Source organism: Monodelphis domestica, chromosome 1 (genome assembly GCF_027887165.1).
Source record: "Monodelphis domestica isolate mMonDom1 chromosome 1, mMonDom1.pri, whole genome shotgun sequence".
NCBI lineage: Eukaryota > Metazoa > Chordata > Mammalia > Didelphimorphia > Didelphidae > Monodelphis > Monodelphis domestica.
Genome location: NC_077227.1, coordinates 523838633 through 523910721, shown reverse-complemented (window position 1 = coordinate 523910721; position 72089 = coordinate 523838633). Strand labels below are relative to the sequence as shown.

The 72089-nt window shown below is 36.4% G+C and overlaps 1 protein-coding gene across 1 annotated transcript; it reads right to left on the bottom strand.

The window, feature by feature from the left end:
• Window positions 1-33016: 33016 nt before the first annotated feature.
• On the bottom strand, window positions 33017-63610 carry YIPF4 (Yip1 domain family member 4). Its single transcript, XM_001371539.5, has 6 exons — window positions 63228-63610; window positions 42175-42328; window positions 39705-39876; window positions 38080-38157; window positions 35874-35987; window positions 33017-34141 (listed from the first exon to the last, which is right to left on the bottom strand). Exons 1-6 carry the CDS (start codon window positions 63307-63309, stop codon window positions 34004-34006), a joined length of 738 nt encoding a protein of 245 aa, XP_001371576.1. The 5' UTR covers window positions 63310-63610; the 3' UTR covers window positions 33017-34003.
• Between the last annotated feature and the right edge of the window lie 8479 nt (window positions 63611-72089).

Here is a 72089-nt window from a genome sequence, read left to right as displayed (position 1 = left end):
TTTGTGAGAAATAAGATTAAATCAGCCAATTGAAATTTTTTATAAAGACATTTTATTAATTTTACCAATTACATGTACTAACACATTTCCACATAAGTTTTCTAAAGTTATATAATCCAAATTGTCTCCCTACTTCCTTTCCCTCCTGCTCCCCTAGAGTTGGCAAGCAACTTGATATGGGTTATACATATATCATCATGCAAAATATATTTCCATTTTTATAAGATAATAATCATATGAAACAAAACCCCAAATCAAGAAGTGAAAAATCATATGCTTTCATTTGCACCTTGACAGCAAGAGTTCTTTCTTTGGAAGTGGCTAGTGTTCTTTGTTATGTCCCTCAGAATTGTCCTGGATCCTTGTATTGCTGAGAGTAGCTAAGTCTATTGTAGTTGATCATTCCACAATATTTCAGTTAGTGTGTATAATGTTCTCTTGGTTTTGCTTATTTCACTCTGCATCAGTTCACATAGGTCTTTCCAGCTCTTTCTGAAATCATCCTGTTCATCATTCCTTACAGCACAGTAGTGTTCCATCACCAGCATGTTTCACAATTTGTTCAGCCATTCCCTAATAGATGGACATCCTTCATTTTCTAATTATTTGCCACCACATAAAGAGCTGCTAGAAATATTTTTTCTAAAAATAGGTCCTTTTCCCCCTTTAATTTTTAATCTCTTTGGGATCAAGTGCAGTTTTAACAGGTCAAAAAGAACCTGAAATGGGTGCTAGTTGTGTCTGACTTAAGTGAGATAGGAAGAGGACATAGAGACTGCCAGTTCCGGTTTGTCTCTCTTTTTACTCTGACTTCCTTCAAGACACAGATCAAATACCCCAAAGAGATAATAAGGAAAAAGACTTGTACAAGAATATTCATAGCTGTACTCTTTGTGGTGACCAAAAATTGGAAAATGAGGGGATGCCCTTCAATTGGGGAATGGCTGAATAAATTGTGGTATATGTTGGTGATGGAATATTATTGTGCTCAAAGGAATAATAAAGTGGAGGAATTCCATGGAGACTGGAACGACCTCCAGGAAATGATACAGAGCGAAAGGAGCAGAACCAGGAAAACATTGTACACAGAGACTGATACACTGTGGTACAGCTGAATGTAATGGACTTCTCCATTAGTGTCAATGCAATGTCCCTGAACAATCTGCAGGGATCTAGGAGAAAAAAACACTATCCACAAGCAGAGGACAAACTGTGGGAGTAAAAACACTGAGGAAAAGCAACTGCTTGACTACAGGGGTTGAGGGGATATGATTGAGGAGAGATTCTAAATGAACACCTTAGTGCAAATGCCAACAACATGGAAATGGGTTCGAATCAAGGACACATGTGATACCCAGTGGAATCGCGCGTCAGATATTGGAGGGGTGGTAGGAGGCGGGGAAAAAAAGAAAATGATCTTTGTTTCCAGTGAATAATGTTTGAAAATGACCAAATTAAATAATGTTTAAGGGGGGAGGGGTGGGAGAAGACACAGATCAAAGCCTACCTAATGCAAGAGGCCATTCCTGGCCGTGAATCTTAAAAATTACTCAGACTGTACCTTAGAAGATTTATTTAGCTATTCCCTTATTGTAACAATGGAGATACTTGGTCTAACAAGAATCAGGAATGTATTAGGAACTTTTAAAATTATTCCACCCTACTCAGACAGTGCCTTAGGGGAAGATAAAGTTGTAAACTCCTGATTGAACAAGGAAAGTCCCTAACTCATACCTTATAGTAAAGCTAGAACATTAAGATAGGTCTATTTTTAAATCTAATACAAAAAGGTGTTAAGTACCTGTAAAGGTTAAATTAGTACCTAAAAAGGTCAAGTAACTTACAAAAGGCAAGCTTAACAAAGAGGTGTGAAGTACTCAGAAGATATAATCTAACCAGAGAAGGTGAGAACTAAGAATGGGAAGTCCTGGAAAAAAGCATCTACTGTGATTGGTAGACATGAAAATTTAGGGGAGATGACACAAGAGAAAATTTCCTTAAAAGGAAGAGGTAAAAAGTCAGGAGGCAATTGAGTTCAGAGTTGAATTGAGTTAGATTCTGAACTCAGTTCAGGAGATTCAGTGGAGGACTGAAGCTTGCTTGGAGACAGTCTTGTAGTGAGTTATAAGACTGACTCCTTTTCCCCTTAGGCTCAGGGAGGCCACTTTGGCCTAAGCCTTTAACTACTGCTTGGCTCAGCCTGAGCCAGAGCAGTTTAAATTAATTCTCTCTCTCTCTCTCTTTCTCTCTCTCCTTCCCTTAATTCCTTCTCTTTATTAATTAAAATCTCCATAAATACCAAGCTGACTTGGGTATTTTCATATTTGGGAATTTCCCATGGCGACCACTTATTTAGATTTTAAGTTAAAATGCTAAAATTATCCTTACAGTTTTGGCTTTTACATGGCCCCATGGCTAGTGCCTGCCTATAAGATTGCCTTCCATCTATTACACACACACACACACACACACACACACACACACACACACACACACATACACATACACACTCACACACATATTACATATACATATATTTGCATATATATATATATATATATATTAGGTAGATAGATATACACATGTGTATGTGCACCTCATCTCCTCATTTGAATATGAGTTTGCTGAGGACAGGGACAATGTTTTAACTTTTGCATCTCTAGCACTTGCAGTGAATGACAAATAGTCAATACTTAATAAATGTTTGTTGATTGATTGACTGACGTCTTTTTTTGTCCTTCTTCCTTGTGTTGTGCTGTCTTCGTCTAAAACTTAAGAGAATAGAGAGGAACTACCTATTCCTGAGTGACTGATACTATATATAGCCTTCTGTTTTAAACCCTTATTTTAGAATCAATGCTAAGTATTGGGTCTAAGACAGGAAGGCAGTAAGGACTAGGCAGCTGAGGTTAAGTGATTTGTCCAGGGTCAAACCACTAGGAAGAGGCTGGATTTGAACCTTGGACTTCTGTCTTTAGAGGCTTGGCCCACTATAGACTAAGCCAATTAGCTGCCTCCCATAGATAGACCCTTAAGTTCAAGAGTAAGATGTCTGCTCACTGGAGGGAGCCTTTAAATTTCCAAGAGGATCTGGGGAGTTACTAACTAGGAATTATAAGCCAAGAGAATAAGAAAATTTCCCTGCTCAAATGTACCTGGGGTTTCTGTGTCATGAGGGAGTCTCTGAACTAACTGCCTCTAATGGTTTTATACACAGAAGAAAGTCAAATTGCACCATTTTCTAAGAGAAGTGGTTGCCGAGTGTCAGACTGAGCTCACATCCTAAAGTGGAAATGGGGAACAAAGAGAATGACAGCTCTTTCCCCTAGCTGACATCTCAGGGTGTGTGAGTCTTAGAGAGAAAAGAAGGAGAGGCAGAGAATTTGAGCAAACTTTTTAAAGTATCAAAATAGATAAGGAAAGGAAAAGAGGAAAGCTAGGATGAAAGGGAATTTGTCAAAGTGGTACTCCAAAGATACCATGCAAAGGAAGGGCAGGAGACAACAGCCACCAGGAAGTGCTGCACTATTTACCAAGGGTGGGAGAGGGCATCTGGTATTCCCTGATCCCCCTAATGTCCCCATGAAGATGCTACCACATCCCATCCCATAAACATATCTCAAATCCCATACTGGCCTCTAGTGTATCAAAGAATATGGTTTCTGAGGTCAGGTGGCCTATTGATCAATCAATCAGCATGCAGTTATTGTGTCTACTGTTCCCCAGGTACACTGCCAGAGGCACATCACTAGCAGTGGCAAGAATCAGGAAAGGTTTCATGGAGAAAATAATATTTGAGCTGCAACTTTGAGGTATGTGAGGTGATGGTAAGGAGAGAGTGGATTTCAGAAATGGGGGATGGCCAGTACAAAGCAAGAAGGCAGGAGAGGGAAACAGAAAGAAAACCAGTTTGTCTGAACTGCACTGTACATGAGGAGGAAAAAAGTCCAATGAATCTGAAAAGATAGGTTTGGAGAAGGTTATAAAGGGCTTTAAAAGCTAAATAGAAGAGTTTAATGTGTGTTTTGGGGCTTTGGCCTTAAAAGCTTGCAGTATTACAAAAATGAATAATATGGTGACAGGCATAAATGATAACATTTGTATAACCTAGTGGAAGTGCTTATTGGATCCAGGAGGGGGGGAGGGAAAGAAGATGAAATGTGTAAACATGCAAAAATATTTTTAAAATAAAAATTAAGAAAAAAGAAAAGTTAAAAAAAATTTTAGAAGCAATAGGAAGCCAGGAAGTCAGTTTTTCCTGGTGGAAGGGTAAGCCCTCTAGAAAGGAATAAGAGTCATAGGAATAGCACCCTAGGGCTAAACGGGTTGTTCAGTCAATAGCTAGCTCTCTTCTGAGGAGGAAATATACCTCCTTGGATGTTGACACCTGAGATGAAAGCTCTAGCATCCAAACTCTAGTTCTGGATTTGTTAAAGGCTCTAAATAATTTCCTTAGTGCAATTCTGACCCCCATCTCTCTCCAATTCTGGGCTCAGTTCACAATTTTTTGGTTTTTTGTTTTTTGCAATCTATCTATAATGCCTCTTCCAGGTTTATGCACTGACAGACTAAATCAATAAAATGGTCATCCAACTGTTTGCCATAACCTGAACAATAGTTACATAATATCCATTTCCTTTTTCTGTATAGATTGTTAAACTGATCCCTTTGAATCATCATGGACTTCTTTGAGAAGGCCCTACAAAGTTGGAGAACTTGATGAAATCAATGCAACATTGGTGACTTGTCCAAGATCACAAAGGTGTCATATAAAGGCAGAATATGACTTCAGGTCTTCTAAGTCCAAGTCAACTGTTCTTTCCATTGTATTGTACAGAATGTAATAAGATCAATGATGATCTCTCATTTCTCCTTTTGGGGCTTTAATATAATTTGGAATATTTTTCCTCATTCATAGAATAATAGGTTGGCAGCAATAAGGAACCTTGGGTACCAGTGTATGAAACCTTCACATTTAATAAATGAAGAAAATGAAATACAGTGAAATTAAGAGATTTTCCCAGGTTCTTGGGACTAGTAAATATCTGAGGTGAGATCTGGACCCTCATCTTTTTGATTCCAGGTCCCTTGCTTTATCTTCTTCTCAAGATGTTTTATAAAATGCTCCTTTAAAGGTTTCAAGAATACCTTGCTTCCAGCATGGATTTCCTCAAGGTACACTTAATATAGTTCTGCTGTTCTTTTGGACTTAATCTTGACTTTTTAAAAAACCCTTACCATCTGTCTTGGAATCAGTACTGTGTATTGGTTACAAGGCAGAAGACTGGTAAGGGTTAAGCAATGGGGGTTAAGTGACTTGCCTAGGGTCACACAGCTGAGAAGTATCTGAGGCCAGATTTGAACCTAGGACCTCCCATCTCTAACCCTGGCTCTCAATCCATGGAGCTACCCCACTACCCCCTTAATCTTGATTCTTAAATACCATTTTGATTTCCTTGTAGTCATATAAATAATTGAGAACTTAGGGACCAAATGTGGTTATTTTGTCCCTGATAATGAAAGAGTTATTTATAGAAATGTTGATGAATTGATTCCATTTTTTATTTGTACTCCTGCCAGTTTAATTTATGAATGTTAATGAGATGACATGGCTCAGTTGAGTCTCATGCCAAGATTTCTGGAAGCTTATGTTTGTCTCTATTGCTGTCCCCCTTTTTAAATTTTATTTTCATTGTCATGAAAAACATACTTCCATATTGGTCATTGGAGAAAGAGCACACTTATACATAACCAAAACCCCCAAAAAAACCACAAATGCACTGATATGAAAGATGGATTCAATAGTTTTTTCTCTGGAGGTGGATAGCATTTCCCATCATAAGCATTTCAGGATCGTCCCAGAAGTTTTCACAACTGATCATCTTATAGTATCATCATTATTGCGTACAATGTTCTCCTAGTTCTGCTTATTTTGCTCTTCATCCATTCCTGCAGATCTTTACAGCTTTTTTTCCTGAAATCATCCTGCTTATCATTTCTTATAGCACAATAGTGTTCTATTACCAACATGTACCATAATTTGTTCAGTCATTTCCTAATTGATGGACAACTCCTCAATTTCCAACTCTTTGCCACTGCAAAAAAAAAAATGGCACTACAAATATTTTTGTACAAGTAGTTCTTTTCTCCTTTTTTATTTTTTCTTTGGGATACAGACTCAGTAGTGGTATTCCCAGATTAAAGGGTATGCACAGTTTTATAGTCTTTTTGGCATAGTTCCAAATTGTCCTCCAGAATGGTGGGATCAGTTTACAAATCCACCAACAATTCATTAGTGTCCCAATTTTTGCCACACCTCCTCCAACATTTACCACATCCTTTACTGTCATACTGGCCAATCTGATAGTTGTGAGGTGGTACCTCAGCATTTTTTAGTGTGCATTTCCCCAATCAAGATTTATTTAGGGGGGCAGCTGGGTAGCTCTGTGGATTGAGAGCCAGGCCTAAAGACAGAAGGTCCTAGGTTCAAATATGACCTCAGACATTTCCTAGCTATGTGACCCTGGGCAAGTCACTTAACCCCCATTACCTAGACTTTACCACTCTTCTGCCTTGGAACCAATACACAGTATTGATTCCAAGATGGAAGGTAAGGGTTTAAAAAAATTTTTTTTAAGAGTTATTTAGAACATTTTTCATATGATTATTGATGACTGATTTCTTCATCTGAAAATTGCTTGTTCATATCCTTTCCTTTTAAATACATATTTTTATATGCATTTATGGACTCTCCCTCCACCTTCTACCATCATTGAACAAAAACAAACAAACTCAAATAAACCCCAAACTCTGAAAAATAAAAATCTCATCACAATCATTTGTACTCAAGCAAATAAAAATCTGACATTCACCATACTGAGAAATGAATGTATTTTTCTGCATTTTAGGTGTAAAAATAGACTCAAATCCAGGACTTCAATCCCCACAAGCCTTTGCTCCACTTCCCCAGAATGCTTTGTAATCTCACCTGAGCCGAGAGTGAGATGGGGTATTTAAACCTGGTTGTGAATAGGCTCAGCCTCTTTTGGACTTCCGTTTTGGAGCAGACGCATCTCTTTCATGATGTGAGGTTATCTTGTCTAGGCCTCTGGCCTACGCACGTGTTTTTCTTATTCTGTATTTTCTTTAATATTTAACCTTTAATAAACCTCTAAAAAATATAATACTCCTTGCAGAGAGAAACTAATTTCTACTTGCCTTCAGTCTCCCCTAAATTTTAACTGTAACATAGGCACAATACCTCTCTAACAGGAGTTGAATGGTGTGTTTCATCATCAGTCTTTTGAATTCATGGTTTATTATTTCATTGATCAGAGTTGAAATAATTTTTCAAAAGATAACTTTGGATATATGCAGGGCCAAAATGGTAGAGTAGAGGCAATAACGCAGCCAAACTCTCAATATTCTTTTCCAAACAATTTTAAAATAATGCTTCAAATCAAATATGGAGTCAAAGATCCAGCCAAAGGTCAGGGTGAGACATTTTTCTGTTGTAGGAAAACTTAAGATGTCTACAAGAGAGATATATACTACCCAGGTAAAGGATTGTCTGGAATAAACCAGGCCAAGGCTGCAGCAGCAGCAACAGCTTTGTAAGTTCTCAGCCAAGAGATGGTGAAGGGGTTGGACAATATGAAAGACATTACTGGAAACACTTTGCTGACACTCTTTTATCCTTTCTTTTGGCCCAGACACATTGCCTGTGACCTATGTTTGGAGCACATGATATAAGGATGCTGGTCAGATGACTCTGGGGGGAGGAGGTTCCCTTTACACAATTCCCCCCCTGTGATTCTGTTGGGAGACAAGCATGTTAAAATCTCCCCACTCGGGGTCTTGGGAGATTAACATGCCTAGTCTCCCCAATGAATCATTTCACATAAAAAGCTTATACCTCTAAAACTTCTTTTACTAGAGGTGTATAAAACATTGCATTTTTTTTAACCCTTACCTTCTGTCTTAGAATCAGTACTGTGTATTAGTTCCAAGCCAGAATAATGGTAAGGGCTGGGCAATGTGGATTAAGTGACTTGCCAAGGGTCACACAGCTAGGAAGTGTCTGAGGCCAGATTTGAACCTAGGACCTCCCATCTCTAGGCCTAGCTCTCAATCCACTGAGCTACCCAGTTGCCCCCAACATTGCACTTGAATTAGAGAGAATTACAATAATTTGGGGATAAGTGGGAAAGAAAAAGGACAAAAATGATTGATAGACTCATTGACAAAAAGTCAATTAGGGGATACTCCCATTTGGCATAAGAGTTTAGATTCAGAATAAATGATATGTTCAGCCCTCTTCAGTTCAGTTCATTATATCCCAAAGTTCACTCTGGATCTTTTGATGTGGTATGTGGTTTTTGTAGGCATCCTTTTGGCACCTCCTCCAAAAGATTCACTTTCTTGATTTGGGGTCTTGGTGATTTTCTTTTCCTTAAAGTGTCTTTAAAAGATTTTAAACCTTGGATTTTAGGATAATTTTACAGTCCTCCATGAAGAGGGTATTGACTAACACTGGAATCACCCCAGGACACATGGCTGAGTATTGAGGTATATAAATCAATTGTCAAAAGAACCCCCCCAAAAAAAAAAGCTCAATAAAAGAGAAAAAATAAAATTCTGCATATATGTATATATACATGTATATACATATATACACACATACATATATCTTATATGTATAAAATTAAAAAAAACTATAACAGGTTCTTGAATCACCAGCAAGGTCCAATTAAAGGGACTTATGCCCTATAAGCCTGCAGGAAAATTGCAGCAATATTGCACTTACCCATCGGCAGCCAAGATTACAGAAAATTGCTATACTATAAAAGAGAAGGGACTAGATTTTGAGGTAAAAGGGAAATGTGATTCCCTGGTCTGATTTTACCTTAAGTCTCAGGGATAGGGGAGTCAAAATGAAAGCCAAACTAAGGTACTTGTAGGAATCTGGCACAGGGAAATCCATTATCTGGATATGTCAAATAGCTGCCGCTCCCTTGAACCTCAAAACAAGTCCTCTGTCTTGGCACAGGGTTCTTCATCATTCCCATAGGGATTGTTGGTCTCCTTGACCTTGTGCAATGGCTCATTTGTGATCTCTTCTTCTGAAATCAGACACAATTATTAGTTAGAGTACCATAATACTTGATAATCAATAGCAGGTTTCCATAGTCTAAAGCTTTTGGGTATGCATTGGTATTAGGCTAATAGATATTGCAAACTTATCCTTCAAAATAAAAAACATTAATACTGATTCCATGTACTTCAAGTACAAAAAATAAGAAAGCAAAAATCAAATATCCTATTGCAAATATAAAGAAAAATAATAATTTTAAAAATCAGGAATTCATAATTCACATTCCATGTGACAATGTGTCATCCAAGCACAACATAAAGGTTTTTTGCTCAAAAACAAGTTCCTTTCCTTTCAAACTTGGCCATGATCCACAGTGTTAGTGTACATAATTTTTTCATCAGGTAAAAGCTTGTTATAAACAGTAGTACAATAACTAATGCAGATTCTAAGTATACCAATCCCCCAAACTATGAGCCCATTTGATGACAACTGCAAGCAAACCTGTTTCATGCAGCCATGAGAGGTTCCACCAGTTATCATTAGGATTCACATGAATCTCGATAGCCACTTGCTGTTTGTCATTTAAAATGCTTTGAAGCTCATGGATATTTGTCACAATTTAACCATTTAATTGGTTCATTTCCCAGATGAAGGGGTTCCCTTTACCCAAAACTCTTACTGATGAGATAATTTCTTAACAATTAGAATTGGGCAAGTGTAAGCTAATGATTCCCTGAGACATCAAGGGACAATAAAATAAAATCAAAAGAATAAAAAAAACAGAAAATGTGAAATATTTTATAGGAAAAATAACTGATTTAAAAAATAGATCAAGAAGAGATCATTTAAGGATTATAGGATTGGGGGGGCGGAGTCAAAATGGCAGCTTAGCAAGCAGCAAAAGTTCAGGTCTCGTGGAAGACCCTTCCTTACCGATACAGACTGAATGCTCCTAGAGCACCGAAATTCAAGCTGAACAACAGGACAGAAGTGGGGAACCCTCCTTCTGGACTCAAATCAAAAGGTACACCCCCCCAAAAGCCAGAATCCAAGAATACTCAGGGCTAAGGGGAAGGCAGAGCGAAGGTCCCAGGACCCCTCCCCCACAACCCAGAGGGCTGAGCCCCCAGCAGCAGCGGGACCCTCTGAGCAGGCAAAAGTGCTGGTTTGCAGGGTCTACCTTGTGAGCAGTGGGGCGCCGGGCTCAGAGCATCCAGCTTGGACAGTGGGGAGGAAGCCAGGGAGAGACGGGCCGTGGCTGGGTCCCTCCATCGGGCTCCAGTCTCACCTTTGCCTCGGGGCACATCCAGACCAATCCAGTTGAACCTAATCCCATCAGAACTCCTCAGAGTTTAGGGAGGCAGGCAAAGGCACTTGTGAACAGTGGAGAAGCAGCTGGAGAGAACTGGAGAGAGCCTGGGTGGCCCAGCCTTCCAGGAGTCTTCAGAGCCTCAGAGCTTCATACCACATACAGCCCAGCCCAGTTGAACTCAATCCAATCAAAAGCCTCCAGAGGACAGGGAAGCTAACATTCCTCCCCTAGAGACTGTACCAAGAGATCTGACAAAGCTCCAAGAGGGGAGACTGACAGCCCCAAAACCAAAACAAAATGAGAGGAGCAAGAGCACAGCCAAATACGGGAAGCAAAGAAGGGGTAAACTCGAGCAAACAACAGAAAAAGAAGAAAGAAATTACAATAGACAGCTTCTGCACAGGTAATGAGCAAAGAGCGAATGAAACGGAGGGGGAGGACCCAGAGCAAAGGAAAAATCAGAAATCCCAACGAATTGGATACAGGCTTTGGAAGAACTCAAAACATAACTAAGAGAGGCTGAAGACAATTGGGAAAAGAACTTAAAAACTAAGATAAGTCATCTAGAAACAGAAAAGTGTCTTGAAAGCCAAAATCAACCAGCTGGAAAATGAGGCAAAGGAGATGAAAGATGAGGCAAAGCAGATGAAAGATGAGGTGAAGAAGATGAAAGATGACCTCCAAAGAAGATCTGACCAAAGGGAAAAGGATGACCAAAAAACTAAGGATGAAATCCAGTCTTTAAGAACCAGAATACAACAACTAGAATCATGTGACCTCACAAGGCAGCAGGACACCATAAAACAAAACCAAAAGAATGAAAAAAATGAGGAAAATATGAAGCATCTCATTCACAAAACAGAGAATTTAGAAAATTGTTCAAGGAGGGACAATTTAAGAATTATTGGCCTACCAGAAGACCATGACAAAAGAAAAAGCCTGGACATTATATTACAGGAAATTATTAAAGAAAACTGCCCCAAAATCCTTGAACAAGAGGGAAAAGTGGAGATTGATAGAATCCACAGATCACCTCCTGTACTTAATCCCCAACTGACAACACCCAGGAATGTTATAGCCAAATTCAAGAACTATCAGACCAAAGAAAATATATTACAAGCTGCCAAGAAGAAGTCATTCAGATACCAAGGAACCACAATGAGGATGACTCAGGATCTGGCTGTAACCACACAGAAAAAAATAAAGGCATGGAATACGATATTCCAGAAAGCAAGGGAACTAGGTCTACAACCAAGAATCAACTACCCAGCAAAATTGACTATATTCTTTCAGAGGAAAGTATGGTCATTGAACAAAATAGAAGAATTTCAAGAATTCGTAAAGAAAAGACCAGACCTGAACAGAAAATTTGATGTCCAAGCACAGAACTCAAGAGAATCATCAAAAGGTAATTTAAAAAGAGGAGAAAAAAGAAAAACAAAAAAAAATTTTAAGAGACTCAATAAGTTAAAATGATATGTATCCCTATAAGAAAAGAGGTCATTGGTAACTCTTAAAAACTATTGTTATTACCTGGGCAGCAAAAAGAAGTATACTTAGAAGGAACAGCAACAAACTGTATAGGATGAAAGGACAAGACATAAATAGGTATATAGATATACGCATGCAAAAGTACATATGCATGAGTGTATATATATATATATATATAACTAGAGCTTAAAAATAGGTTGATATTAAAAGAAATGGGAAAAGAAACAAATGGGGGTAAATTTATATATCATAAAGAAGCTCATGGTAGAAGGGGGGAGAACATCAATATACTGGAAGGGTAAAGAGGTCGGAGACAGGAAATACTCAACTTTTATGTGCTTTGAAAGTGACTCAAAGAGGGGAAAACAATCCAATCCATTGCGGGCAGAGAATAGATTTGCACCCTATAGGGGAGTAGAAGGGTAACAAACGGTCTGGTGGGGAGGGAAGCAGTACAAGAGAGGGAGGGAGAGGGAGGGTTAACTTTAGAAAGACTACAGGGAAAATAAGGGGGGGACAAGTAGAGGGGGGTAGAAAGGGAAGTAAAATAAGGGTGGGAACAAGGGGGACTATTCAAAAGCAAACATTGGTGTAGAAGGAAATAGTGAAAGAAGAAAAGGCAGGAAAAGGAGCAGAAATCAAAATGCTGGGAAATACACAGCTAGTAATAATAATAACTCTGAATGTGAATGGAATGAACTCACCCATAAAACACAAGTGAATAGTAGAGTGGATTAGAGTCCAAAACCCTACCATATGCTGTCTACAAGAAACACATATAAGAAAGGTGGATACACATAGGGTGAAAGTAAGATGGTGGAGCCAAATCTATTGGGCATCAACTGACAAAAAGAAGGCAGGAGTCACAATCATGATATCCGACAAAGCCAAAGTAAAAATAAATCTAGTTAAAAGAGATAGGGAAGGTAATTACATCCTGATAAAAGGCAGTATAGACAGTGAGGAAATATCTGTACTCAACATGTATGCACCAAATGGCATAGCATCCAAATTTCTAAAGGAGAAACTAGAGGAACTCAAGGACGAAATAGATAGAAAAACTATACTAGTGGGAGACCTGAACCTTCCTCTATCTGAACTAGATAAATCAAACCAAAAAAATAAATAAGAAAGAGGTAAGAGAAGTGAATGAAATCTTAGAACAATTAGAGTTAGTAGACATGTGGAGAAAAATAAATAGGGACAAAACGGAATATACCTTCTTTTCAGCAGCACATGGTACATTCACAAAAATTGACCATGTATTAGGGCATAAAAACATTGCAAACAAGTGCAAAAGAGCAGAAATAAAAAATGCAACTGTCTCAGATCACAATGCAATGAAAGTAATAATTAGTAAGGGAACATGGAGAGGTAAATCAAAAATTAATTGGAAATTAAACAATACGATTCTCCAAAACCAGTTAGTTAAAGAACAAATCATAGAAACAATTAATAACTTCATTGAAGAAAATGACAATGATGAGACATCCTTCTAAAACCTATGGGATGCAGCCAAAGCAGCACTCAGGGGGAAATTTATATCCTTGAGTTCATATATTAACAAATTAAGAAGGGCAGAGGTCAATGAATTGGGCATGCAAATTAAAAAATCAGAAAGCAAACAAATTAAAAATCCTCAGATGAAGACTAAATTAGAGATCCTAAAACTCAAAGGAGAAATTAATGAAATTGAAAGTCAAAAAACTATTGATTTAATAAATAAGACTAGAAGCTGGTACTTTGAAAAAACAAATAAAATAGACAAAGTACTAGTCAGTATAATTAAAAAAAGGAAAGAAATAAACCAAATTGACAGTATCCAAGATGAAAAAGGAGACCTCACCTCTAATGAAGAGGAAATTAAGGCAATCATTAAAAACTACTATGCCCAACTATATGGCAACAAATATGGCAATCTAGGTGATATGGATAATTACTTACAAAAATATAAATTGCCTAGACTAAAAGAAGAAGAAATAAATTACCTTAACAACCCCATTTCAGAAAAAGAAATTGAACAAGCCATCAAAGAACTCCCTCAGAAAAAATCCCCAGGTCCAGATGGATTCACAAATGAATTCTATCAAACATTCAAAGAACAACTAATCCCAATATTAAACAAACTATTTGACAGAATAGGCCAAGAAGGAGTTCTACCAAATTCATTCTACGACACAAACATGGTACTGATCCCAAAGCCAGGCAGGTCAAAAACAGAGAAAGAAAACTATAGACCAATCTCCCTAATGAATATAGATGCAAAAATCTTAAATAGGATACTAGCAAAAAGGCTCCAGCAAGTCATCACAAGGGTCATCCACTATGACCAGGCAGGATTCATACCAGGAATGCAAGGATGGTTCAATATTAGGAAAACCATCCACATAATTGACCATATTAACAAGCAAACTGACAAAAATCACATGATTATCTCAATAGATGCAGAAAAAGCCTTTGATAAAATACAACACCCATTCCTATTGAAAACACTAGAAAGTATAGGAATAGAAGGGCCTTTCCTAAAAATAATAAACACTATATATCTAAAACCATCAGCAAACATCATCTGCAATGGGGATAAACTAGAAGCCTTTCCAATAAGATCAGGAGTAAAACAAGGATGCCCATTATCACCTCTATTATTTAACATTGTACTAGAAACACTAGCAGTAGCAATTAGAGAAGAAAAAGAAATTGAAGGTATTAAAATTGGCAATGAGGAGACCAAGCTATCACTCTTTGCAGATGATATGCTGGTTTACTTAAGGAATCCTAGAGAATCAACCAAAAAGTTACTCGAAATAATCAACAACTTTAGCAAAGTTGCAAGATACAAAATAAACCCGCATAAGTCATCAGCATTTCTATATATCTCTAACCCACTTCAGGAGCAAGAATTAGAAAGCGAAATACCATTTAAAATCACCCTAGACAATATAAAATACTTAGGAATCTATCTGCCGAGACAAACACAGGAACTATATGAACTCAACTACAAAACACCACACAGCTAAAACTAGATCTAAACAATTGGAAAAACATTGATTGCTCATGGGTGGGAAGAGATAACATAATAAAAATGACAATCCTCCCCAAATTAATTTACTTATTTAGTGCCATACCCATTGAACTACCAAAAAACTTCTTTACTGAATTAGAAAAAAACTATACCTAAGTTCATTTGGAAGAACAAAAGATCAAGGAAATCCAGGGAAATCATGAAAAAAAAATGCAAAGGAAGGAGGACTTGCAGTCCCAGATCTCAAACTATACTATAAAGCAGTGGTTATCAAAACAATTTGGTACTGGCTAAGAGACAGAAAGGAGGATCAGTGGAATACACTTGGTGTAAATGATCTCAGCAAGACAGTTTATGACAAACCCAAAGACCCCAGCTTTTAGGACAAAAATCCATTATTTGATAAAACTGCTGGGAAAATTGGAAGACAGTGTGGGAGAGATTAGATTTGGATCAACACCTCACACCCCACACCAAGATAAATTCAGAATGGGTGAATGACTTGAACATAAAGAAGGAAACTATAAGTAAATTAGGTGAACAGAGAATAGTATACATGTCAGACCTTTGGGAAGGGAAAGATTTTAAAACCAAGCAAGACATAGAAAGAGTCACAAAATGTAAAATAAATAATTTTGACTACATCAAATTAAAAAGGTTTTGTAGAAACAAAACCAATGTAACTAAAATCAGAAGGTTAGCAACAAATTGGGAAGCAATCTTCATAAAAACCTCTGACAAAGGTTTAATTACTCAAATTTACAAAGAGCTAAATCAACTGTACAAAAAAATCAAGCCATTCTCCAATTGATAAATGGGCAAGGGACATGAACAGGCAGTTCTCAGCCAAAGAAATCAAAACTATTAATAAGCACATGGAAAAGTGTTCTAAATCTCTTATAATCAGAGAGATGCAACTCAAAACAACTCTGAGGTATCACCTCACACCTAGCAGATTGGCTAACATAACAGCTATGGAAAGTAATGAATGCTGGAGGGGATGTGGCAAAGTAGGGACACTAATTCATTGCTGGTGGAGTTGTGAATTGATCCAACCATTCTGGAGGGCAATTTGGAACTATGCCCAAAGGGCGATAAAAGACTGCCTGCACTTTGATCCAGCCATAGCACTGCTGGGCTTGTACCCCAAAGAGATAATAAGGAAAAAGACTTGTACAAGATTATTCATAGCTGTACTCTTTGTGGTGGCCAAAAATTGGAAAATGAGGGGATGTCCTTCAATTGAGGAATGGCTGAACAAATTGTGGTATATGTTGGTGATGGAATACTATTGTGCTAAAAGGAATAATAAAGTGGAGGAATTCCATGGAGACTGGAACAACCTCCAGGAAGTGATGCAGAGTGAAAGGAGCAGAACCAGGAAAATATTGTACACAGAGACTGATACATTGTGGTACAATCAAAGGTGATGGACTTCTCCATTAGTGGCAATGCAATGTCCCTGAACAATCTGCAGGGATCTAAAAAATACTATCCACAAGCAGAGGATAAACTGTGGGAGTAAAAACATGGAGGAAAAGCAACTGCTTGACTACAGGGGCTGAGGGAATATGACTGGGGAGAGACTCTGAATGAACACTAATGCAAATACCAACAATATGGAAATGGGTTTGAATCAAGAACACATGTGATACCCAGTGGAATCGCACGTGGGCTATGGGAGAGGCGGTGGGGGGGGGGGGGGAGGAAAGAAAAGAAAATTATCTTTGTTTCCAATGAATAATGTTTGGAAATGACTAAATAAAAATTATATATATATATATATATATGTACATATATATATATATATGTACATATATATATATATATGTACAAAAACAAATAATTATAGGACTAAGGCTATCTAGGTGGCTCAGTGAGTAGAGAATCACATCTGGAGACAAGAGGTCCTGGATTCATTTCTGGCCTCTGACACTTCCTAGCTATGTAACACTGGGCAAGTCACTTAACCCCAATTGCTTAGCTCTTACCACTCTTCTGCCTTGAAACCAGTACTCAGTGTCAATTCTAAGAAAAAAGATATTTTTTAATTTAAAAAAAAAGAGAGAATTATTTAAATACCTGAAAGCCACAATGAAAGAAAAAAACCTAGCTTTCAAATTTCAAGAAATTATCAAGGAAAACTGCCTTGATATATTAAATTCAAAGGGTAAAACAGAAATTAAGAGAATCTAATAGTCATCTCCTGAAATAGGTCCCAAAATGAAAATTCCCAAGAATATTATAGCCAAATTCCAGAGGTCTCAGGTCAAAGAGGAAATATTTCAAGCAGCCAGAAAGAAATAATTCAAATATTGTGAAGCCATAGTCAGGATAACACAAAATTTAGCAGCTTCCATATTAAAAGAGCAATGGGCTCGAGTATAATTTCTAGAAGGCAAAAGAACACAGATTACAACTAAGAATAACTTACTCAGTAAAAGTGAGCACAAGCATACCTTGTTTTATTGCACTTTGTTTTAATAGACTTTGCAGATATATATTTTTTAAAACTGAAGCTTTATAGCAACCTTGTACTGAGCAAATCCATTGACACCATTTTTCCATTGCATGTGCTCACATCATGTGTCATTGTGTCACATTTTGGTAATTCTTGTAATATTTCAAAATTTGCCATTATTTATTAAATCTGTTATGGTGTTCTATGATCAGTGATCTTTTATGTTTCTATTATTTTAAGGTGCCACAAACCATGCCCACATAAGACAGAGAACTTAAATTGATAAGAAACAATGATTTCTGGGAAGATTAAAATTGAACTTGTATCATTTTCTGACTGATCCTATTTATAATTGATTTTGTCCTATGCTATTTTTCTCTTATAAATGCTTTAAGTCACAGTTCTTTGTCTTTGAACTTAGTTCAGAATTCAGCTGGTTGTTTCAAAATTAGCTTTCCTGCTATCATTGATCATTTCTTTCTTCAAGGAATTTTTGCTGGTCTTGGAGATTGTAGGAGAAAGAAAGGGACTGATGTGTTTAGTCGCCAAGCTATCCTATGGTTTGCTATGCAAAATTCTGAGCTGCTGTCTTGTACCTGGACTCCAACAATGATTCTTTTTAGTCTTGTGAGAGAAATGTGTGTATCTGTGTGTGTGTGTGGGGGGGGGCCATTGCTAACCCCCATTGCCAAACTTGTAACCAATCAGATTATTCCATGCATCTCAGCTCTGGAATCAATTGTTTTGTACTCAGTTCAATGATATCAACTGTCCCATTCTGCTATGTGCTCTGAACGCCCCCAAACTCTAAGGGAATTGTTTTTATATCTGGGGTCCTTGATAGGAATGGAGGCAAGCTACAGATCCATTTGCTTTACTATTATTTATTATTTTTTTATTGAAAAAATTTTACTTAATTAATTTAGAATATTTTTCCATGGTTACATGATTCATGTTCTTTCCCTCCCCTCTCTCCCCACCTCTTCCCATAGCTGACACACAATTCCACTGGGTTTTACATGTGTCATTGACCAAGACCTATTTCCATATTATTGATATTTGCACTAGGGTGATCATTTAGGGTTTATAACCCCAATCATATCCCCCTTGACCCATATAATCAAGCAGTTGTTTTTCCTCAGTGTTTTTACTCCCTCAGTTTTTCCTCTGAATGTGGATAGTGTTCTTTCTTGTAGATCCCTCCGAATTGTTCAGGGACATTGCATTGCTACTAATGGAGAAGTCCATTACATTCGATTGTGCCACAGTGTATCAGTCTCTGTGTTTAATGTTTTCCTGGTTCTGCTCCTTTTGCTCTGTATCGCTTCCTGGAGGTTGTTCCAGTCTCCATGGAATTCCAACACTTTATTATTCCTTTGAGCACAATAGTATTCCATCACCAACATATACCACAATTTGTTCAGCCATTCCCTAATAGAAGGGCATGACCCATTTGTTGACAGAATGCCCCTGCTAAGAAGTATCTTGCTTGGAGATCTACCTAGATTTGCCCTCTTGTTAAAATTCATTTGAAACAGCATGTGTGTTGTAACTGTTCCACTGACCAGATCAGTCATTCCATCTCTCCCAGTCTCCTTGGATCTTTCTCTTCACGGAGACACAACAATATTGGAATCAGGCCAATTTATATCCCTACAATGGCCTCAAATAGAAAAGGATGAGCTGACTTGTGACTAGAGAGCTGCTGGTATGGGGACACACCTGAGGGTACCTAGTTACAATGGTAGAGATGGGAGTACTTTGAGAGATACTGAGAGACAGAGGGAAAGATAGAGGAATGCTCTGGGGTTTGCCTCCTGATCTCTACTGATGGCTGATGGATCAATCTATTTCCTAACCTCTCCCTTCCCTTTCACTCCGTCCCTCTTTCACCCTCTCCTTCTACCTCCCAGTTTCTTCTTGAAGCCTTTGGCTTCTTCCCTCCCCCCTTCAGTGAACTATAAAGACACTCTTTTCCTTTTTCAAATCAGGGGGTTTATTGGGAAACAGGATGGGAAACTGAGGTAAGAGAGATGAGGGTTTCCCTAATCTATAATGAGGGAGAATTTGAGGGTTTGGGATAGTAGGCCAGTCAAAACTGTGACAGAGGGACAGTTAGATGGATGGAGGACAACCGTTTAAAATCTTTCTTCTTCACAAAGCCAAGGTCTCTCAGCCCAATTTCAGAAGCTCCCCCCCCCCCAAGGGTCCTTCAGCCTGGGACAAAAGCTAACAAGATCAGTTCAGCTTCTTCTCTCCACAGCTAGACTTGCCTCCTTTCTTGGTCAGTCAAACCCCAGAGAGAGCAGAAATCAAAGTCTCAATTCCTCTCCTCTCATCAGGCTCCCCAACTGCCTCTCCTGGGAACATTCCATTTGGAACTTTCTTGATTGACAGACAGGTCCCCAGCCTTGGTTCTTGCATCTTGGCTTGTCCTGCAAAACCTCTCTCTCTTCATGTCTCTACCACACCTCCAAAAGTTTACATGAAAGGAAGAATCATTTGAAGAGGCAAACTTCATTGTCTTATTTTAAGAAATTGTCAGGAATACCCCAACCTTAGCAACTACCACCTGGGTCACTCAGGAGCCATCAACATCAAGGCAAGGTCCTCCACCAGCAAAAGAACAGGGAGCTCATTGTCCACAGTAAAAGCAATCATGTCATGAATGTTGTGATGATTAACTGTGAAAAATTAGACTACTCTGATCAATATAAGGGCTCAAGACAATTCCAAAGGACTTAGGATAAAAAAAAATGCTATCCACCTCTAGAGAGAGAACTGATAAACTCTGAGTATAAATGGAAGTATAATTTTCTCACTTTATTTTTTTACTTGTTTTTTTTCAATATGGCTAATATGGAAATATGTTTTGTTTTGTATATTTGATATATTGCTTGCTTTCTCAATGGGGATGAGAGGGATGAGAGGGAGAGAATTTGGAGCTCAAATTTTTAAAAGAATGCTAAAAATTAATAACAGTAGGGTAGCGAGGTTCAGGTGATTGAAAGTCAGGACTAAAGAGAGGACGTCTCCAAGTTCAAATCTGGCCTCAGATACTCCCTAGCTCTGTAACCCTGGGTAAGTCACTTAACCCCCATTGCCTAGTCCTTACCACTCTCTTGATTTAGAACCAATATCCAGTATTGATTCTAAGATGGAAGGTAAGGGTTTAAAAAATAATAACATGTAATACATTTTTAAAATAAAGTTATTCAAAGTTCCAACCCCCCTCCCTACAATTTTTGGTGTCAGTGTATATATTGTAATCCTGATTCTGCTCATTTTGAGATGCATCAACTGGGGTTGATCATAAAGTCTACTAGGTTGATCAGAAGGATCATGGGCTGAAGAAACAGGATGCCTGGGATTTCCTTGGAGGGTATGAAGCTGTAGCACCCTTCCTGGGAGGTAGGGATTGGGAGGAGCATGTCAATGCTTCTGCTTCTGCATTCAGAGGTTTCTCAGTTTCCTTTGAATCTATCCATTTCTTTATTTCTTGTGGCAAATAATATTCTATTACATGCATATAGAACAATTTGTTTAGTCATTTTTCAATAGGAAGTTTCCAATTTTTTGGCTACTATGAAAAGGACTGCTATACATATTTTTGTATATATGTCACTTTCCTTTTTCTTTAATCTCTTTGAGGGATAGACTTAATAGTGGTAAAGATGGGTCAAAGGGAATACACAGTGTAGAGACATTTTTAAGCAAACTTTTGAGAATGGCTGGACCAATTCATAGCTTCAACACCATTATGATTGTTTCTCCACAAATTTCCAATATTTGTCATCGTTTCCTCAAAATTGCTTTAGTTTGTATTTCTATAATTATAATTATAATTTAAAGCATTTTTCCATATAATTGTTGATAGCTTAAATTCATTGGGTCAAAACTATATTTTTGACCATTTATTAAGTCATATTGGTTTTATAAATTTCAAATAGTTCATGTAACAGATATAAGGTTTTTATCAGAAAAATTTATTGCCAAAACTTTTTCCACTTACCAGTTTATCTTCTAATTTTAATTTCATTCAACTCATGCCAATTTTTAAAATTTTTATTAAGAAAAATTGTCCATTTAATCTCGCAATCTTCTCTATTATGTATTGAGTCATGAACTTTTCTCTTATTTATAGATTCAAAAAGCAGTATATTCCTTGTTTCCCTAATTAGTTTATTACATAACCTTTTATATCTAGGTCATATATTCATTTGAACTTATTTACATGGCATGAGCTACTGTCTATACCAAAATCTGCCAGACTGTTATCTGTCTCCTTCCCAGGAATGTTTGTGATGGGATTCTTTGGATTTATCAAACACCATGCTACTGTGCTTGTCTGTTACTTATATTATATAACTGATCTCATCCATTGATTGGCCTTTCTATTTTTAAATCAGTAACAAAAAATTTTGTTTTGTAATATAATTTGATGAGGCTTTAATAGTACCCCTTCCTTTCTACTTTTTGTTCATTATTATCCTTCAGATCAAGCCTTTTGTTCCTCCACATGAGCTTATCTTTACTAGTTCTAGAAAATATTACTTTGGTCACCACTGTTATTTTTTTTTTAATGAGACAATACTGTTAATAACTTTCTAGTTATTTTCTGTAGTTTTTAGTTTTCACCCAATGGCTTTTATTTCAAATGAGAACTGCCTTTGTTTTCTTTCTTTTCCATGGCAAGTAAATGAAGTGTTTATTAAGAAAGGTTGTTTCTAAGCTTTTTTTGGTCTATTCAATGTGGTGACTTAAAATTGTGAGAATCAAGGTCAGCATCCTCTTTTCCATTTCCTGTTTTTCAGCTTTGACAATTACTTTGTATATGTGCTTCTGAAGGGAGCCTTTGACAATTACTTTAAATAAGTCAGATAAAAGCTTTTGTAGTTGTTTAAAGTGTTTATTTAGACTTAAAATCTGATGTTGATTTTGACCTTTGTAGTAATAAGAAATCAGTGCTGAACAGACTAATTCTGAAATCTCAAGTACATACTCAGTTGTTACAAAGTAGTCAATTTAATTTTTTTGTACCTGTTGTATTGTGTGCCTTCCAACTGTTCTGAAAGAAAACATTCATTATATGGGCATAAGACTTCAGCATAATAATTTAGTTATGAGTTCACATTTATGGAATTCCTTAAGATTGGCAAAGTACTTTCCATATGCAATCTTATTTGATGCTCACATTAGCCCAGTGAAATAGGGGCTATTATTAACCTACCTTTATAGCTAGGAAACTGAAGCTAAGAGGGATTAAGTCCCAAGATCAGCTTTACTAAGGGCCTCCAGCTGCAAACCTACCATTCCATGCTGCTTGAAGCTCTCCTGGCTAACTTTCTGGACTTTGCCACCACCCCAAACTTCCTATCTCATCCTAGCACTTCCTTTAGTACTTGGAACTACCTTACCCTACAACATCCTTCTACCATGTCAGCCGCTTCCCATTGGTGAATTCCTTTCAGGGTATCCTTTTGGGGAAGGGCATGTCAACCTTCATTCCCCTCTTGGCTCTGTTTCTGACTTTCCAGACTTAGTGTGTTCCTGAATGGGTAGCTATTTCCCTCCTCCACCTTTTCCACCACAATTTGTGTACTGTCTTTCCCCACTGGAATATAGTCTCCAAGAAGGTAAGAACTTTCTTTCTACTTGTATTCCCAGGGCTTAGCACATAGTAAACACTTAAATATTACTGCCTGTCTTCAGCCTCTTTCATCACTCCAAAATGAGCCAGGATTTCTAGAGCACTTTTTGCTACCTTCCTCTTGAGTCCTTTTTTGCTTCACAGTCATCAAGTATTAAAGCATATATTTTCTTATTTTGGAGAATCTTATTAAATTTTTCATAGAATTCCTCAACCATCTCATCCTCTGCACAGATAATTGGCACATAAGCTGCAATTATCTTCATGGTTATTAAAAATTATCCTTCTCATGAACTTTGTAAAATCAAGACCATCAATGTCTTGGGAAATAACGTTTATTATCTTTGTATGCATAGTGAAGACAATTCCACCAAATTTTTTCTTTCAAAGAACCTGTGAGCTACCATTTTATAACCTTACAAAGAAATGGCAATTTCTTTTTATCTTGGGGCTTTATTTATTATATATGGGCAGACTAATATTGATGTTAAGTTCTTTTAATAGTATGTTGAATTACTGGACAAAGATTTCATATTTACAGTACATATAGGTAAGTAAATCTTGATAGTCTAAAAACAACAGGACACAATACACATATTCTCTTTTTAGCTATTCTACCAGTATCATTGAGGAAATGGAAGGGGCCTATCCGCACAGGACTTAGCGTCATTTAACTTAACATTTCTATTTCAAGTCTTGCTATGGTCAAAAAATTTATCCTCAATCTATTAATTATGTGTTCCTCTATATTTAGCTGCATTGGTCTTTGGACAGAAGACTCCTGTCACTGGACCATGGTCAGAGCCTATGCAGTTAGATAGAATTCTTTAGCTTAAGTTTCTCCAGCAGAGTTTTTAAAACCCATATCTCCTTATCAGAATGAAACTGTAGTATTCCTCTGCCCCTTTAAAACCATTTCTTTTTATATATACTTTCTATTTATATATACATTCTATTGTGAGCTTAACAATTATTAACACAAACATTTCAAAATGCAGAGAACAAAAAATATTATATAAAAATCCATGAATGTTTACATTTTTAAAATGTGGGGCAAGTTGGTGGCTCAGTGAATTGAGAGCCAGGCTCAGAAACGGAAAGTCGTGGGTTCAAATCCGACCTCAGATTTTAGCTGTGTAACTGTGGGCAAGTCACTTGCCTAGCCCTTACAACTCTTCTGGAGGTTACATTCACAATTTACACATCAAACAGTAAATCTGTAGCTGTGTGAAGTTTTCTAGGTACTGATGAAAATTTTCATATTCTAATTATTACAACAAAGTCAAAGAAAACAGAAAAAACAAGCCATCAGACCCATGAAATTATGATTGACCAATGCATTAACCAGTTAATTGACTTGTCTTTCCATGTTTTTATCATTTACATTATACTGAGATAATTCTGTAAACTGTTCTCTTGGTTCTGCTTACTTTACTTACTTTATAATTGGTTCGAGTGCTCTAAAGTAGTTTTTGAACATTCACATTTGCCATTTCTTATGACATGTTGTCAGTCACATACCACAATTTGTTCCGTCCTTCCCTAGTCAGTTCTCATTCCTTTTTCCTAGGGCTTTTTTGCTACTCTTTTAATAAATATTGATATAGGCACCTTTCTCTTTTTGATCTCCTTGGGGTATATAGTGGTACTGAGTCAAAGCCTTTGTAGAGTTTTGTGACTTTTAGTATAATTCCAAATTGTTTACAGATTAGCTATGCAAATTCACAGCTCCACCAAAGTGCATTAATGTCTTTCTACAGTTATAATACTATGTATTGGTTCCAAGGCAGAAGAGTGTTAAGGGCTAAGACAATGAGGGTTAAGTGACTTGCCCAGGATCATAGAACTAGGAAGTGTCTGAGGCCAACTCTTTTAAACTTTTTCTTATATTGTGACATTTCTTGCATATGAGTTATCACTGAGAATTTGTTCCAGGTCCCTTCCAGCCTAGTATTTATCCATGGGTGACTTATTGTGACATGAAATTTAACATGTTTGAAAAAGAATGTGCTTTCTTTCTTAGGCCAATCTTCCTTCTCAACTATTTTTCTTCTATTGATAGGGTACCAACATTCCCATAGTTTCTTCCATGAAAAACTGTGGAGGCTAACTTTGATTATAAGATTTCATCTCCTTTAATCCCTATATTCAATTGGGGACTTAATGATGGAAATGATCTGCGGATTCTCCTATTCAAGAGTTTCAGGGCAGTTTTCTTGGATATTTCCTGTAGTGTATCTAGACTTTTTTTTGGTCATGATTTTTGGGTAGTTCAATAATTCTTAAATTGTCTCTCCTGGATCTATTTTCTAGGTCAATTGTTTTCTTAATGAGGTAGCTCATTATCTTCAATTTTTTTCATTCTTTTGAATTTATTTTATGTCTTGATGTCTCATGAAGTCATTAGCTTCTAGTTGCCCAATTTTAATTTTTTAAAGACTGAGTTTCTCTCACATTTTAATTCTTTTTGGTCCATTCTTTCTTTCAAGTCATTCTTCTCATCTTCCAATTTTTTTGCATCATCTTCTAGCAGGTCAATTCTGGCTTTCAATGACTGTGCCTGTCTCCAGATGACCTGTTTTGCTTTTTAAGCTATTTTCCTTTTGCTATTTTCCTTGAACCTTATTTTAAAATTCCTTTTTGAACTCCTCTATAGCTTGCATCCAATTCTGTTTTTTGAGGCTTTGCTTGATGTTCCCTGGGTCTCATTCTTGTCCATTGGTTCTGTTCTTTGGTCCTTACCCCCATAGATGCTTTCAAATTGTGGCTTTTATTTCTCCTTAACTTATTTTTTACTCCTTACTCCTCCCACCCCTAAACTATAAACTTGCTCCTCTATTGATTTTACTGAACCACTGTTTGAGCTGTTATGTCCTGAGGCTGAATCTTCTCTTTTCTCAAGCCTCTGCTAGTATACTGGATTCAGCTGGTGAGCTGACCTGCTGAGCTGGCCCACCCTGGGGCAAATTTTTCACTGTAGTCAGTGGGCTGAGGGTGTCCAACCAGGTGCCTCCCCCTCCCCCAGTTCCTCTCTGCCAGCTGTTGTCAGAGCCCTGGACCACATGTGGTGAGTAAGAGGGAAAACCTGACAGCTGCAGTCTCTGCCCAGAGCTCAGAAACAGCCTGGTCTTATCACAAGTCTCAGAGCTGGGTTGGGTAGGGTGTTCAGCCAACCTGTCTCTCCCTTATCCTATGAAAATAGACAAACTATGCCTACTTTCCAAATTGTTTTCAGGAAGAGAGTCTTGTGTCTTCTTGTTGAGTTTGGATTTGTTTTCTCTGAAGCCCAATATAAAAATTGGTTTGGAAAGATTTGGGCTATAGGTTCTTCTAAACCACCCTCACCAGTTCCCTAATCCTCATATTCAAGCTGTAAATACACACTGCCATTTCTTCAGAATCTCTCAGATTTACCTTCTTTTTGACATTTCTAGTGTCATTCAGGCTCTTTAGCCTATTATTGCTGTAATTACCTAATTCCCTACCTCTAACCTCTGTCCTAATCCATCACCTAAAACTACCAGTCATCTTCAAACACCATTTTCTTCATGTCATTCATTTGGATATACCTATGGAAAAATATGCTACGATAACCTATGATAATAGCTATCTCAGTTGTCTAACCTCATCATGGTCAAATTTTTCTACTACTATGAAGAAACTGCTACATAAGTTTAAAGACTTTTTAGTTTGTTTTCAATTTGGTGAAGAGAAAAACTTCAGGAGGCAGGGAGCAGCTAGATGGCTCAGTGAATTGAGAGACAGGAGGTCCTTAGATCTGGCCTCAGACACTTCCTAGTTGTGTGCCCCTAGGCAAGTCCCTTAACTCCCACTGCCTAACACTTTGGTACTTATTACCCTGGAACCAATACACAGTATTGATTTTAAGATGGAAGGCAAGGGTTTAAATCTTTTTAAAAAGAGGTAGGACATGTAAATGGCTTTGAAGCATAAACACTGGGTAGAAAAATCTGTAGATAAAGACGATTCACTAATTTCCTGACATTGCTTTGTTTTCTTCAAGAACCGAGATCATTACCTGCCTTGGCCTCCTCTCTGAGACCTCATCAGCACCTCTGAGTTTAACTATCATATAAATATAACGTGGATGATTCCTGTTATCTATTTATACAGTCCTGGTTTCTCTCTCAAGTTCAATTCCTGTATCATCAAATACCCAATGAATATTTTTAACTAGATGTCCTATAAGCATCTCAAATTCAGCATGTCTAAAGCAGAAATGATTTTCCCCAAAACCAAGTCCTATTTTGAATTTTCCTTCTTTTGTTAAGGGGTTCCATCATGCAGTCACACAAATCTGCAATGTCTTCTTCAATTTCTCATTCTCTTCAATCCACATTACCTAATCTTATAAATTTCATTTTTTAAACTTGCACCTATTGCCTTTTCTCTACTAATACCATCACCTTAGTAAAGGTGCTCTTTACCTTTTGCCCTGGACTAGTGCAAGTTTCCTCATTGCTCTCCTTGCTTTAAGTTTCTCCCATCTTCCATCAAGCCTCCACATAGCTGCTAGAATGATTTTTCCAATTCTAACCAAGCCATTCTGTGATTCAATAAATATTAGTTGCTCCCTATTATTTTTTATCAAATACATATTCCTTCTTGGCATTTAGAGCCCTTCATAATCAGGCCCCAACCTACCCTTTCAAGCTTATTGTACATTTACTCCCTGCTTTAAGTATTATGTCCTAGCCACTGTCCTTGACTTTTTAAATACAGGAGACTGCACACAATGTTCCCAATCTCTCATACTCTAGTTTCTTTAAAGCTCAGCAAGTGCTACTTTTCACACAGTCTTTTCTGTGTCTCCTAGCTACTAATATTTTCCCTCCTCATTGGGGGAAAAAAATCTGATTTTTATTTGTAAATATACATGTAAATATTGTCTCCTCTATTACTTTTGTTTAACTCTTACCTCTGGTCTTAGAATTAATGCTATGAATTGGTTCTTGGGCATTGTGAGACCCAGGGTCACACAGCTGGAAAGTATCAGAATCCACATTTGAACCCAGGACCTCATCTCAGGGCTTGCCCAAACCTCGCTGTACCCTCTTCCATTACATCTTGCCTTGTACATAGTAGGTAATTTATTATTGTTTGCTAAAGACAGAATGAGCAAAGGTAGACATTCAGAATGTGAACCAATAGCCTCATTTACTTTAACAAATTTCTCTAGCCAGCTTCTTTGTCTGAGCTCATTCCTCAAGGATTAACATACTCACCTCTTCATACTCTGCCAATAATAATAAGCTGTCATGGCATAAACTCCATTCTCTAAACTCCCAATGCCCCATCCCAGATCTGATTAAACTCACCCCAACCCTCCCCCACTAACATTGTGTTTTCTGAAATGCTTGCTTTCTAATGAAGTTTCCATCTGAAAAATTTCTCACACTCTCATCTTCTAGTTCTGAGATTAAGCTCCTTCCTCTTGTCTCCCTTTCCAATATTGGTTATACTGGTTCATCTTTCCTGGGGTGTATACAAACTAAGCATGAAACATCTATTCATCACTTGAGGTTGGTAACATAAGCATATATAAGGGAAATATGTGCTGAGCTCAGCTCAAGACATTTTACGTAGAAAATAATGCCCTTTCTCTAGATTCTGGGGCCTGAGAGGGCCAGTCTTCTCATATTTAATACTATTAATACTTCTAAAGAACACTTCTTGAATATATTTCTTTCGTTATTTGAAAAATCATCCTTGGAAAATACCTATCTTCACACACCAAATCTTTCAGTTTCATGAATATCTATTATTATTCAAAATTCAGGATGAGATCCAATGTATCTTTTGTTCTCAAAGTGTCATTGTGAAACCACCATTACATCTTTTTTTTCTTTACTTTTTTTTTTGGGGGGGGGGGTATCTGGGAGATCCAGAATTCGTCAGATCATTTTCTCAAAATAGGCCTGAGAAAAATATGAAGGAATGATGAAAAGACTCATCATTACAAATAACACTTGTTTTCATGATTTAAAAGATTATTCATTCTGGAATTTTTGTATATGGATCAAGACAGGTGAAGACATTCTACCTGTAGATATGGCCTTTATGGAACAATGTCAGTTTACAAAGAACAATTTTATTATAACTGCAGTACAAAACAGAGCAAATTTTTAGTAGTCAACAGTGTGTATTGTATCTACTATATGCAAAAGCTAAAAATCTTTAAAACAATTTTCTCAGCTTTCTTTCATTTTTTTTTCTAGATGCCAAATCTCTCACCAAAATAAGTCATTTGAGTTAATTTCCCCTGATGCTAGGTAAAAAAAAAATTGATTTACAAGTTTTCTTCTAGAATTAAAAGTGCACAGTGGCTGTGGTTACAGACAAACCACACAGTTTGATACTTGATAAGCCTAATATTGCTTAATTCCTAAATTTTTTAAAAAAGTTTTTAAAAGAACATGATTACAAATATGAATGTATACATAGTTTCAAAAGTATTAAGAAACTTTTATACCATTCGATAAACAAGTTAATTCAAAATAACTTCATAAAATCTATTTTATGGCTTTTATATTCATTTCTTTATCAAACTACTTAGACAGGATGCTTAATAGTTTCTGTTTTGCATAGTACTTGCAAAATCCAAGATTAAATACTTCAAAAAGAAAATACCCATATACTCTGCTACACATTACAGCTTCCATTATGGATAACTATCAATAAAAAAAATTTGGAGGTAGTCATTTCAACAACTACATCCCAGGAACTTCTGCTACTACTCCCTTACTACAAATTCTAAAAAAACTTACAAAATAAAATTTGTTGAGTAAAAAAAGAACAAAATTGTTTTAAAATGAAGGATTATGTATCAACTTTTTATCTTTCCTTTCAATGAAATCTATTTCAGCTAACATTTCTTTTCATGTAATATGAAATATATCTGTTCTCAACCTGTAAAGAGACAAGGTAAAATTAAAGATTTCATGTTGTTTCATTATCAAGAATATAAAGTAGGGGACAGCTAGGTGGCTCAGTAGAATGACAGCCAGGTCTAGAGGTGAGAGGTCCTGGGTTCAAATCTAGATTCAGACACTTCCTAGCTATATGGCTCTTGGTAAGTCAATTAACCCTCATTACCTAGACCTTAATGCTTACTCTTCTGCTTTGGAACCAATACACAATATTAATTCTAAGACAGAAGGGTTTAAAAAAAAAGAATATGAAACATATGTTTTAAAAAATGCAGTGGCCACATACAGAACTCCCTACTACTCAGGAAATGTGGTTATAGACATGTCAGTATTTCATAAAACTTTTAATTTCATTTATAACGAAAAACTAAATGCTAATCATTTACTCAAAAAATGGCAACTAGCACCCATTATTTACTAAGTTTCACACAAAAAAAATGAAAAAAATTTAAAAACTGAAGTTCTAAAGTGAAATTTTAAATGGTGACACGACCTATGAGCTCAAGGTACACATCTGGAGAATGAGGTAATGAAATATGATGACTATATATATCTATGTTTGAAATAACACCACCATAGCACTATTGAGAATTATTTCAGCCTATATCAAAACAAGGATTCAGTTTGCTTCATAGTCAATCTCATGAGATTGAGATGCAATCCTAGAGCACAGGATAAAAGATTTAGGTCTGGAAAACTTTAGATATCATTTAGACCAAGCTCCTTATTTTACAGATAAAGCAACTAAAAGCCCATGAGGGTTGATGGATTTGCCCAAGACCATAAAGGACAGAGGTACAGAGGTGGGAGTCTGCCAGTCAAAATATAATATGACAATTGACTTAAGGCATTAGATATATGGATGGCCAAAATGTAGACTAACCTGTTAAGTGAAAAATGACTATTATTTGTTACATCCAGTATAATTTTAGAAATATTACTTTTTTAGTAAGGTGAATAAAATAATCTTACAGGATTTTACAGGTTATATATAATATACATATAGTATACATATTAGAGCAACCAAATGGTTAAGTGAATAAAGGGGACTCGGTGTCTGCATGATCCAAATTCAAATTCTTCCTTAGGCACCTACTAGCTGTGACTCCAGGTCACACTCCATTTAAAAATGGGGATAATAATAACACCTATCGTACAGGTTGCTATGTGAATCAAATGAGATAACTTGTTGTGTGAAACACTTTGTAAACCTTAAGGAACTACATGAATGCAAATTATAGCTTTTATTATTATTACATAAAGTTAGTAGTAATTTTTAAGTTTAACTAAAATATGTCAAAAAGTATTGGGAAAAGGGTAGCAATGAAGACTGTCTTTAAAAATGTACAAGGGGCAGCTGGGTAGCTCAGTGGATTGGGATCCAGGCCTAGAGACAGGAGGTCCTCAGTTCAAATCTGGCCTAGACACTTCCCAGCTGTGTGACCCTGGACAAGTCACTTAACCCCCATTGCCTAGTCCTTACCACTCTTCTGCCTCGGAACCAATATACTGTATTGATTCCAAGACGGAAGGTAAGGGTTTAAAAAGAAAATGTACAAATTTGTGAAATTGTAAAGACAATTCTACACAAAATAAATGGTGGAGATTTTCCCGTCAAATAAAAAATGGGCATTAAATTAACGCATAATCAAAAATGTATATTCATGAAACAGGCTACAAACATATTATCTTACGACTTTTTTTGATTCACCATCTGAAAAGAAGATTTGATAATAAGGTCAAATATGCACATAGTCTTACTTTTTACCCAAGTCAACTAACTAAGACATCATCTAAAAATTCTTAGAATGATCCATGTTCATCTTAAATCAATATATTAGACAAAATCTAAAAACCAAATGACTTCACTTCTGTCATCGTATCACTAATAAAACAATACACATTTGTACTTAACTGTTTCAATCTAATCCTTTACTTAAGTAACTTTCCTCATTCATGGCATGGCTCGCTCTCATGTCAAAATGGTATGTGTGTTGAGCCTGATAAAATGAGAAAATATGCTTATGTCTACTCTTGTTCTTAATGAAAACTTTTTTTTTAGGTATATACTTTGTAACAACCCGAAGAGGTATGCACAAAACCAACTCATTCATCTGTTAGTTTTCAGTAATGGTATATATTTCTATATAAATCAATTTTCCAGATAACAGAAGTTGTATTACCTAAAGCTTTTTAGCCATTTTTAATGGCTTCATACCTAAAATGCTTTGTATACTTTCCTGTCTTCTTCCAGCACACAATTTGGTCTTTCTTGACATAAGATCAGTTATCATCAAAAATCTCAAACTACTTTTATTTATTGTGCTATAGTAATGGTGACTATGGGGACTTTGAAGTGTATAAAGTTATCCGTTACCTCACTGCTGATTCTTCTATCTCCTTCCTCACTCTACTGTTACAATACTTTTCAATATTTGACTTTCCTAGAAACCTCTCTCCTTATTACTTTTAATATGCTATCCATTATAAGTTTATAAAATCAGTTAGCTCATTTTTCACAAAATTCTAAACCTGTGGGTTTCAAGTCTTTTCTGCCTTCAAACCTACCTTCAAGCCTTTCCTAAATAATATAGCAGATTGTGACTGTGAGAGTTATTTTCTTTACTGGCCTTTTTCATTCTTATTTTCCAAGTTCATGGAAGTAGGAATGTTGTTTTGATAAAAGTTACTAATGAAGGCTCCAGTTTAGAGGAGGGCAGTCCAGGAAAGAAATCTGTGAAAGGAAGAGTTACAGCAAACACATTATAATGATCTGATGATAATTGATGGACATTTGCCAGTTTATGGCCTTTAACCCCAACATATGATGAAAATATTTCATCTATTTTTTTTAAATAAAAGAATATAATTAAGTAATTTGATTTCTAGAGTTAAGTTGCAAGAAAGTCAACTTCAACTGTTATATGACTCCTAAACATTTTCTTTGAAATTTTTCATAATTATTAAAAGTACCTTGAACTTGTTAAAACATTAGATGATTAAATGTAATATAAAATAAGGTATTATAAACACACACACACTTAGGAAACATTTTATTTTTTTCTATTTCAAATAACAATTTAATACGTGAATTTTAAGTTTCTTTCTGCCACTTTCGATTTTTATGACTAAAAAATCTAATCATTTTTACTGTCCAACTTAAGATTCACACTTTAAAATTATTTACTAATGTTGTAAATATATTGTTTTCCTATTATTAACAATTTTAATAAATGCCATACACAGTATATTTCTTTGCTCCTTTGGTCAGAAATATAAATAGGAACTTTAAATCAGACTTCTGGATATTCAAAAATGGTTTTTAAAAGCACAAATTCAATCTACTGTAGTAACTACTAAAATTACCTTAGAAGTTACTATCAAGAGTTCTTAAGAAGAAGTGTCAAAGCTGTGCAATCAATACAAAAATGTTATGTACGATTTAAAAAACAAATTTAAACCTATAAAACTCAATGGCCAAATTAAAGAAATTTTAAGCATCAAATTGAAAATATCTTCATTTTTTAGGTCATACAGAAATATATTCTGTGAATAATCAGGATTATTTCATAAATATATATATGTATTTATAAATATATAACTACAGAATTTGCTGTGCGAAAAAAATTCAGCTAATAAATGAAAAAAAAAATTTGCACTTTTAGATTATCAAGATCTTGCCATATTTACCCTTTAAGTGTAATATAATAACCCAGTCCTGGTGCTTTTGGCACAGGTATTCAGGTATATACTGACAGGATCTTATAAACACAATGCGTTTATATCTTATTCACTGAACTATGAAGAATTTTAAACAAAATTTAGAATTCTGACACATCTATATAGCTACAACTGCTTAAATAGTAATGGACAAGCAGGCTTTTAAATCTTAAACCTGTCTTTACAACTGGAACATATAAGACTCCACCATCTACATGTTTTCTCCAATCTATTCCACATGAATTTCCAGCCCGCATATGTATGTAATAATTTCCTACCCATATATGCCTTTTTTCTTCCAGATCACACCCCAGTATATAAGGACAAGAAATAAATGTATAATAAAAAAATTGGATAAATCAGGAGAGGCTTCTTGGTCTTGAATTCTTCACCAACTAATAGGGAAGCAGCACTGTAGGCAGCCCAAAAGACTCCAAACAGCTTTAGGAGAGAAAAACATACTGTATTAGCAAATAAAAGGTCTCTTATAGATAAGGAAAAAAGTTAATCTACTGCAGACAAACCCTATTCAACCTATTATTTTAGAAAATCTAAATAGCATTCCAAGGATACTTACACTCTATTAGAAGAACAAGACTAGGAGCCAGGATATCTAGATTCCAGGCCTGTCTATGCTATTGATTGGTGATGTACCTTTAGACAAGTTACTTAACTTTCTGAATTTTGGTTTACTCAATTGGGGGGGGGGGGGGGGGGAGAATGGTCTAGACCATATCATATATACTAGATTCTTACCAATTCTAAATGGGAGATAATTCATTCATTCATTCATATTTTTGCTTTTTATACCTTTCAAATGACCATGAATTAGAGGAATAATAATAAAAACTTACATTTTCAATGTACTTTCCCTACAAATTACCTTGTAGAGTAAGTAAATATTAAAGAGGAAGAGATCTTTGACTGTTCAGAAAAATTCCAATAGGGTGAAACATAAACAAGAGGATATAAATTCTTGCTGGTTACCCTATCATAAGTTGATCTGAGAAGACTACTAATTTAAGTTGATACAGTTAAACAAAAATGAAATTCTCACTTCTTTCAAAGCAGCCCTAGCATCAAGTTTTCAGCCCTATCACTAAAAGGTTACATTTTATTTACTTATGTGTAAATATCCCCCTAGTAAAACATGAGCTCCATAAGGGCAGACATTATTTCATTTTTATCTTTGTATTCCCAAAACATACCACAATATTTTGCACAAAGTAGGCTTTACAAATAATTAAAATGCCTATTTTCTACATTACTACAAGCAACAACTGCTCAACTCAACTGTCATCAATAGGCAGATGAGTTCAAGAACCCTGGAAGTAACAATACCTCCCAGACCATCTGTCCTGCTTTCAGTCTGACCACTTCAATCTTCATCTTAAAAAAACAAATCCTATAGAAAAGAGTCAGCTGTCCCCTGCTGACTGCCATTCACAGGGCAAGTAGGTCAGGTTAGCTGAAGCAGTGAGGAATATAGGAAGCAGCATGTTCAGGGAAAATCAAACCACCAACCCCAACTTGAATACCATCTTGACTACCACTTCCCTTTACACCCAGATAAGACAGAAAAAACCCTTGAACCCAAGTTTTTAGAATAGCAATGCTTCCAACCCAGTGCCCAGAATCATAATCCTGGGAAGCAATTCTTATTAAGATACAATCTGGCAATTACTCCTATAAACTATTAAAGACTCAAAGAAAGTTTTGTCATTAAGGTCTTTGGCACTGTCAAATGGTTCTACATCAGAAAATCATACAACTTTATTAGTAAAAATGACATTAAAGAAAAAGCAATACCATCTGCTTTGCCACTGCACCCAAGGGACCATGGGATCTTTCAAATGACTTACTGCTAAAACCTTCATTATGTGTTGTCTCCCCTATGAGGTGAGCTCAGGATTTTTTTTACTTTTCTATTTCTATTGTCTACTTTTCTATTATCCCATAACATAATGGAGTGCTTTGTATGTAGTATGCAAATAATAAATGCTTGCTTCATTCACTTGTTCTTTCATTCATATTATTTGGGGGAAAATATATTATTAAATAAAAATCATTTCTGTTGGTACCTCAATCTTTTTTTAAGCTAGGAAAAGCATAATTTTCCACTGGAAAACATTATATAGCTTTAAAAATGAAAGATGCACTTAGTATAACTTACTTTTATTAGTCTTGATACAATGTCAAATGATCCAACCACCAAACGTAGAGGAGCTACTACAATGAGGGGAAGTAACGAATATCCTATGACACCAAGAACTTGACCATATGCAACCTGTGAATTTTTAAAATTAGTATTATAGGAATCCAGAACACTAGAATAACTTTGGAACACTGACACTATTTGCTTAGAAGTAACATAAGATTTAAGAAATAATTATGAGTTAACATGTAAATCACATTTCACATATTATTTACCCAAATCACTACAGCCAGGCCCCAGCCTTCTTTTATGCAAATGATATTAAGATAAAATGAATATTAAGGCCAACTTGAAGAAAAAAATAAATCACAAAATGTGAATTCTACTGTCAAAGTAGGCAATAGGAGTGGTCCCATACCTTTGGTTCTGGTGGAATATATTTCCTGGTATATACATAAATTCATATAATGTGCATATATAATATTAATTATATTCTGGGGTAACAATTCCAAATTAACTTGGGAACAAAGTACTTTTTAAGATTAGTTAAAAGGCAAGGGAAGGAAAAGGCATAGGGGTACAGAATACTGTATTAAAATGGAGGATATTTAGGGATATTTAGAACAGCAAAACAGAAAAACAGAGAGGCTGTGTGGAAGTATCTCCAGGAAGGAACCAACTTTGGAGCTGCCAGAGATTTGGATCATCTTTAAGGAGAGGTTGAGTGAGTGTTCTGTTTCACACTGATGGACAGCTGAGTGGGTGTGAATCTCCTCCCTTCCTAAACTTTGTGATGACTCATCTTGATACTGTAGTTTGACCCAACCAAAGACTCTGGACTTGTGAGAATATGGGCCCTGAGAACTTTTCTAACCCCATATCTTTTATTACCCCTTTTATTTAGTTAGGTTAAGGTTATTTAGAAAGGCTAATATTTTCATATCTGGGTGGGTTAGAAATCATCACTCCATGATTCCCTTTCCAAATCTCTTGTCCTTCTAGCTAAATAGAAGCTAGTAGCTTCTATTTTTATATTTTTTTAGTAATCCCTTCTGTTTAACCTTCCTACAAACCTTACTATAACAATATCCTAGAAAGAAAAATATCACTAATACTGAAATTCACACTCATTATTTATATCACATATGTATAAGTAATTCAGCAGATGGCAGTTTGAGAAATGGTATGACCCAGATTCAACTTTGAAACAGGATTTAAATGATGTATATTTATAAAATGGAGGAAGAAAAATAAAAACAACTACTTTACTAAAGGGCAGGCAGAGAATAAGAATATAAAATTTTAAAGCCTGACTGGACATTGTCAAAAATGGGAATTTGTTTTGCTTAACTAGGCATATACAAGGGTTACAAAGGTTTTTTTCCCTTTTTTTTTCCTCCCTCATGGAGAGATGTTGGAGGAAAAGAAAACAAATGTTTATTAATAAAAAACTCTAAAGCCTGAGTATACAAATATAATTACAGATAACCACCCCTACCCTGACGAGAAAAAAAGCAAAGAAAAGATTTATAGTTGTCCCAGTTCCCTTTACATTCAATTAGAGAGTAAAGTACTACAATAAAGTATTAGCCTTGAGAAGAATTGGATTTAAATTCAGATTCTGATACCGAGTTGTGTGACGATGGTCAAGCCATTTGAACTGTCTGAGCGTCACCCAACTCTCTTAGACTTTGAATTATACCTGGATTGATGACAAAATCAATTCTTTGGCAAATTTAATTATTTCTGGTTTAATGAAATGGAAACTAGAATGAATGAAGGGAACTTTTAGGAGATAAAAATTCAGTAAAAACTGATAACATGAAATATTTATCATTTTAATTGGGGATAACAGAAGATACATAATATGATATGGAATCTGCTCTGAATTTGGAAAACTAGTTCAAATTTTCTCCCTGCCCTCAGGATCTTCCTCTAGAGATCTGTTCTATTGTCCCTCCTTTCCTCATCTACAGGAATATGAATACATTCTTTTAAATGATCTTTCTTTTTCAGTTCCAAAATCTTTGGTTATACCTTCCCCAATAAGTTTTTAGACTGTTAAAAGTCAAGTATTTGGAGGGAGAAAGTGTTCTCACAGATCATGTTACTTTCTATTATTAACAAAAGAATTATTCTTAAAACCATACAAATTATAATAGATTTACAGAACACAAAACTTTATCACCTGAATAAAGAATAATTTTCATGAAGAGTTACTTACTTCTCCACCAAGTACTCTGGCTAATAAGAAAATTGTTAGGGAGCCAAATATCCAAATAGTTATGATCCAAGAAACCACCTTAATAGAAAATAAAAAATTAAACAATTTTTTCTCCTTCATGTAAAGTACACAGTAAATTGTCAATCACTACAAACCAAATGAATGGCTAAATATAAGTTGTTGGTTATAAAAGAGTACATACTAGAGGCTAGGAAGTCTGGAAAACATTCCTCTTATCTTTTACAATTTGGAGGTAACATAATTCTGGGGTTGCTAAGTTTTTTGCAGAAAGACTTCTTTCCTAAGTTATTTTCCTAAAACCTTGCACCAAAACCTTGAGGTTTTGGTTTTGGCAGGCAGTATATGTATGTTGGTACTTATAATAAAATCTTAGGCATGGGGAAATGAATATGAGAAAAGACAGGGAAAAAACAGTTTTGATTTGGTGCCTAAAATTGTTGCAATCAATTTGTTAGAGACCATAGTAATAGCTTTCAAATTCTGTGGCACAAAAACTGACAAAAAATAAAACAAACATCAATATGGTCATCTGATTTTCAATGCTAAAAGTCTAGAAAAGCACTATACTAACCTTCAGAAGTAAAAGTAATAAGCCTGGACCTAAAGTATTCAAATTTTCTCTTACAAGGTGTCTTATAGATATACCTATGATTAGTAATTTTGCCATGTGTATGGGGGTAAAATTACTAATTAGTAAATTATTATTGTGATTCTCTAAAAATTTGGAGCAGTTTGAGCATAAAATGACCTGGAAGCAGGAAACAAAGGATAGGGAGGGAGGGAGGGAGGAAGTTGGGCAGTTTGGCAAGTCTTCTCTAAGTGATACCTGTTTGAAATGGAGAAAATTAGCACACAGGCAAGTATTTGTGAAACAAGCACTGTATACTTTTGGGAGATTAAGAATTTAGGAGGAATACTGGAGAAGAAGGAAATCAGAAGCCTATAAAAATAACAGCTGCTGAAAGTTGAAGGAAAGGACAAAAAATAGGAATGGAGGCTGAGAGAATTGTTTCAGTGACCTACAAAAATAGTATATAACTTATGAAATTTCACTTATTCTAATCTTGCGTATTATATAAAGTATGAGTAAAACTACAACTGTCTTTGTATTACATGACTCAATGACAGTACCATCAAATTCAGCAGTTAACTTTTCTTTTCCTGTCATGGACACCCTTTGGCAGTCTGGCGAATCCTATAGACCTCTTCTCAGAATAATGTTTTTAAGTGCATAAAATAAAATACATAAGATTGCAAAGAAAATCAATTATATTGAAATATAGTTTTTCCCCATTAAACAGCAAAGATTCCCTAAAAATCTAAAACCCTGAACATATTTATAATCCTTTATCAATACAGAAAAAAAAAGCCAAATTGGTTGATTTAATAGACCAATACTAAACAAATCAGGCTTGTGGGCTTCTTCACTAATTCTGCAAGCAAATCAAATGAGGAAGAGGAAATTTAGTTTAGTCAAAATTTTTTATTGACCAAAATTTTTTTTATTATTCTAAAAGTACCTATATCCTTAGTTAACTATGAATTGGTTATATTCAAACACTTTAAGACTTTAAAATATGTATGAAGTAAAAAAGCATACTTACCCTGAACTGTCCATATAATGAAATCATTGAGAAGAAAAGAACAACTGCTAAAGGGCCCCAAAAATCAGGATTGTCCCTCACCACTTGCCTATTAAAACCAAGTGATGGCATTGGCATCAATACACATCGAATTTTGTAGTAAATATCCTTCAGATCAATGTCCAATTCTTCCCTATATTGGAAAGAAAAAGAAGGAAAGGAGTTTGCAAACAAATAGCAATGCAAGGATTTGCGAAGAGGGTCATGCCACATGCACAGAACTTTTATGGACTCTATGTTAGAGCCTGGGGAAGAGAAAACCAAACACGAGGAGACAGTTGGGGAGCCGTTGTTTCTGTTTTTCAATGGGATCAGAGAGGTTACTTCCTGTGGTTTGGTTTGTCTGAGCCTAGGGGGCGTTGGCCTACCTGTCCCTGGGAAGCTGAAGGTTCCTGTGTTCCTGCTTTCCTTGTTATCCTGAGATTCAGTCAATCTTGTCTCCACATTTTCATCTATCTGAGTTCTTGTGATATCTAGTGTCCTGAGTGTTTACTGACTGTTGAAAGAGAACTGCCAGTACCCAGTAAAGTCTGTCTGTGTGAAAGGCTGCGAACCATCTTTGGCTTAGGCCTAGGAGGGGTACCTCACCACGAGTTCAGAGCTATCATAATTTTGACAAACTATAAAACTTGTCTACCATTACTTTGGAGGACCAGTTAGTCAGATAGCTAAATAGTGTTGAATTTATAGAGAGAAAGAATAGTGAAAGGCAGCCAGAAGATCTTTGAAGATGGTCTTTTGCAAGGCCCATTAGTAAAGGGGGTGGAATATCCAGAGTTTAGAGAATAGGAACTCCTTGGTTCCTAGTACTCCCTTCCTCTTCTACCTGAATATTAATAAACCACATCTTTAATGTTTTTGCCCATTTGTTAACTAGTCAGATAGTGTTTTGGCCTACAAGCTGCCTGCCAGGCCTATCCTCTGAGTGGTGTATCCAAACTTGATATATCACTTCTATAAACCTTTCCATACATATTTCCCGCCTATTCACCTATAATATAAAATATTATAAATATAAATATAAAAATTATATAATATAAATATATATAATAAATAAAATATAAATAAATAAAAATATAAAAAATATGTAAAATAAAATAATATAAAATAAAATTCCTCCATAATACATAATGAATGAAAGGAGACAGTTTCTAAGCAACTACTAAAGTAAAGCATCAAAGGTCAACGAAACAACAAAAGTTATTGAAGGATATGAACAAAGATATGGAATGTTTCCACTTAAGAATTATCAGGGCTAGGGACTATAATCTTAAGCTTGGGTATAGATCTATACAGGATTGTTTTGGAAGTGCCAACTTTTAGTAATATGTATTTCCATCTGAGGTTATAGATCCCATGGGTCATCTTTACTTTCCCTGAATATCAAGTTGGCCAGACCTGTTAATTACAAGGTCCACTTGAGAAAAGGAAAGGAAATTCTCTGGCTTAAGAGTGAGTTCTCCCTAAATTTACAGCTTGTATACTTTATAATGATGCAGGGAGAGAGAATATGATATAAAAATCATCTTCAGAAGGAGTGTCCTGAACAAGGGAGGTGATAGTTTTCTTACTCTCAGCCCTGTTTAGATTACATTCAAAATACTATTTCCAATTCTCTACTATCTGCTTAGTTAGAGGTTAGCCAAAAGGTGATCAGATGGTAAGAGTATTGAAAATATATTATCTAAATTTTGATGAAAAAGATCTGCTGACATTTAACTAAAGGAAGAGACCTTAGAGAAGATAGGAGTTAGCTTCTTTTAATAGAATTATCATGTCTTTTTCTGTTTATACCCAGATGGAGAAATAGAATCAATGGATGAAAATCACAGTAAGCCAGAGTTATGCTCAAAATAAAGGAGAAACAATATGGTCAAATGATAGAGAGGTAACTGTGAAGCCAGGAAAACATGAGCTCAAATTCAACCTCTGAAATATAATGGTTGTATGACTCTGGCTAAGTCACTTAGCTTTTCAAATATTCTAGGCAACTGTAAAACAAGTTGTAGAAATGATGCTGATCTGCATTGGTAGAGGGGCTTCCCTCACTTGGGAGTGCCCTATTCTAATAAAATCACAAGTCAAGTTCCTTTTTGTATAGGGAAGACATTTCTGAAAATTATAGATGCCAAAAAGGGAATGGACAGCATGAAAAAGCCCTTCTACTACAACTATTCAAAAAAAGGCAAGCTGATCATTTGTTGAGGATACTACAGAAGATTTTTGCTTCAGTTAGGGGTTGGACTAGACGATTTCTGAGATTTGTCCCAACTCTAAAATTCTTTGGTTTTAATAAAACCCATTAATTAAAAACAACACTTTAAGCTCTCTCATATTTAAAAAAAAATGGAGAGCAATACCACCATCCATGAAGCAAAACTACCTTTTAATACCCCCTCCCCAAAAAAAGAGTAGCATTATTTTAACATACAAGAGAGGTTTGTTATCTTCAGGATCATCATCCTCCACTTCTAAAAGCCAGCCATAGCCCCTCTGTCTCAGAAATGTAGTAGCTGTAGACTCTTTGATAAAGTCTCCACCAAGGTTTAGTTTGACATCCGGGGATGCTATTGAGCCACTGAGATCTTAAAGAGAAGAAGAAAAAAAGGAGATAAGGAGACTGAATAAAATATTCATGTTTTAATTTTTAAAAGCTCACATATAACTAAATTAATTAACTCAAGATATATTAAATATCTACAAATAAAATACTGGACTAGTTGCTAAGGTAGATAAAAAGAAAGGCAGGTTGACAATATCTGTGTTCAAATAGCTAATTAAAATACAAATAATCCAGTCTGTGAATATTAAGAATTTAAACAATTTTGGAACTAGTAGATACCTAAGTATCATATATTCAACTTACTCAATTTATAGAAAAGGCCCAGAGAGATTAAATTACAATTTTAGATCACAATGAAAGTGATGTGCCAAAATTAAAATCCAGATCTTTCAGCTTCCTACTCAATTAATTTATTGACTTATTACAGCATTCTAACTCTCTAAAGTTTAGACAGAAATACACAAAATGCTTTAAAATATGATAACATGAAAGAGCAAAATGATAAGCTAACATCCTAGGATTTTGTCATTATCAAAGGTATTAATTAGTAAATAGTGCTTATAAGGTCCTACAAATCACTTATTGATTCATTTAATTATTATTTATTAAATATCTATTATGTCCACACAAAGCATTACTCTACGTGTTGTGAAAGAAATAACTATATATGCAACTATACAATTACTATAACATTGAACAGAAAATGTTAAATGCATAAAAATTGTACAAAGTGTTATGCAAGTTCCAAGTACAGAAAAAATTTCCAACTGAGAGAAAAGAGGAAAAAGGGAAATCTTAATGGAAAGTGGCATTTGAGTCATGCTTTAAAGATCATATTATTTTGAATCAATTTCTTATAAATCTTGGAAATTCTGCATTTAACAGGAAACCTGCTGAAGAGATTTGAGGAGCAGGATTTCATTAGGAAACTTGAGGAAGAAGGGAAGAGAAGGATATTCCAAGGATAGAGATTAGTATAAAAAAGGGCACAAAGAAAGCATTGGACATGCATTAAGTATGATGAGTTATATTACTTTAGCTAAAGTACAGGACCAAAAGGCTGGAAAGTTTAGAGGGTCTCAAATGACAGTCTAAGGAATTTGGATTGTTGCTGTTATAGAAATGGACCTTCACTTGGAATTAAACTTCATTTAGGCCTTTTCTTGCCAGAGCAAGAAAAGCAAACAACATCTTTCCTACAGCACTTTTTCTAATTCTGGTTATTTCATTTTAATGCATTAGATGCATATTCCACGCCTACACTCCCCACACAAATCAATCTCCCAGTGGTTAGCTTTATTATTCAATTTCTCTCTTCCTATTCTAGTATTACTAAGCATCACTGTAGAAAATCAATAAAATTATATGACAACCTATTTTAAGTTTGACAATCAGAGTTGGGCTCACATTGTTACCTGACAATTCTTCTTTCCCACCCATATCATCTCCTTATTTTACTCCCTAAAGAATCTAACCTTTTCTTCAGTGTGGTCAATGGAAAAAGTGCTAAATTTGGAGTCAGAGGAAGTGGGTCCAGATTCCAAATTTACTCCTTCTTATTTTGTGTTATCCTCTCTAGGCCTAAGTTTCTTGACCAGTAAAATTAAGAGGTTGGGCTACATACTGTTTAAAAGTCTCCTCTAACCAAAAATTTTATTATCTTATGATATGAACTTTATATGCCCCTAAACTAATAGTGCTCTATACAGAGTAATGTAGAATCAATGTGGAATTATATTAAAACAAAAATCTATCAATTACCTCCTATTTGTGAAGCATTTTGTAAGACTTAAGTCATAAAGTATAAATAATAAATGGTCTCTGCCCTCTTTATGCATATATATATTCTATTGGGCTGGGGGATAAACAGAAGTATAATTCAAAGTAAAATATAAATTCATTACCAAATCCATGAGGTCCCAGGGGGAAAATATCACTCCTATTTGGGGAAATTTAGAGAAGAATTTATGAAAGAGATGATATTTGAAAGGAATTTTAAAGATTAGGTAGAAATTTATCACATGGAGGCAAAGAGAGGACATTCTAGGTTCAAGGAAATAGATAATCATAGATATCAAATGCTACAATCTTCTTCAACTAATAGACAATGGGGAGCTATGAAAGGCTTTAAAATAAAAGCAACATAACCAAGATTTATGCATAATGAAGTTTAACTTAGCAGGAAGATGATGGATGGATTAGAGGGTAGGAACAAATTGAAAACAAGGTAGCCCAATGGTTTCCTTTTTACACCTGTGTCGCTAATGGTTAGATAGTATAATCTGTGGTGAAAATTTAGAGAATGACCATCTCAAGTGGAGTTTACATCCTGCCCTAAATGTGTTAACTCATAATTAATTACAGTTAAAGCTTCAATTCTGATACAAAAAGTTTTTAAAAGGTTTTACTCAACTGGAGATTTTTTTTTTATTAGGACAATTAGGGATGGGCCTACTAAACAGAAGTGACTTAAAATAATTCTCAGCTTACAGAAAGAACTGTAATTAAATTAAGATGATCTAAAGAAAAAGCGCTCCATAGTTTTTCTAACTCCTACATACTGTGAGGCAGACTCCTAGGGGCTTCACAAGGCAATATCACAACCTGCTACAAGATCGGACCTTAAGGCAGAACCTTGAACATGTTTTCTTCAACTAACCTCTATCTAATCACTGATACTCTGCCCGGACATATTCCTCCATGGTTAGCATATTCTACCAACTCTCGTACACTCTTCTCATTCACATCCATTCTGAGCTTTCAATGCCAAAGCACAAACTCAATTCCTAATTCCCAACTTAATCTCATCCTCCTCAACTTTACCTCCTAAAATGCTCTGTTCCAGATCTGTCCTTTCCACTAAGTAGGATACCTGGGCCATAAGTAACCAGCTTCCTTTCCTACTCCTATTTTCTGGTTCTCATTAAAACCTAGGTCCTTCCTGATAACACTGCTTTCCTCACTACTCTTTCTATCCCTGTTGCACTTTTACTAATAACTCATCAAGAATTGTGGTGGAGGGATTAGAATACTCACTGCTCCCCAATGCTACTTTCAGTTTCTCCCTGTACCATCAATACTCAGCAATCTGTTCTCATTTGAGGTTAATGATTTCCAAATTTATCATCCAAGCAAGAGGAAAGGAAGGTGAAATGTTTATCAGAACTTTCCTTTCCCCCTCTAATTCCAACTCCAAAGTCTTAATAGGTAATTGCCTCAAGGTTAGAAGAAATGGAATTCCATTTAAAAAAATGTTTCACCTCATTTCTTGTCCTGAGAAAGGGCTCCTCAGCCTCACCCTTGGGGTAGTTCCAAGTTTCCCTTGATTTTACCCTGTTGTTACTGCTCAGATCTTCATTTGAAGTTTGATACCCTTTTTCACAGTTGATATGCCTTGGTTCATCTCTGTCCAAGCCTCTTCAGATGTTCTCTTTTCCTCCACTACCCCCATTATTTATTCTGGACTTTATGATCTAAAACTCTGAGGAAACGTGATCTTATGCTCTTCTCTCTGAGGAACAGATACAATACTCCAGGTTTTTGGAAGAGGAGGAAAGGGAGTACTACTAAACATAGGATGAGAGTACTAACTTGTTCCACAACCCTAACACCCACTCCATAGCATTTCCAGGATCTAAACTATTGCGGATGGGAGGTCGAGTTACAATTTTTGAAAGTTTATGGGAATACTAGACAAAAAAGGGAGAGAATCCTAAGAAACCTCAATAGGGAAACCTGGAAGGACTTGCAAGACTGTCACAGAGTGAAGTGAGCAGAACTCAGACCAAAACATACTATAATTTCACTTTATTTTTTTTATTGTTTGAGATATCATCCACAAAATGATTAATATGGGAAAATATTTTACGAGATTGCACATGTAAAATCTATATCAGATTGCTTACCATTTTAGGGAGAGTGGAAGGGAGAGAGGGTGAGAGGGGAAAAGAATGTAAAAAACAATTTTTAGATGTAATTGGAGGAGGGAGGGAGGAAGGAAAGGAGGAAGAAAGGAGGACTAAACAGTGGTAGGCATGAACCCTTCCCTCTCCTACCAGAATGGAGGCTCCACTGCTGATCTGGTCAACTAGTATTCATGATTGGTTTATCAAATCCAAGTGGGTCCTGGAGGGCTAATAGAAGAAGATTAGGCTTGAACCTTTGTGTATCTTTATTTACCACATTGCGTAGGCTGTTTTGGGCAGGTACTGAGATTAGTTACAGACTTTTTTTTTTAACCCCAAATTACAAATTTTTAGAAGAAAAAAAAGCAACAAACCTGAAAATAAGCAAGAGTAGAACCTGGGACCAGAGAAATCTCTGCTCCTCTTTTTCCATATACCAAATCATTATGTGGAAGCAGGTTGGGTAGAAAAGAGGGCCCAATTATTGTGCCTTCTGTGAGGATGTGGAACCCTCAACCTTTTGAGAGAGCTTGGAACTAGTTCCAAGACCTCATAAGGTCCAGGTGATATATACCCCTTTCCCTTCTTGTTTAAAGAGGGAGATCTAGGAAGTAGTTTATATAATGACTTGCTTATCTTTCTTCAATTCTCCTATTTGGGTCTCAATCCACCCCCAACTAGGCTATGAGATGAGACTGGTTCAGCAGGGACTGTTAAGGAATATTTCCCTTTGGAGAAAAAGACCTCAATGCCCTTTAAATTTAGGGGTAGCTTTTCCCAGGTCTCTCTCACTTCCTTTCACTTATTACAGGCTATGTGTATGTGGGTTTTGCTTCACATCTTTCCTTTCAGTTCCTACCTAGGTGCATTGTCTACTCTGTAACCAAACATATGTATCTAAGTTATAAGGGTTCTTTTCTCCTTTTCATCATTCCCTTTTGTATGCCTTGCATTAACTCATATTCAGGCTACTGAGAAAGGAAGAAAAACTCACTGTCTTGTTGGTTTTGAAATTTAAAATTTTGTATATGTAATCCATTCTGTGCCTTTGTACTTTCCCTTTCTCCCACAGCTACTAGTGTAAATAAACTGTAACTTCTGGTTATTAAAAAAAAAATTATCACTTAATACAGATCCTGGTGATCATTATCAACCCTCAAGACATTTCTTCTCCTTTCTTCAGTAAGCTAGCTCAGTGCCTAGCTTTCAGTCTCACTCTCCAACCCAATTCCTGCCTTCATACTTGGGAAATTCAATATATCTGCACATTGTGCTCCTTCAAATACCCTAATTTTCAAGTTTCTTAAATTTGATCAGTTCCCATGAATTACTACTCCACTCATAATACACTAAGATGGCCATACCCTTGGTCCTGCCATCATCCAGACACGTTCCATTTCCATACTCATAAACTCCAAAGTTTATCTCATCACATTATTTCCCCTTTTCCTAATCTCTTCTTCATTCTCACCATGACTTCCATTCATTCTACCTCTCAGGCCCTCACCCCTGTACTGCATACTTTCTGCATAATTTACTGTACTGCATAATTTCCTCCCTTTTCTATTTCAGCCTCTTGGTGAACCAACTCAACTTTATATTCTCCACAGAAGCTATGTAAAAATTTCTCGTTTCTCCACAAATCTCCCATTGTATCTTCTGTCCTGAGATTCTCCCCTCATATTTCATGAAAATAACCCACAGAAAGCTCCTTCTCTGCTCATCTGACATCACTCAGACATCTTCCATTACTGTCTCCTTCACTCTGTTTGGATGAAGAGATGACCCTTCTTTTTGCCAATGTTAATTCATCTACACATACCCTTGTCCTTTTTTTCAATTCTTAACCTTCTAAATCTCTACAACATTCAACACTATAAGTTAATTTCTCCTCCTGGATACTCTTTAGGTTTTCACTATACTACTCTTTCCAGGTTCTTTCCTTCCAGTCTGACTGCTCCTTCCCTATATTCTTTGATGGATCTTAATCTAGGTCACATCCATGAATCATGTTGATCCTCCAAAGTTTTGGTCTGGCTCCTTTTCTCCCTGAATACTATCTTATTTGGTGATCTCATTAACTTGCATCAGTTCAATCATCATCTATAAGCAGATAATTTCTCTGATTTGTATATCTAGTCCTAATTTCTCTCCTGAGCTATACTCCCATGACACCAACTGCTTTTTGGATATCTCAAACTGGATGTTTGACCATGACCAAAACTGAACTCACCACCAATTCTTCCCTCCTGTTCTCATGGGTATTATCATATTCCCAGGTTTTCAACTTCAGTCATCCTGATCTAGTCATTCATCCCATATCAATAATGATAGCAATAATGACAATAGTATTTATATAAAACAAGACTGTGAGATATTACCATCCCTACTTTACAAGTAAGGAATCTAATTCAAAGAGGTTAAAGTGGCATGCCCAAAGTGTAAAAAATTGATACTTGGAGGGATTAAATAACTTTCCTATAGAAACACAGCTAACTAGGATCACAGGATTCAAATCCTGAATGCAAGTCTAGCACTGTATCCACTACAATATGACAATTTACTGATACAGAAAAAACATTAAAAATATCAGCTTAGTCAATTACTTTTTCCTACAGAAGTTTAAATAATGAAAGCAATTGCCACAACAAAAATCAAAAGAGCTCCAAAACTTTCATAACTAGGGAACTAATCTTAAACTATATGAAATCATAGCTAAGGGTAATATGAGTTTAGAATATAAAACCATTTGCAAAATGTTATAGAAAATGATATCTGATTATGAGTAGTCACTACATAAAATAATAAAAAACAATCTGAAGAAGAAAATGTATTTATCAAAAGTTTGGCATGAGACCCAATATAGTATGATTGCTCCAAGGCCATCCACAAAATAAAGTTGAAGGAGAACAAAGAAATGGGGAAAAAAATGAAATAGACATTGTCACTGTTTCATAGTTTTCTTATTTCATAACTGATGAGAATAAAACTCTAACTTTTCTATACTTAATCTGATGTGCTCCATGAGGAAGTGGAAATGGTTTTTAGAAAGATGAGGCCAATAAGAACAGTTAATATAGACAGAAGATACTAATGCTACAGGTAACAATTTTGAAAACATTAATTGGTTCTCAAGATATTTTCAAAGTATGGAAGACACCAAATGAATGGTAATAAATTACAACTAGTCTTATACTTCAACATTTCAATGTATCCATTATCTCATCAATGAACATAATTCCTCTGTCATTATAGATTACAACTCCTTATGTCTTAGTTTTTGTCCATGTCCCCCAATAAATTCTTACCCAAAGAGTCTATTCAATTGGAAATTTTCTCGAAGTCTTTTAAACATTCTGTATGTACCAGTGCAATATTAAAATAGTCATTCTTTTATTATAACCTTTTTCCTACCTTTTTTCCCCAATCATACATTTCCTGCTATGTATACTTTTTGCCACTTCCTAGATACAAGCCCCTGTTGACAATATATAGATTATTTATTCCCACCAAATAGCTCTCCACAGCCTTCTAACACTTTTTTTTTTCAGAAACAGTGGTTTTCTATAATTTTTATCAACTAGGATACTGGTTTTTAAAAGGTAAGTCTTTGTGTCAAGAAGCAAAGACTATTTAAAATGTCACATGCACAATTTCTGGAAGGCAATCCAGTTAGTTGGCTCTCTTGTTCCTATTCAATTTCAGGCTCACTTTTTTGTTTATCTGCAATATTTATCAAGTCTATATTAATATATATTATACACTATATATACTAACTCAATGCACTGGCAATTCTGCAGCATGTCTCAGGTTGAACAGGCATTTTTATTTCACTTTATTCTCCATGCACTCATTGTTAAGTAGACCTCATAAATTTTGATCTTACTGATAAAGGCTCTGTAGCAATCTGAGATCTGATGAAATCAGCCCATCATTACTCTCATATAGTACATTGGGAGAACTTTCCTATCAATAAGGAATCTCTTTTCTACCTGGACTCCACACAGGGCATCCTCCATTATAATGGCACACATAACATCTATTTGTTTTATTCCGTGCTTAATATTGATCACTTGAGGATTACTAAAAAAAAAAAATATCTCTCAGTTAGTTCTAAAGAAATCTAGAAATTCCAGGAAAGCAGGAAGTGTTTAGTTGTTCCTCTATAGTACCTTACCCATAATAGGTATTTAATACATTTTTTTAAACAAATGACTAGATTGAAAACAAAGGCCTTTCTCCAGAAAATCAGTTGGAATAGAAGCTTATCAATAGAACTCTTAAAAGATGACAATCACCATATTCACTTTATTTTAAACCCTTATTGTGTATTGGTTCCAAGGCAGAAGAGTGGTAAGGGCTAGACAATGGGGATTTAAATGACTTGCCCAGGGTCACATCTAGGAAGTATCTGAGGCCAGATTTGAACCTAGGACCTCCCATCTCTAGAACTGGCTCTTAATCCACTGAGCTACCCTGCTGCCCCTCACCATCTTCAATTTTTCCAGAAAAAAAATGGTTCTTCACAATTTTTTATTTTTTTAGCAGCTTCTGCAACTTCCTGATGTTATAAGAACTTCCTGATGTTATAAGAATTCAAATTTTTAGCAATGTTATATCAAAATCTCCACTTTATAGTTTGAACTCACTTCATATAATAGCAAATAACTTATTATATGATCACAGCTTTGGAGGTGGAATGGCCTTATGGATAATTGAGTCCACCAATTCTCATTCTAACCAAGGCCTATAGAAATCAGGTAACTTTCTCCAGGTCACTTATATAAGATTTAAAGAGCTGAGATTTGAACCCAAATTAAGATGACTAATCCAGCACTCTTTTGACTATTTCATGCTTGTAAGACTAAATAATAATGTTGATTAGGAACAATACACATCTGTCAAAACAAACCCAGAAACTATATAAACATAACTATTGTAATATTTACTTGGAAAGGAAATGGAGGATTAGAAAATGGGGATAATAATGGGAGGTTTGTAGCAGGGTATGGAGGAGAGAGGGGAGAGAGGGAATATCGCTTGATGAGGCAAAGGAGGAAGATGTCCCCTGCTGAGACGAAACAGCAGGGGTCCGATAAGGACTGTTTGTCCTGGAATGACTGAACTGAAGTTCAGCTCCCTCTATGACCAGAAAAGATAGTCCACTTATCTGACTGTGAATTCAAATAATATAAAGTTTAATAACCAGTTGGGATTGGAGTTTTTCCTCAGCTTCAGAGTTTCGGCCAGGCCCAGAGGCTGGCGTAGGGATTCTCCCGCTCCCATCTATTCTATATCAGTCCTGCTTTGTCTACTTCAGAATCTTAGCAATAGATAGAAAGCAAACAAGAACAGGTCTAACCTTCAGAAGCGATTGTGCCTGAATCTTCGGACTGAACCAAGAAGAGGAGGCACACTACACCAGACTGGACTGAACAAGCTCCTTCCTCCTCCCACACCAGGAAGCAAGTTCCCCACCCCGCCCCAGGTAGGAAGGAAGTGCTAGTCACAAGACCCAACTGCCACTCCCAGTTGCCCTTTCCCCCAAACTGTCAGTCTTGTTTCCTTTCCACAATCGTCCCCTTTTTTTTTGTTCTGACCTTCCCAAGGTCACTTATTTATATGATAGAGAGTTACCAATTTACTAAAATCTACTCTAAGGATTCTTAGCAGGAAATTTTGGGCAAGAGTAGTTTTAGGGCTTTACAATAAATTCAGTACAATACATGTTGAACAAAACTATTTAAAAAATTTGACTCTTAGTGCTAATACAACTTACTCTACGTAAACTAAAACTAATACATTATTTACAGAAATTATTTACATATAATACAACAATATATATTGTTCCACATCATGATGTCAGTCAAATAGAAATATCTATTGACCTTTCTATTTGCCTAAGACCTTATGGAACTAACCATATACATATTTACATTTTGCATAAATACAATTTCAGACACTTGTTTATATATATAAGGTCTCTCACTTTGTCAGTTTGTGTTTTTGTGTTTTGTGTCGAATTAATACTTATCAAGTTTCTTTAGATTTCCACTTCTCATGTTGACTGATGGATCTCTTCTTTCTTCCATGTTATGTAGTGATGCATGCTATTTCCCTAATATGTGAAATTACTTTATTTTTATTATTTCAACATACTCAGTCTTATATATGTCTCGTTTTTGATCTGTCCTCTTCTTATATAAACAAATTTACAAAGTTCAAAGTCTTAGCTGTCCCATTTCAGTTTTTTTCATTTCTCTAATACCTATTAAACAAATTTACAAAGTTCAAAGTCTTAGCTGTCCATTTCAGCTTTTCCTCTTTGTTTCTTGTCTCTAGCATCTTTTCTTGATTCTTTTCTTCTGGGCTGATTTAAAATCTTTTCCTCGGGGATGCTTTTCCTCTGGGATGCCTTTCCTCTGGATTGCTTTTCCTTTGGGCTGGAAAGTTGTCTCAAACATTATGTGTCACTATTATTTCTTTGTGGTGTACTTTTTATGTTAATCAGTTTTTGTTTTCATTTCTCAGCCCTATCTTTTGTCTAATTATCTTCTATGTCTGTTATCATCAACAGTGATGTTGAACTTTTTCTGGTTTCACGTGGGAACAGTGAAACCATGAGCCTTTCCTTGCAACTTTTACAGCTATTGGGGTAGTAAGCAATACTTCATGTGGTCCAGTTCATTTTATGTCTGTAGCCAATTTTCTACTGAAATTTTTTAAGTATACTATATCTCCTGGTTTGATGTTGTGTAAATTGTAAACCAGGGGTACTGTTTGTTGTATCAAGCCCATTTCATGCAATTCTGCTATTCTTGTCTGTTAAGCTTGTATATATTTTGTTAATTGACAGTCTAGTTTGTGAGAAGTTCTATATCAGAGAAAGGAAGATGTGATAGGATCATTACATTGTTTGCTTCTTCTCTTTGTTTTGGATCAGGTATATGATTTTGTTGTACTGAAAATGTACTGTCTTTATCCACTTCCACATACTTTTCACAAAGTTCTTGGTAATTCTTGACTCCCAATGCTGCTAGCATTTCTTCTAATGAGATTGTGTAGTTTATTTCCTTAACTAACTCTTCTGATTGGATCGTTTGTTCTTGATTTGAGTTGTTAATGAAATCATCCATCTCCTCCTCTTGTAAAGCTTTGTGATCGATTGTAAGGTTTGATATATTCATAAGGTTCTTGGTCTTCTTCATTTTCTGAATCAAACATTATTGAATATAGTGATTCTGTGTGATTCGTGTCTTGCATTGACTCTTGCTTGGTGATTTCTATATTCCCCAAGTCTTTTGCAACCTCTGTAACTTGGACGTAACTTGTGAATTGGCTGTCTTCAGGAGATGTTTTTAAAACAGATTCAGTTGCTCCTGTATCAATAAGAGCTGGGTAGATCTCATTAACCACTTTTATCATGACCCTTGGTTCTGCGTTCTCATTTTGTTGGCACATTTGGACTATAGGTGCCTCTATTTCTATTTTGTTCATCTACAGACTTTTCTTGTTGCTTTGAACATTCATTTTGCAATTCATCATCAGTTTGCAATGGAATTGCATTATCATGGAGACTTAAGGATGGCATAACAATGTTTGTGTTTGCTTTTTCTTGTACATTTACTATTGGTTGGAATTCTTCTGCATAAGGATTTAAGGTTGATTTTTCTATTATGTCATTGGTATTTTCTTTTGTAATATCACCCCTGCTTTCAGATTCATTGTTTCCAGGAGGTCTGATAATTTGAATGTTCTCTGTTATTGCATTTTCCTCCCCATTGGACCTTTCTGTTGTTAGCTCATGTGCTTCGCTTAATTCATTTGCAGTTTGTGTATTACAGACTGTTGCCAGTTGTTTCTTCCTCTTTCTTTGTAGCTTGTTCTACTGTTCCAAAAATTTTCTCTTTAATCTGTTACATCATTATCTAATTGGATTTCTTCTATCTGTTCTTTAGTTTTATTTTGTGCTTTTGGCACCCCACATTCTATCTGCATGCAGTCTCCTTCCTTTTCATTTTTCCTATTTCCTTTCCCATTTTTCCTTTTTTGATATTACCACAGCTACCTGGCTTCATAACTGACTTTGTTTGGCAGCACCTGAGACAACTTGCGAATAACGTGGTTTCGCTCCTTGTTGGATGTACCTCTCCATGGATTCTAAATTTGGTGGTTGCAATGATTTCTTGCAATTACAATCACAACATTTTGTATTTGTTTGTGTATTATTGCTGCTATATTTCACATTGCTTTTCCAAGACCTTTGTTTGTTATTAGCTTGGAATAATTGTGCCTTTAAATAACAGTCTTGAACCAAGTGACCCATTTTTCCACAAAGGAAACATCTGGGAACATTTCTCCTTTGATTGCCTTGTGTGTACTTTCTTGTGGGTTTGTATGATTGCAGAGTGGCTAGATTTTTTATTTCTTCAATTTCTTTATATTTACTTGAGCCATTTGCCTCCTTGAGTTTGGCTTTAAGCTCTTTTATTATTTCATCCTTTTCCTCTAGCATTTATGACCTGAAAATATATAGGTTGCAGTTTTTCTTAAATCTTCCAGACTTAGTGTTTCCCAATCTGGGCATTGAAGTTTAAAATATGATCTAATAGGTGTGTTACTGCCTTTTACACATTGTCTCCTTATGTGTTGGAGATTTTGTTCAGTTAAATTTTCAAATCCAAGCACATCCTCTGCTACTTCAATCACTCTATCGAGGAACTTAGATGGATGTTCCCCACTTTCCTGTCTCAATTTCTCAAAATTTCCCCAAGTATCTGGTCTTTTTGAAAACCTTTTCATTGCCTCTAATAAGTCTTCTCTGGCCTTTCTTAGGTAACATAGATTTTCATTATTAGATAACTCTAAGTCTGTTCCTTCCTCTGGCCATGATGTTAAATTTGGATTGTTTCCTGTTTCATCAATGAATTGCTGTTTTCCCTTTTTGAAAATAATTCTGAGAGAAGAATTTCAGTGTCCTGGAAATCTGGAATCATAAAGCCTAATTGCTCTTTTAAATTCTTTTAAACATCTCATCAGTTCTGAAAACCAGGAAGGCATCCGTTTTTTCAGACTTTCAAGGTCAGCTGTTGTAAACGGTTTAAGTGTTTTAATATGAATTATGCTGCTATCTGGGTGGAGGCTTGTTTGATCTCTTAGTGGCAATATTGGTATTCCACCTTGAGCCCCATCTGTATTTTCTTGCTGAACTACATTGTTATTTTTAGGTATGCCTTGTTGTGTGTTAATACCTTTGCCACATTGTTTCTCTTCAGTTACTTCATCATTTCCTTTAGTTGCATCATCTCCACCTTAATGGCTAAAATCCTCACAGCCATTTCATTATCTTTTCCTTTTTTTCAATAAATTACATGCACACCTTTTTTTAGGGCATAGTATAATTGGGTTACGAAGAATAATGCTCCAGCATATGTGGGAATGAATGAAATCAAGTGATACATACTTATATTCAGCCATTACAAACTTTCATAGATGCTAAGCAGAAAATAAATATAATCCGGAATAGTGACAAAAAATAAGTTGTAAAGTATATGAAAGAAATATCCAATCCAGGCTAGATAACCCATGGCAAGTAATAGTTTCTTTGCCGTCTTGTATCTTGAAAAGCTTTTTGCAACAGAAAAAATGTTTTTAAGTCTGGCCCTTTAAGAGTCGTCTCCTCCCTTCAGGAGGAGTGGTTTCTTTTGGGTGTGGTATCACTAGGCAGATTAGTTGCACTCAACACTGCTCTCAAAATGGTTACTTTTCAGTCACACAGGCTTTTGAAATGTATGCAGGCCTGAATTTTTCAAATTCTTGACAAAATAGGTTGGAAAACCTAGCTGGCTCTGCCAAAAACTGTAATATTTACTTGGAAAAGAAATGAAGGATTGGATAACAGGCATAATAATGGGAGGTTTGTAGCAGGGTATGGAGGAGAGAGGGGAGAGAGGGAATATCGCTTGATGAGGCAAAGGAGGAAGATGTCCCCTGCTGAGACGAAACAGCAGGGGTCCGATAAGGACTGTTTGTCCTGGAATGACTGAACTGAAGTTCAGCTCCCTCTATGACCAGAAAAGATAGTCCACTTATCTGACTGTGAATTCAAATAATATAAAGTTTAATAACCAGTTGGGATTGGAGTTTTTCCTCAGCTTCAGAGTTTCGGCCAGGTCCAGAGGCTGGTGTAGGGATTCTCCCGCTCCCATCTACTCTATATCAGTCCTGCTTTGTCTACTTCAGAATCTTAGCAATAGATAGAAACCAAACAAGAACAGGTCTAACCTTCAGAAGCGATTGTGCCTGAATCTTCGGATTGAACCAAGAAGAGGCGGCACACCACACCAGACTGGGCTGAACAAGCTCCTTCCTCTTCCCACACCAGGAAGCAAGTTCCCCACCCCCCCCAGGTAGGAAGGAAGTGCTAGTCACAAGACCCAACTGCAACTCCCAGTTGCCCCTTTCCCCACAAACTGTCAGTTTTGTTTCCTTTCCACACTATTACATACTTTTTATATGAAGTCAGAATTAAGAATTGAAGAAATATTGTTTGTGGGTGGGCAGAGCCGATATATTAAAATGACAATGCTACCTAAACTAATCTACTTATTCAATGTCATCCTAATTAAATTACAAAATTTTATTGAACTAGAAAAAATATTAACAAAATTCATTTGGAAAAACAAAAGGTCAAGAATATCAATGGAATTCGTGGAGAAAAAAATGTAAAGGAAGGTGATCTAGCAGTACCAGATTTTGAACTGTAGTTCAAAGCCGTAATTATGAAAACTATCTGGTACTAACTAAGAAATAGAAAAGTAGATCAGTAGAACAAGAGACATAGAACAAACGGTTGTAAAAGATTACTATAAGTATACATGTCAGACCTGTGGGAAGGGAAAGACTTTAAAACCAAGCAAGAGTTCCAAAATATAAAATAAACAATTTTGATTATATCAAGTTAAAGTGTTTGTACAAACAAAACCAATGTAACCAAAATGAGAAGGGAAGCAACCAATTGGGAAACAATCTTCATAACAAAGACCTCTGACAAAGGTCTAATTACTCAAATTTATAAAGAGCTAAATCAATACAAAAAATAAAGCCATTCTCCAATTGATAAATGGGCAAGGGACATGAACAGGCAGTTTTCAGCCAAAGAACTCAAAACTATTAATAAGCACATGAAAAAGTGCTCTACATCTCTTATAATCAGAGAGATGCAAATCAAAACAACTCTGAGGTATCACCTCACACCTAGCAGATTGGCTCACATGACAGCAAAGGAAAGCAATAAATGCTGGAGGGGATGTGGCAAAGTAGGGACACTAATTCATTGCTGGTGGAGTTATGAATTGATCCAACCATTCTGGAGGGCAATTTGGAACTATGCCCAAAGGGCAATAAAAGACTGTTTACCCTTTGATCCAGCCATTGCACTGCTGGGTTTGTACCCCAAAGAGATAATAAGGAAAAAGACTTGTACAAGAATATTCATAGCAGCACTCTTTGTGGTGGCCAAAAATTGGAAAATGCAGGGATGCCCTTCAATTGGGGAATGGCTGAACAAATTGTGGTATATGTTGGTGATGGAATACTATTGTGCTAAAAGGAATAATAAAGTGGAGGAATTCCATGGAGACTGGAACAACCCTCCAGAAAATGATGCAGAGGGAAAGGAGCAGAACCAGGAAAACATTTTACACAGAGACTGATACACTGTGGTACAATCGAACACAATGGACTTCTCCATTGGTGTCAATGCAATGTCCCTGAACAATCTACAGGGATCTAGGAGGAAAAAAACACTATCCACAAGCAGAGGACAAACTATGGGAGTAAAAACACCGATGAAAAACAACTGCTTGACTACAGGGGTTGAGGGAACATGATTGAGGAGAGACTCTAAATGAACACTCTAATGCAAAAACCAACAACATGGATATGGGATTGAATCAAGGACACATGTGATACCCAGTGGAATTGCGCATCGGCTATGGGGGGTGGGGGGGAGGTTGGAGGTGGGAGAGGTAAATAAATGATCTTGGTTTCCAATGAATAATGTTTGAAAATGACCAAATAAAATAATGTTTAAAAAAAAAGATTACTATAGCCTTATATTTGGTAAAAGTACAGATCCAAGTTTTTGGAATAAGAATGTACTATCTGGTAAAAATTTGGGGGAAAACTGGAAAAGTAGTCTGGCAGAAACTAAATATAGACCAGTATCTTATACCATTTGTATGTAACCTAGGCATAGGGAGATGATATAAGCAATTTAGACAGGGAACATATTACCTATTTGATTTATGGACAGAAGAATTTATGAATAAACAAGAGAAAAAGCTTATGAAATGTAAAATAAATAATTTTGAATACATTAATTGAAAAGGTTTGTACAAACAAAACAATTGTAGCCAAGATTAGAAGGAAAGCAGTAAGTTGGGGGAAAAATTTTATAGACTATGTTAGATAGAGGTCTCATCTAAAAGAAAATATATAAGAATGAGTGATTCCCCAATGGCTAAGTTGTTAAAAGCTAGAAATAATCAACTTTTGGAAGAAGAAATGAAAACTATATATAACTACATGAAAAAATGCTACAAATCATTACTGATTAGAGAAATTAAAATCAAAACAACTCTGAGATGTTATCTCATACCTGTCAGATTGGCTAAAATGATAAAAGAGCAAAATGACAATGTTGGAAGGATTATAGGAAAGTGAGGACAGTAATACACTATTGGCAAGCTGATCTGACCATTTTAAAGAGCAAGCTGGAATTATGCTCAAAAAGTTATAAAAATATGTATACCTTTTGACCCAGCAATACCACTATCAGGTTTATTTCCTAAGGTGATTAGGGAAAAAGGAAAAGAAGCTATCTATGCTAAAATATTTATAGCAGCTCTGTTTGTGGTGGCAAGGAATGGAAACTAAAGGGATATTCATCAACTGGGGAATGGCTAAATAAATTGGGGCAAATGATTATAATGGAATATTATTGCACTATAAGAAATGATGAACAAATTTTGAAGAACCATGGAAAGACCTACATGAAATTATGAAACAAGCAAAACCAAGAGTACTATAGTAATATAAATATTATTTAAATAATTACTTGTTTGTCCACTTCTAGAGAAAGAATTGATAAAATAGAAATAAATGAGACATAATTATGTACATATACATATATTTTTGTCAAATGATGCCTTCTCTAATGGGTTAGGCTGGGAAAGAGTTAACTGGATATTTAAATATAACAAATAAATAAGATATATATGTTTAAATGAATTTTTAATTATAAAAAATTCTCTGTCCATATGCTGAAAATAAAAATAGAGTCAAAAAGGCAGGGTTCAGTGAAAACTCTCCCCTCCTCCAATTCTTCCAAATAGATCTAGAAAATGTACCAGATGAAATTCTGATCAGGAAATCCAAGAAAAATATTACAGTGGTTTTTCCTGTCAATATTGGCAAAAGGAGACAAAGAAATCTGAAAACACTGGGGACAGACAGGGTCTAATTGGGAACCAACATACAGAATATTTCAGCACAAGGAGAGGCTGTGCACAAGGGCAGAGAGACCAAAATTTGTGTAGAGTACAGGAACAGGTGACAGCTCTGTTGCTCTCTACCAGGTCACATATCCAGGAAAGGACCTGCATCTAGAGATGGAACTGAAGGATGAGGTGTCATAAACACCAGACTATTATACCAGGCAAAGACCAAGTTCAGAAACAATCAACAGCTGTGTGCAAGATCTCAGTTCTAACTTTTAGCTCAGACTGAAGTCAATAGAGGAATAACCAGGGCACAATTTCCAGATCAAAAGGCAGACTACAGTTCTATCCTTCTACACCAGCAGAGCTTTCTTCCTGGTTGATTCAGAAACAGTCTGTAGAAACTTCAAAATGGGCAAGTTCACAAGGCTCAGACTAATACCTACATAAGAATTTATGGAACTCAGACCAGCAGGCAAGATTTAGATTTTGCCAGGGTCTCTCGGGTCAACTCTGGGACCATTGAAAGCTCACAGGGCCTTAGCCTGTACACCATACTCTCTTCCCTATTGTAAAAAAACACAACACTCTGGAACCAGTGGGAGAAGTGGCATAGATATTCCCTTCAGAAGTGTTCACAGTCTAGCCCAAAAAAAATTGTTTGTAATCTGGAAGGACAAAACAAAAAAGAAGTCCACAGTAAAAAATTATTGTAGTGACAAGAACCCTCAAGGCACAAACCCAGAAAAAAACGACTCCAAAACATCTATAAGCAAAGACCAAGTAAAAAACACAACTAGAGCACAAATGCAATGAGAATTCCTGCATGAGAGACACAAGAAATATTTTTAAGGGTTAAATGTTAAGAGGAAAAAATAGTAAAGAAGTGAATTAGGGAACAAAGAACTGAAAGGGAAATTAGCTTGGCCCAAGAGGTACAAAATTTCACCAGAAATTAAATTAAAATGGACTACATAGAAGCTTAATTACTCCATGAAACAGTGTATTAAAACATTATGAAAAGAGAAAAATGGAAGAAAACTTCAGGTATGTTAGAGCAAATGCAACTGATCTGGAAAACAGATAAAAGAAAAATAATTTAAGAATCTTTGGACTATCTGAACACAAATCAGTCAATAAACATTCATTAAATGCCCCTCAGGTGCTAGATACAACGCTAGGTGCTGAGGATACTAATAAAAACAAATACAGCCTTTGTCCTAAAGGTACTTAAATCTAATGGGGGGAGACAATAGGAGGGGAATCTAATCGGTAAGCAAAGTTGATGAGATGTGTGTTTCAGACAGATTCAATCTTTCAGAATAATGAGATTTCACAATGAAGAGTTTCCTGGGAAAGGAAGATATGATGGATTTTCAAAGATGTTAAAAACAAAAAACAACAAAAAACAGAGCAGCTGGTAGTTAAATGGGGAGATTATGCTGAGCCCCTTTTTAAATAGAGGCCCTAGAATCACAGCCCTGACCAAAAAAAGAAACTATAGACATCTTGAAAGTACTTTCAAAATTAATACTACCATGAACTTTGTAGTAAAAATCTAAAGCTTCCAGGTCAAAGAAAAAATACTGCAAGCAGAAGACCTGAGTTCAATTCTGTTGTGCCAATGTGGGGAGAGGGAGAAGACTGTCAAAAGAAAAGCACAGCAAAATACTTGTGGTGGAGCGGTGAATTAGTTTAATCATTGTGGGAGCAATTTGTAATTTTGCAAAGAAAATGACTAAAAGGTCCAAACCCTCTGTTTCAGAAATTCCACTGCTAGATACATTTACTTTTTTTTTTAATTGTAAATTTTACAAAAACTATCTCATTTGATCCTTATAATTCTGGGAAGTAGGTGCTATTTTCATTCACATTTTACAGAAGAGCAAAGTGAGGCATAGAGAAGAAGTGACTTCCCCAGGTATCTGGGGCTAGATTAATTTAGATCTCTTCTGATTCTAGATCCAGGTTTTTTATCTATTGTGCCATCTAGCTTCATATATTTCGAGAAAAACAATGACAAAAAGAATGGCCCTGTAAAATCCAAAAATTTTCACAATTTTTCATAGTTGCAAAGATTTGGAAACAAGGTAGATACTCATTATTTGGAAGTAGCTAAAACAAAATGTTGTGCATGAATAGTATCATGAATATATTACACAATAACAAAATCAGGACAACCAAATATGGAAACTGAATGCTAAGTAATTTATAGACTATAACAAATATAAAGTTTTCATCAAAGAAGAGATATGAGACTGAACTTCCCTCTCATTTTTGCAGGGGTGGAGTATGAATGTTCAGACTTTTTTGATATGTTGGTTGGTTTTGCTGAATTTTTTTCTTTGTTGTTATTTGTATAAGAGGTAGCTTTGAGGGAAAGATACATTGCAAAAGCTAGTCTTGTAAAAACAAAAGATAATTGTTATTAAAAAAAACTCACTGTTGTGCAGAGTAAAATAAAGTAATATAGTTGTAAAGAAGAACAGGAGAAAATGGAGTGTCAGTATAGAGGCTAAGGATATTCAACTGACACAGTCTTTCTCCAGCAGACTTTTCTTCCACTACTACATTACAGCTGGATAGGTTCAGCTCGGACCACAGATGCACAGGACTCAGAATACCTGGCTAGGTCCTGGCATTTACAAGCTATGTCACCATAACATCAGCTTCCTCATATGTAAAACGAACTAGATTATGGATCCCTTACAGTTTATCACATTCTAGGAATGTCAACAGGCAAGCAAGTTACTGACTGAACCACATACATAACTTAAATTGGGCTTCAAAGATTCAGGACGTCAAAACTGGTGCTCCTTTGATAATGATTACTCTTAGGAAGTTTTTCATTACATGCAAATAAACACCCATACAGAGCACAGAATCTAATATCCAGGTTCAAATTCCCTGACACCTGCTCTAAGACTCTGGGCAAATCACTTCTAGAAATTTCTGGACCTGTTTTCTCCTCTGTAAAATAGTGCTAATGACAGCATCAGTCACTACCAACAGGTTAATAATACTGTGAGGACCAAATGGGAACAATATTGAAGGAAAAGGGTGTTTCATTTTTGTCCTTTGTAACCTTAGCAAACCTAGCACAGAGGAGGAACTTCCTAAAAGCTTGTCGACTGATAACGTATGCAAAATGCTAGGCAAACTTCAAAGCGCTTTATTATTAAGGGCACTCGCACGCATTCTCCCTCACTCCATCCTTTCCTCTCCACATCTCTCCCTCCTATAAGATCGGAGGTTTTTTTAGATTCAGTCCCAGGATTAAAAGCCTAGGTTGGCCCAGGCTTCCCAAGTCCTCCCAAAAGCTGCCATCGTAATAGGTCTGGGTGAGTCTGGCTCCCGACCCCGCCAAGAAGCTTCGTCCCAGTCCCTGCCCTGAGCTGCCCAAGCCCCTCGGGCACCCGGGCTAGGCTCCAATCATGGTTCCGAGCAGGCCGAAACCTATGCGGCTCGGGCGCCAGCTTCCTCAGGCCCCTCTCGGCGGTCGCCAAGGCCTCACCTTCAGCATCTGCAGAGGAAACGAAGGTAAAGTCCCCGTTAGTAGGCGAATACAGCTGGGGCGGGCCCGACGGCGGCTGCATCTCCCCGCCCCGCCGAGGTGGCGACCACAGCGGCTGCTGGGCCCAGGCTCGGAGGCAGAGGCGGCAGCACCGACCCTCAGACCCTCAAACTCGTCCGGCCCCAGCCGCGCAAACAGCGGGGCTTTTCGACTCTCGAGCTGCCGTCGAGGAGGGCGGGGAAAGCGGGCAGGAAGATAACGACGAGCTCGAGAAGAGCCGGGCCCAAATCCTGACAGGGGCAGTGCCGGTGGCGAGCGCCCAAATCCCGCGACGCCGGCGCTCGGACACGACCATAATACTAACAGACCCCCTCCCATTGGCTGTTTGTAATGCGACCGCCGATTGGTTGTCTCGAGGGTGATGTTGATTGGCTGTTCTAATTGTTGCTTCAGGAAGTTCTCCCCTATGTGGAGCCAGGAAGTTTACTTGTGATTGGTAAAGTTAAAGGGCTGCCCGTCTCCTAGCTTCCAACTTTTTTGTCCCATTTTTGCTTTCTTTTGTTACTCTAGTGCATTCTTTCCTTTAAAGAGTATTTTCTCGTTCGTTCTATCCAACTTCCTTCTGTCCTCTTCAGTATTTCACTGCTAGGAACCTGTAGTGAGTTGAGATATTGTGGGAGCCGGCGTTTTCTTAGAAATTACATGTTTTACTGGGGGAAGAACTTAGAAATCTTTATTTTATCTATTAGTCAATCAGCAGACATTATTATCACCTACAGAGTGCCCTGTAGGCACTGGGCTGCGCTCTGGGGATAAAAAGACAAAAAATTGCAATTCTCAAAAACCATCTTGAAACTTTACGTCCCCCAAAAGTTAATTTACATTACATAGGATCTTAGAATCAAATCAACAAACATTATTAAAAGTCTATTATGTGTCCGACTCGGTATTAAATCCTGGGGATAAAAAGAATGCAAAAACATCCTCAAGGATAATCTAATGGAGGAGGCAAAACTCAAATTATGATAACAAACAGGAGATAACACAGGTGGAAATCTCTGGGGGAAAAAAAAGCTTCAGAAAACGGAAAAGGCATTTTATGGATGAAATGTGAAGGAAGACTGAAAGTGGAGAAAGAAAATTGCAGGCATGAGAACATCCATTGTAAAATTTTAGAGTGTTTTCATCAAGAAATGACAAGGAGCGAAAGGAACCCAGGGTCCCCCAAGACCGACCTCCTCATTTTACAGATGTAGAAATTCGAGTCATTAGCTCAAGGTTAAACAAGGAGGTAGCAAGGGTTGGATTTGAACTCCAAAGCTATTGTCCTTCCCATTGGGCTACATTGCTCTCTCAAGAAACTTGATTTTTCCTAATTATTGGAAATAACAAGAAATAGGTTTAAAAGTGACAACTTGAAATTTTTATCATAAAATTAAGGTTTTTGTTTTTGCTTTCTGCAAAGTGTAGTTAGTGGATAGAATGTTGGCCTCAGCATTACAGAGACTTAGACTCAGTACATGCTGGCTAGGAGATCCTGGGCAAGTCATTTAACTTTGTGGTTCAGAGAACTCACTTTCCCGATTTCAAACCCAGCCTTAACCCTAAGGAAGTTTACCCATATTGCATCCGTTTCCTCAACTAGAGAAGGAAATAGGAAACTACTCTAATATTTTTGCCAAGAAAACCACAAAAGGGTTGGACTGTAACTCAACAAGAACAACAATAAAGTCCCAGAAAACTCGAAGGCTATAAGTTATAGAGCCAGTAGAAACTTGAATTGGTAGAATGAGTTTTTTTACAGGTCCAGTAAAATTACAGGTCCAATTTTTTAAAAAGTTTCTCCTTTAGTGATGCTTAATTGTTTCTTCATGATTGTTGAGATTTTAATAAAAAGTTTTACTTTGTAAAGTGTAATAGAATCATTGAATCACTTACCCTACTCCACATTAATCTGGTAAGAACACAGGCAAAAGCTCTAAACTAGATAATCTTTTTAGAAGGCATGAAAAGCCTTAGATGAAAGAAAATGACTACAGAGAAACGTTTGACTCCAAAAGTCCCTCTAAGTCCTTCCGCTGCTAGGGCCTTCTGTTTTTATTTTCCATTTATTTCTAGGATGTACATAATTATTTCCATGAGGGCACAAGACTATGTTTTTTTACCTTCAGTTTTTAGCATACTGCCTGATATACACTAAGTAATAATAACTATAATAGCATGTATAAAGTACTTTAATGTTTACAAAATATTTTACAAATATTATTTCCTTTGATTCTCACAACCCTGTAAGGTAGTTACTATTATACCCTCACTTTACAGATGAGGAAACAGAGGTAGTCAGGGGATTAGTGACTTGTCCAGAGTGACACAGCTAGTAAGTGTCTGAAATCAAATTTGAACTCAGGTCTTTCTTATTCCAAGTTCAGTGTTTTACTGACTGAAATATGAGAAGCCTACTTCTGATCTTTTGCAGACTTAGGAGGCCATAAGTATAGAATATTGCATATAATATAAGGCTTTGTTGGTGTATTAATTGGTTTTAATGAATTTTTTTCTTCTTTTTCTTTCTCTTGAAAAAATTCTTATAAAACAGTGATGGAAAGCCTTTTAGAGACTGAATGCTGAACCCTTCCCCCTTCACCCCCCCCACCCTGGCATTGCCATGTCCCTCCCTCCCACCAAGTACCGGGCTCACTGCCCACCCCCCTCCCACATAGAAGGAAAAAGCACTCCCCTTGGGCTACTGAGCAGAGAGACAGGTGAGGTGAGTAATGTCCTCAGCAAGTGTAGAGAGAAGGAGGGGCGGTCCAAGTACTTTGCACTCTTCCTACTCTGCCACCTGTGAGCCACCCACCTTACCCTCATGCACTCCCATTGGACTGCTGGGCAGAGGGGTGGATGATGTGGAAAAATGTCATCAGGCGTGGTAGAGAGGGGCAAGGGAGCAGCCCCACAAAGGTCCTTCTGCTTTTCTAGTAACTAACTCTGGGGATAGTGGTGAGGGTTTTTGGCACCCATACCATACATAGGCTTGCCATTACTGTTATAAAAGGTGACTCCCCTGGGAGGAGAGATAATGGAGGGATACAGTTAGAAAATCTAAATGAAAGATAGCAATAAAAATCTATTTTTTAAAAAGACGCTATAAGGAGTCTATGAAATATCTACCTAATACTGTGTGGAGTGAGAAATTAAGTGTGTTATTCTCAAGGTAATAGTTCCAATTAGTTAGCAAAGCTCTTTCCCCACCCCATCCTTCTCCCTGTAGGACAAAGGCCTTAGAGCCTGTAAGTGTTTTGGGTTAGATCTTTGGAATTTGTCTGGAAACTTGTCCCAGACTGATCTTGTCTTAGACCCTGAAGTACCCCATGATCAAATCTTAAGTCTTCCATTGTATCAGAGGCTTCTCACAGGTGGTCAAGCCCCATGACTGGAATGATCCTTTTATATCCATTGTACAACATCAGCCTCTACTAGGTAATCTAGCCCTGAACTCCTCTCTTTGTATAATATTTCTGTCCTTTATTTCTGTATTAAAACCTCTGTCTCTAACCATTGTAAAAATGTTATAATCCCCTCAGGGAGGCTTGATTATATCAAGATTCTATTAAAAATAAGGGATTTTTTCTGTAAGTTTTTGGGCATTTTGTCCTAGGTCAATGACATGAGGCTTTGTCTCATATCTCTCTCAATAAAATATTGCATTTTAATCGATGGTTCTACCCAATCTTTTTTGAAAAAGTGGCTAAAGAGGGTGTACCTTGATATTTCAAGGTTCCCAAACTTTCACTTCACACAATACCCAAGAGTAAGATCATGATAGCCCTATGAAGGAAAGAAAAGGACTTTCAGGAAAAGGACTTCTAGGAGCTAGGTCACCTCTATCTCTCTTTACCACATGTGTTCTCTAATTTTGAGTCCACTTGTGGGAGCATATATGACCACCACTCCTAGTTTTGGGGAGATGTTGTACCAGTTGTTTTTATAATACCACTATAGAAAATATCTGTTTCTAACTAATTTATATCAACTGATAATAATGATAATAGCTAACATTTATATAATATAATATTGACTATGTGCCAAGCACCATGCTAAGCCTTTATAATTATTATCTCATTCTTATAACAACTCTGGGAAGTAGGTGCTATTATTATCCCTATTTTACAGACAAGAAAACTGAAGCAATCAGAAGTTAAGTGAATTACCCAGGGTCACACAGCTTGTAAGTGTCTGAGGCTGAATTTAAACCTATGTCTTTCTGACTCCAAGCCTGACACTGTTCACTGTGGCACCCAGGGAAACCCACTTGTGAAGGTACTTATGAATTATAATACTAGAAAAATGTATTTGAGGGGTTGTTTATATGTATGCCAAGGGGTTCAGACTTTCAGTATAGAGAGGCAGAAAGAGAGGAAAACCCCCCCTTCTCAAAATGGGGTTCAGGGGAGACAGCTGATGTTTAGGGTTGGCTCAGAGAGAGGAGAGGGAGTTTGAAGATTTTCCCCCTTCTGCCTTCCCTCCTAGCTAAGGCTGCTGTCCTAGATTCGCTCTTGTCCCCCCATCCACTACTGGAGACCAAAGGTTCTCACCTTGATCTGTTCACTCACACTCATCTTGGGGAAAAGATAAGGTCAACTCAGTCAGATAATACAAAGAATAAATAGCAGGGAAGGAATTGGAAGGAAGTTGGGAAAAGGGGGTCCCTTTATCTATCTAAACCCTTTCCCCTCCCTCTTCAAGTTTGGGGGGAACTCAGGCCTTGGCAGCCTGAGCCCCTTGAGAGAAAATCAGGTTGACTCATCCCTGGGCAACAGGAGCTGAGGTAAAGTCTTCTCAGGTTTCTCTTCAGAAAGTCCCTTCAACTGGGAAATGTTGGGGGGAAAGATTTCCAGTCATAAGCAGGAAAAAGTGGGTAACCCTGAGGAGAAAGTCTTTTCCCAACCTTCTCTCTTTGGCTTCTCCCGACTGAGAGACCAACTCCTCTACCAGCCAGAGTCTTCTCCTCAAGATGCCAATTTCCTGGGGCCCCTCCCCCATTGAGGTGATCAGTTTCACACACTCTTCAGCCTGGTACTTTTCTTATGTGCCAGCCTCTGTCACAAAAACCACCTCAATTCCTAGTCTAGGGGATTCCTCCCACTCCTGAGGAGAGAATCTGGAAATCAGAATATGAATGGAGAGAATAAGCCCCAGAGTATGTGATAATAATGTCTTTTTTTTTTTAAACCCTTACCTTCATCTTGGAGTCAATACTGTGTATTGGCTCCAAGGCAGAAGAGTGGTAAGGGCTAGGCAATGGGGGTCAAGTGACTTGCCCAGCATCACACAGCTGGGAAGTGTCTGAGGCCAGATTTGAACCTAGGATCTCCCGTCTCCAGGTCTCACTCTCAATCTACTGAGCCACCCAGCTGCCCCTGATAATAATGTCTTTTATCTTTGAATTATATTAGTTTTCCAACCCTTCTACATATCATGAATCATCTTTTGTGATAAAGAAATTCAAGACAAAATACCCTATAGCAGAGATCACATCAGATTTCAATAATGATTAGTCCTATTAGTCCTTCACTATGCTATAAGGGTTATTTTGTGACTCAATTCAACTTCCTTTTAATGATCTGTCTGTTTACATTATTGTAGTAAATATTTACATTGTTTTAAAAAATAATTAACTTAAAATTTAAAGTTTGAATTTAAAGTCTGATTATTCTTTAAGGCATTTGAAATTGTTCCCACTTCCTCCCCTAAAAAGTTCTCACTTTATTCTTCCCTTTATGAATTTCTATAGGATTTGTGATCTATATAGATAATTTAGCAAATAAGTATATTATTCAGTTAAATATTTAGATTAATTTCAAAAACATTTAACCGTTTAATTTTTCTTCCAAAATATATGAAAAACATCTTGTTGATAACAAGAAACTGTATTTTATGTTTCTTTAAGTTCTAGTATAGTTTCTTATACATGATAGGTACTCAAATATATGTTGACAGCTTGAAAATCCAATGTAATTTAAAAGTAAGTTTCTAAGCAGTTGCTATATATAAAGGTCAGTTCTAGATGATGAATATAGAAAGATAAAAACCAAAAAACAGTACAGTCCTTAACTTCCTAGTGCTTTTAACTGTTGGGGAAAAAGCGGGGAAGAGGATAGAACATATAAAGAAGAATATGATAAGGGAAAAGGACAAATCCTAAGAAAGGGCTCTATAAATTAGCTAGAAATTATGATTCCATAGGGTTAGAAGTGTCTAAAAAACATTCTTAGAGGTCTCTGAAAAGATTATAAAAATGTAAGAAGAAATGAAAGACAGACCAAGAATTTTCTTCAAGAAAATAAAGGAAAAGGGGCAGCTGGGTGGCTCAGTGGACTGAGAGCCAGACGTAGAGATAAGCGGTCCTAGGTTCAAATCTGGCCTCAGACACTTCTCAGCTGTGTGACCCTGGGCAAGTCACTTAACTCCCATTGCCTAGCCCTTATCACTCTTCTGCCTTGGAACTGTTACAAAGTATTGATTCTAAGGAAAAAGGCAAGGGTTTAAAAAAAAAGGAAAAGACAAAAGGAACTTATGAAGACAAAGATGAGGAGACAGAAAGAAAAATTCCCTAAAGTTTTGTGCAGGTGATAAATGCAAAATTCTTTGGCTAATAAAGAAGGGGAGGAATATATAGCCAACACTAAAATGTTTGAGGTTTAGAAGTTGTTTTTGATATGTTACTTAAATGATAGAAACAGAGGAAATAGGGAATGGAGGAATTAACTAACTATACACCAAAATAAATCTAAATACTTTCATCTATGATTCAAGTAAATTATTGTATAAACTTGTGGAAATTGGTAAAAACATGTCATGCCTGTTATTTGAAGAACTTCTGATCATCAAGGTAAACACATTTCAATAAAAGTCCTATTCTCATACTTCATTGTGGCATAAAGAAAACCCTGGTTTTCTACAGGTTATGACAATGGAATATAAGACTAGCAATTTCTACCAATCAATTGGAAACAAAAATCTTTTTCTTTTCCTCCCCACACCCCTCCCACCACCTCTCCCATAGCTGACGCATGATTCCACTGGGTATCACATGTGTTCTTGACTCTAACCCATTTCTGTGTTGTTGGTATTTACATTAGAGTGTTCATTTAGAGTCTCTTCTCAGTCATATCCCCTCAACCCCTGTAGTCAAGCAGTTGCTTTTCCTCCGTGTTTTTACTCCCACAGTTTATCCTCTGCTTGTGGATAGTGTTTTTTAGATCCCTGCAGATTGTTCAGCGACATTGCATTGTCCCTAATGGAGAAGTCCATTACCTTCGATTGTACCACAGTGTATTAGTCTCTGTGTATAATGATTTCCTGGTTCTGCTCCTTTTGCTCTGCATCACTTCCTGGAGGTTGTTCCAGACTCCATGGAATTCCTCCACTTTATTATTCCTTTTAGCACAATAGTATTCCATCACCAGCATATACCACAATTTGTTCAGCCATTCCCCAATTGAAGGGCATCCCTGCATTTTCCAATTTTTGGCCACCACAAAGAGCGCTGCTATGAATATTCTTGTACAAGTCTTTTTCCTTATTATCTCTTTGGGGTACAAGCCCAGCAGTGCTATGGCTGGATCAAAGGGCAGACAGTCTTTTATTGCCCTTTGGGCATAGTTCCAAATTGCCCACCAGAGTGGTTGGATCAATTCACAACTCCACCAGCAATGAATTAGTGTCCCCACTTTGCCACATCCCCTCCAGCATTCATTACTTTTCATAGCTGTCATGTGAGCCAATCTGCTAGGTGTGAGGTGATACCTCAGAGTTGTTTTGAGTTGCATCTCTCTGATTATAAGAGATGTAGAAAACTTTTTCATGTGCTTATTAATAGTTTTGATTTCTTTGGCTGAAAACTGCCTGTTCATGTCCCTTGCCCATTTATCAATTGGAGAATGGCTTGATTTTTTTGTACAATTGATTTAGCTCTTTGTAAATTTGAGTAATTAAACCTTTGTCAGAGGTTTTTATGAAGATTGCTTCCCAATTTGTTGCTTTCCTTCTGATTTTAGTTACATTGGTTTTGTTTGTACAAAAACTTTTTAATTTGATGTAGTCAAAATTATTTATTTTGCATTTTGTGACTCTTTCCCTTCCCAAAGGTCTGACATGTATAGTATTCTGTGTTCACCTAATTTTCTTATACTTTCCTTCTTTATGTTCAAGTCATTCACCCATTTTGAATTTATCTTGGTGTAGGGTGTGAGGTGTTGATCTAAACCTAATCTTTCCCACACTGTCCTCCAATTTCCCAGCAGTTTTTATGAAATAGTGGATTTTTATCCCAAAAGCTGGGTTCTCTGGGTTTGTCGAATACTGTCCTGCTGAGGTCACTTACCCCGAGTCTATTCCACTGATCCTCCTTTCTATCTCTTAGCCAGTACCAAATTGTTTTCATGACAGCTGCTTTATAATATAGTCTAAGATCTGGGACTGCAAGACCCCCTTCCTTTGTATTTTTTTTCATTGTTTCCCTGGATATCCTTGATCCTTTGTTCTTCCAAATGAACTTTGTTATGGTTTTTTCTAAATCAGTAAAAAAAGTTTTTGGAAGTTCAATGGGTATGGCACTAAATAGATAAATGAGTTTGGGTAGGATGGTCATTTTTATTATATTGGCTCATCCTACCCATGAGCAGTTAATGTTCTTCCAATTGTTCAAGTCTAGTTTTAGTTGTGTGGAGAGTGTTTTGTAGTTGTGTTCATATAGTTCCTGTGTTTGTTTCGGGAGATAGATTCCTAAGTATTTTATTTTGTCTATGGTGATTTTGAATGGGATTTCTCTTTCTAGTTCTTGCTGCTGAACTGTGTTGG

Bases quoted from the DNA above. Each gene is read 5' to 3' on its own strand.
- YIPF4 (XM_001371539.5), bottom strand. From the start codon at position 63,309: ATGCAGCCGCCGTCGGGCCCGCCCCAGCTGTATTCGCCTACTAACGGG. The intron at 39,877-42,174 runs GTATGTTAAAAT...TTTCCAATATAG, and splicing joins GAAGATAACAAACCTCTCTT to GGAAGAATTGGACATTGATC. The intron at 34,142-35,873 runs GTAAGTTATACT...TCTCTCCTAAAG, and splicing joins TTGTATCAAGACTAATAAAA to CTGTTTGGAGTCTTTTGGGC.